Source organism: Lissotriton vulgaris, chromosome 5 (assembly GCF_964263255.1).
Source record: "Lissotriton vulgaris chromosome 5, aLisVul1.2, whole genome shotgun sequence".
In the NCBI taxonomy this organism is placed as follows: domain Eukaryota; kingdom Metazoa; phylum Chordata; class Amphibia; order Caudata; family Salamandridae; genus Lissotriton; species Lissotriton vulgaris.
In genome coordinates, this window is record NC_141693.1 from 1,014,980,478 (window position 1) to 1,015,052,566 (window position 72,089).

The following is a 72,089-nucleotide window of genomic DNA, read 5'->3' on the forward strand; positions in this document are numbered from 1 at the left end:
GTATTTCTACCCTGCCCCCTTTTGTCTTTTTTTGTTTTGTTTTAGGACTTGGGACTGAGTTCCGAGTTCTAAGCTCTTCGACTGATCCCGAGCTACCCCCCCCCACCCCAGCACCTTGAGAATGTCACAGGTGAGTAGCGCGCTTGATAAGCCCCCTGATTGATTGATTGATTGATTGATTGACTTTGAGATCTGTCGGGATCTGCGGAGCCTCCTCATCCCTCATATACAACGTTTTCCAGTATTAATTGCTAATTTATAATTAATACAATCAATTTCTCTTACTCGTTCTGCAGTCTTTGCTTGGGTAATGTTCCATATTTCATTATAAGCAGCATAGATACCGGCATATATGAAATGTTTTTGATGCGGTTTTCTTGGTCTTAGCAAGAATTCCCTAAGGTCTGCGCCTTCTTTAAGTAAAGATAAGTGTTGTTTTACATCCTGTAGTGTAGCTTTCTATAGCCAATCAAGGCAAGGTTTCCCTACACTGTATGTTGTTACTGCCCCCGGATGCTGTCTTTGAACATTCTTGGGTCTGGCCTATTGATTTTGAAACCCAGTGTTTTGTTCAGGAATCGATCTTGACAGTTGTTTGTGTTTGTTGGCCAGAGCAACCATTTTTTCCATTCTGGATTTGATCTGTTGTGATGCAAAATATTATGTACGTCGACCTCCCCCGTGTAGTGATATTACTTGAGGTATAGGTATGGTCAGTCTGTTCATGTCATTGATCATGGCAAACTCAAGGCAAGACGTTTGTTGGACAGTGTCATTCAAAAACATAATTTGCTCAGGGATGATAGAGGCTCTAAACAAAGCTTCTACCCCCTGTACTTGCCAATCTTTTGTACCCCAGATAGATGTTGTCTCAATGTTGTCTTTCCAAAAGTCGAAACCCTGTCTAGACAGTTGGGCAATAAAGGCTGCAGAATAAATCTGTTTCGTATTTGTTAGCATATTTTTAATTCCTGTTTTGTTCACGTTCTTAAAATAAAACGATTCTGGATTTGATAAGTTGAACCCCGAAAAATATGTAAATTTCAGTGCAAACGTTTTTGAGCTACCCTTAGGAGGTGTAGGACAATGTTCACATTGGTTATACATTAATACATTTCTAGGTGACGCAGATTTATGCAAGAAATGATGACCAAAATAGTTATAACAATACATTTGTTTATACTCTGATGAACCCTCTAAATATTCGTAATTTGTGAATACTGCAGACATTTCTAGATCAGACATCACGTTATTAACAGTCTCAAAGTCCCAATCATCAGAAAGGGTACTAGAGGTAATAAAGTCACTTAATGAAATTTTAAATAAGTGTGGAATCTTCAAATGTTCCGACAGGCCAAAAATTCAGTTCGGTCCCAAACTATACCATCTGGTATAGGTACGGCTGTGATGTTCACTGCTGACAAGTCTCTTGCTTCAGGATGGGATGATTTGTGTGGCTGGAGAAGTAAGTTCACTCTTTTGCTTGCTGTGTCCATTTGAATATATCTTCCATTTATCAGCATTCCCAGAGTTATTACCAGAGCTAACCAAAGTAAAAAAAAGAATATTCCCAAAACAATCCATAGTTCAATCCATGGTGAAACCAGATAAGTCTTTTTCAGGTGATGGAAAAAGTCTGTTGCTTGTTCTTTGAACGTTCTCTGTGCTGACGTTGTTTGAGGTTCACTGGGATCCTCAGAAAATGTATCAATGTTAATGAAATAGCCAGAAGCAGTTCTGTCAATGGTTGGAATTGCATCAGTATTCGTTGAAATCGCTGGAACCAGTTGATCACTTGTTACTTCGTTGTAGATAGGTGTATCAGGATGAACTGTTATTTGGGTCTCAAGAGGGACGAGTTCCACAGCTTTGTCCTTCATTTCTCACTGTAGAATCTTCAAAGGTGATGAGTCTCTCAGTTTGAACCTAATGTATTGTAGCTAGAGGAGTGCGTCTGCTACATTGTTGGAGTCCACTTGGCCTCCTGCTTAGAATTGGTCACATAGTGTGGTATGATCAGGTCGATGGACACAAATCTTTTCTCCTTTTTACCAGCAAGAGGCGGCAATAGTACTGTTCTTGATCCGTGGATTTCTAGGACAGGTACTGGTTGTCTATAAGAAGGCCCAAATTCCTTCTTGTCCGTGATCTTTTCTCTGACTAGATCACTAAGCTTTGGAATCGAGACAGGCCTTGCTGGGACAGTTGTTTTTTCCCCAGTGGTGGTTAGCTTCAGGAACACGTTGCTTTGTTTCGTTCTTAGTTCATTTAAGTCCTGTAAAACAGCCAAACGATCTTTGATATCAAACTTTTTATTTTCCACCACTGTGCCTATCATGTCAAGGTCCGGAATCAACATTCTAGTTCCAAATAGGATTTCATATGGAGTGACACACCCTAGAGAACTTCTTGGCAAATTGCGCAATGCACGTTGGACCCCATACAGATGTTTTACCTACCCATCATCGCACCTAATACCCTAGCTGTTATAGACTGCTTAATGTCCCGTTTTTTTCTTTCCACAACAGAATTTCCCTTAGGATGGAATGCAGAAGAATACCCCAATGCTACGCCCAGACTGGCCATGGCTTCTTTGTAAGCTCGAAAGCTAAGCGCAGGGCCCTGGTCAGAATGTGGTGTGCCAATTGCGTATGTGCCGATAAAGACTCACAAATCCTTTATAACAGTTCAAGCGTCACCCGAGCGCAGGGGCCACATCCAAAGGAACATTGATTTAGTGTTTGCGGGGCTGCATTCGTCCAAATCGACGCCTGCATGCCAATAGTCTAATGCTGTCTAACAATGGTGTCTGTACTGGGCTGGCTACACTGTAGTCAGGTGTCTCGTGGGGTTCTGTGCGGCGATCTCTATTGCAGTTTATGCAGTTAATGACGAAGATGTGAATATGTGCATTCATCCCTGGCCACCAGTACATTTCTTTTAATGTTAATATTGTTTTAGAGATCCCCCGATGTATCAGACCCTTTACCTGATGTGCTTAGTAAATCAAAGCTGTCCTACGTTCCACGTTTGGAATTACCCTATCCCCCACTCCAGGGATTCGAGCAAACGGAACGCTATTCGCATCAATTATATATGTGTTTGAGTGGAAACCTTTTAGGTAACGCTGCACCGCTACCTTTGCTTGAAGCATTGACAGACAGTATTATTTCACTGTCTATTTTTGTTTTTGAACGAGTGATTGCAGCTATGGAAGCCGTTTGCATAGCCCCCTTCGTGGATTCATCAGCCAATGAATTCCCTTCAACGTGAACGCCATCATGTTGATTACTCAGCGTGTGTATCACCTGAGTGTTTTGTAGTCCATTTCGCAACTGAACTACTTGTTCCCCAAGCATTTTATGCTTGATTGTGCCCCCTTTTGCATCTTTGAAACCATTTTGGTACCAATTCTGTAAATATTCATTGTAAGATTGAACGCAGTAAAAGGAATCGCACACTATGAGTGTGGGGAATTTGTGATCCGTATTTTCAAGTGCCATTTTGAATGCTTGTAGTACAGCTCGCTGAGCTGTACAGTCGCCTAGAGATTGTGTTTTTGTGACCATTGGTCTGAATTTCCCATCGCGCATATGACCCTTAACGATCGCGCATGCTGCACTATAAGCTTGCTTACCTTCTGTAGCGGGTTGTGCAGATCTGTCAGTATAAATTATACATTCGTACTGGTCAAGAGGGAGAATTTCAGTAGGCAGAGGACATTTGTGTTTGTACTGCAGGAATGCTTGTGTTTTAAAATAACGATCAAAAACATATTCAAAATCAGTTGCAGCAAGAGAATTAACCCATTGTATCCATCTCGGATGTAAAGCTTTTGCATTCGAAATGCTAGCTTTTGTAACTGCCTCTATGGCTGGTACAGGGGTTACAACCATAATGTGTTTCCCCTGTGCTAGGGCTCTTTCTTTTGCTACTGCGGTTTGAACTGCTGTCAGAATTTTTTCTGTAGATGTAAATTTCATTTCTGCTTGTGTGTACAAATGTGGTTTGTATGCAATTGGTAATTTTTCATCTTTGTTAAAAGTTAAGTAGATGAATCTGCATTGACCCGGAATGATTCAGATATCTGAATTGCGTACGTTTACGTGTGTTTGTAAGTGCTTTGTTGCTAACATATCAGCTTGAAGTAAACGCAGGATATCTGTGTGTCCCTGTGTCCAATGTATGATTGTAAAATCAGGTTTGATTAATTCGTAGCGAGGTTTAACCCTTTCTGCGTAGTTTAGAATGTATGTTCTTCCAAAATTCAGGAAACCTAGAATTGACTGTAAGTTTTTCAGCGTTTTTGGAGGTTGGAGCAGCGGACACTTTTCTAAAAAGATGGCTGACAGGCTTTTGCCTTAACTTAAAAGTTCATATCCTTGGAAAAGGATGTTGAGATGGACAACTTTTGATTTTTTAGAATTTAATATATAACCCTCAGATGCGAAGCCCAGTATAATGGTGTTCACCCTGTTCAAGTGCCTGTCCAGGTCATTGTCTGTCAGATAGATATAATCGACATATGACAATGCCTCGTCATCATAAATTTGTAGTAACTGTTACTCTTGCTGAGAATAACCCCGGGTTATTCTTGAATCCCTGTGGGAGTCGACAAAAATTGACTCTGGGTCCCCATTATTGAGAAAGCTGTCAAATACCTACTTTCAGGTGATATGTTTTGACAAAAGAAACCGTTAGAAATATCTAAAGTGGTTTCATATTTTTTACGCACAATATTATTCATTAATGCTGTACTATGTGCATTTTGTACAGCAAATGTTTTACAAAAAGAGTTTAGGTGTCTGTAGTCCAAAACTAGACAATATGTGTTGTACGATTTGGAAACAGGAAACAAAGGATTGGTAGAACGCAAGATGGGCGCACACCGCTAGCCTCTCCACCGGATCGCCCCTCAGCATTCTGGGAGTGGTAGTGCGAGTAGCAAAGAAACCGGAAAGTTCAAAGTGTATCACCTTGGATGGTGCAAATCAGTTCTTGAAGCTTCAGTAATCTCTAGACCCGAGACATGGCCCGGGTTTCGGGATTTATATCCCTCATCAGTAGAGATAAAGTTCAGGGGTGGTGAAGAAAGCCGCTGTAGATCCGTCAAGGGCTTTGTTGCCTGCTCAGCACGCAGGTGCGTTTCCCAAAAGCCCGTCGGCTTAGAGGCTCGCAAAAGCCATTAAGTAGAACGCAAGATGGGCGCACACCGCTAGCCTCTCCACCGGATCGCCCCTCAGCATTCTGGGAGTGGTAGTGCGAGTAGCAAAGAAACCGGAAAGTTCAAAGTGTATCACCTTGGATGGTGCAAATCAGTTCTTGAAGCTTCAGTAATCTCTAGACCCGAGACATGGCCCGGGTTTCGGGATTTATATCCCTCATCAGTAGAGATAAAGTTCAGGGGTGGTGAAGAAAGCCGCTGTAGATCCATCAAGGGCTTTGTTGCCTGCTCAACACGCAGGTGCGTTTCCCAAAAGCCCGTCGGCTTAGAGGCTCGCAAAAGCCATTAAGTAGAACGCAAGATGGGCAACAAAGGATTGTTCATTAATGAGGTGCATGTTTCAATCACCCCTTGGTATTCAAGTTGATCTAAGATCTCCCTGACCTGTTTTGTAGCTTCTTGCTTAATTGGATACTGCCTTTGAGAGGTTGGTTGATTTTTTAACTGGATTGTGTGGTAAGGTGAATCCTCATCCCATCCTACATGATTTTTGTATGATGCTGGGGCTTGGGCATTTGACCATTTCCTGGCATAAGTATATGTTAAATGTACTGGAACATGGTTGGAGAAGGTTGGTATAATGATATCTTCACCATGTTGGCACTCCCTGACAAATTCTGGTTGGCAGTCCCATTCAGCTAGAAGTATATCATAACCCGTTGAGAGTCGCTCCCAAAAGAGTGCTTTCACTTTTCTTGGTATGTCTCCCTCCATCCGAAATGTTATTTCATATAACCTATGTGGAGAACTAACCCTGGTGTCTGCAGTTTCAACTTGAACTTCTTCATTCAGGTCCAATGTCTCAAGAAGTCCCTTCAGGTTCTAGCGAGCCATTGTCACTTCTGCTGCTCTGTCCAACAGCCCATTCTCTGTTGTTGAGCTGTGTTCTCAGAATCCTCTGCATGTCTGATCTTTAGACTTGCTACTTTCTTCTTGGAGAATTGAGGTTTTGGTTTGTTTTTCTGAACTTGTTGATCGCCTTTGGACTTCATGCGTTCTTCCTTGTGGTCTGCCAGTCCTCTTCTTTCGGATGTCTGTCCCGATATCTGAAAGGTACGAGAGGAACCGGTAGCAGTATCTTGATACCTGTCAGGTTTTCTCAAATTATCCCTATTCCTGAGATTATACCTCCTTTCAGAGAGCTCCTTTTGAGGAGACCTACCCCGGGATTAAGAATCTTTCTCTTTTGAATGTTGTTTGTTATTTTCCCACTTCTTCTTAGAAGGGGTAGGATTGTTTTTAGTAAAGGCCTTTTCAGGACTTTCAGACAGTTGTGGTTTAACTGTATAATTTAATTAGCTTTTGTATGTTATTAAGTAATTTGTTGTTCAACATTGCTTCAATGTCAGGATCAGGTGTATAGCCGGCTAAAACTGGCCATGTTGCTCCTGGTCTACCTAGTGGACCGAGCTTGGTAATGTGACTTAAATGTTTTAGGGCGCCTTTAAACGAGAGATCATGCTCCTAGTATGTGAGTGGATTTTCAATATCCTCGAAAGGGGTGCTGTGTAGTGTAGTTCCTATATCCCTGATAGGCTCTGCGCATTGAAATAATAAACACTATAGTTTTGACATAGGATTGAGGTCAGTATGTCTCTATTGAGTACATTAAACTTAATTACTTGTGTGTGCCAACTAACTCAGAGGTTACTAGAAAGTTCTCGAATGAACAAGAAGGGATTAGCTTCTGACAAATGCATAAACATGACAATTTTGTTTCCCTTTAGAATCGTAACAGTCTCACAATCGTGGAAACAATGGATAACCGTTTCACTCAATCATGCATGCTTCGTTTCTACAGAGTTGCACAGAAATAGAGAGACGGGCGTTTCAATAAAAGGGTTTATTGAACAGTCTTATTTCTCATGCAAGTGATACGAACTGCTAAAATCGTAAGACAGAATGCGAAGTATAATACGTACAGCGTTAGCAGTAAGGTAAAATAATACTGCAATAGCATGGCTTGTAGCTATGACATATATTCATAAAATTACATACATATATAACACAGGCTAAAATATAAATACTCAACTGGTGCTTCTAGCTAGTTCTACCCCAGTGTACCTAACCTAAATATAGTACAAAGTGAGAAGTAGGTGCTGTTTAGCTATAGTCTAGATTGGCGATAGTTTAGATTGGTGTTGCCAAGATTTGCCAAAACTCCCCCTAGGTTCTAGTCTGCTCCATACCTTAGAATGAGAGCAGTTGGAATCTCTTTCCGGGTCTCGATCTCTAACACCCCACAAGGGAAGTCAGAAACACTAGAGCTGGATTCTCTGTGAGGAGGATGGCAGCGTCTGGTCAGTGTGTCAGGCGGGGACTCGATCTCCTTCCGAACTTGCCGCGGCGAACCGCGTTGTGCAAGTATGAGCTGGATAGTACCGTGCACCGTAGTTTGTCAGGGCAAGTGAAGGTATAATTATACCTTGAAGGTGTTTTAGGAATGCCAGTATTGGCCTAAAAGTCAGGCATAGGAATGTCATGAATGAACCCCTAAGGAATAGATGTTCATGCATAATAATGAGTTCTTGGAGAAATCAATAATCCACGCAAGGGAAGGCCGAAAGGCTTAAGAGTCTGGTTTTCTAAGAACTCATTGTGACGTAGTTGGATGGATGTAGGTGACCATGCCTGTATTTGGCTTGCATGGATAATGCCTAAGCATGGGCGAATTTTGCGAATCTGGCGTTCGCGAATTTTGCGAATTTGCGAACTCGCAATCCGCAAAATCCGCGAATTCTTGCGAATTTGCGAATTTTTTTTTTGTGTTCGCAAGGATTTCTGCCAGTTCGCAAGGATTTCTGCCAGTTCGCGAGGGTTATGTACCAGTTCGCAATTGCGAACTTACATGTCGGCTCGCAACGGTCACGATTATGTTGTTTCTACGTCTGGTTCATCATCACAGGTTCCCAGCACCCTCTGTTTCACCCCTGCCACCCTCTGTTTCACCCATGCCACCCTCTGGTACATCAATGCCACCCTCTGGTTCATCATCACTGTAGATTATGGGGGAAAAAGCAAGCACACCTGCCTGCTTCAACTGACATGAATTAATTTGGGGTTGATTTATTAATGTGTCACTGTTTTAAAATTTCAGTCTGGCACCTGCTTCCTTATCTGTAATTTGCTTTCTGTTGCAGTGCAATTTTTTTTTCCAGGACCTTTGTGGCCTACTTGTAGCTATCCTATGAGCCTGCTGTGAGGGTCAGAGCAGGGTCATACAATTGTTGCAACTAGCAACTGAACTCTGGAGGGGCCCTTGTCAGGAAGCACTACAGGGAATGGTTACTAATGATGAGTTTGAACTTTTGAACCTGCTGAATGCTTTCACTTTTGCAAAACTCGTTTTTCTGCAGAACAGCATTACAGCAACTGTAATGCCCCAAACAAGCTTATATGAGAAAGTTGATTTCTAATCCAAAAGTTATCCAAAGAAAATCAAAAGGCCTCAAATCCAAAAAAGTGCAGGCAAATGTCAACCTGAGGAGTTATTCTGATAAAAATCATCATTTTCAGAAGGTCTATGCTGCTTGCTAGTAGATTTCTTGTGCAGAATTGCAATTTTTGTAAATTCGCGAGTGCGAGATTGTTGCTGCCCGCCGGACCTACATGTTCGCAATTGCGAACTTACACCGCACGCCGCAAAATTGTATCACCAAGAAAAAAAAATCCGCTGCGTGCAAATTTGTGGATTTTCGGTAAATTCGCGAGCGTTCGCGGATTGCGAATTTACCGAAAATCCGCAAAATCCGCGAGCGGAACAGACTTCCGCCCATGCTTAATAATGCCTAAATAAGGGCTGGATTGTCATGCCTAAATAAGGGCAACGGGAATGGTGCCTATATAAGGGCATAAATCTGGAAACCTATATACGGTATCTAAATCGACATACAACAAAGTGCTCGTGTTTGCAAGCACTCAGGATCCACTTTGCTAACATCAGGGCATCTTCGCGGCCGGGCCAGCCGCTCGTATATGCAAAAAAGGAGAGTTGCCCTCATGAAGATGCCACACATCATCGGGGTTAAAACACAAATCACCGCAGGCAGCAGTGTAGTCAGCAGGCAGCAAGCGTTTCGTTGGCCATGCGCGTTTCGAGTTGCATCCAGCTCTTGATCACTGGCAGCAATGAAGCAGGAAGCGGGCTCTTAAGAACAACTGATTTATTTAAATTAGAGTCCCGCCCCCATGGGCGTCACACAAAGTAGCATGCTGGTCCAGATAGTCCATTATACTGCCTCCCAAGACTCTCAGTTCTTTAACCAAGTTGTGCTCGCTCCTGCTTAAATGTAAAATAAAAGTCCCTGTAGAGTGAAAAGCATTGACAGCACTACTTTCCTCTGCCCATATATTCCTGCGGCGGAGGCCCCTTCTACCCATCAAGTGCTCGTGTTCGCAAGCACTCAGGATCCGCTTTGCTAACATTGTTCTTACGAGCCTGCTTCCTGCTTCATTGCCGCCAGTGATCAAGAGCTGGATGCAGCTGGAAACGCATATGGCCAAAGAAACGCTTGTGGCCTGCTGACAACACTGCTGCCTGCGCTGATTTGTGTATATATATATATATATATATATATATATATGTATACTAGCAGCCCGCCCCAGAAGGGGGCTGGGGGCAGCATTTCAGGCTTGCGTGCACTCCTGCCCCGGCCCCCGCCGGCCACGACATTGTCTGTGTCCCGGACAATGTCGTAGCGGGCGGGGGCCGGGGCGGGAGTGCACGCAAGCCTGAAATGCTGCCCCCAGAGCCTGAGCCTTACCTCAGCTGCATCTGTTCAGGGCCAACCTCCCGCACCGGCTCCCTCCTGCCCCGACCTTTCCTGTGTCCCAGAGCCTTACCGGAGCCGCCGCTCCTCCCCGCGCTCCTCACTTCACCACCGCTCCTCCTCGTCATGACGCACCTGTGCTGTCGCTCCTCCCCGCGCTCCTCACTTCACCGCCGCTCCTTCTCATCATCACGTACCTTGCGGCCAGCGCTACGTCGCGGCCAGCACAGCGTCGCGGCCGGCGCTACTTTCAGGGCACTACTTTTTTTTAAGTTATATTTTTAAATTTACGTTTTTTTTTATTTCCTATAGCCTATGTCCATCTGCACACCCCGAGGATTACAACAATGTATTGGGTGTGTGGATTGGCGCTGTGGTTCCCGAGTTTACCTTGCCAAAAGGTTTGTGTTCTCTCTTTATAATAGTAGTATAGATATAAATATATATATACTAGCAGCCCGCCCCAGCGTTGCCTGGGGCAGAAGGGGGCTGGGGGCAGCATTTCCGGATTGTAGCAGCGTTTCCTGGGGCAGAAGGGGGCTGGGGGCAACATTTCAGGCTTGAGTGCACTCCCGCCCCGGCCCCCGCCCGCCCCGACATTGCCCAGACCGCCTCCCGCCTCGCCTTTGCCTTTGCCTTACCCCACCCACCCCGACATTGCCCAGACCGCCTCCCGCCTCCCGCCTCTGCCTTTGCCTTACCTGAGCCGCCGCTCTTCCCCGTGCTCCGGACTTCACCGCCACTCCTCGCTGCTCGTCACCGCTCCTCCCCACCTGTCGTCATCACGCACGTTGCGGACATCGCGAGGTCGCGGCCAGCGCTACGTCGCGGCCAGCGCTACTTTTAGGGGACTACTTTGTTTTTAAAGTTTAATTTTTTAATTTACTTTTTTATTTTATTTTATGCAGCCTATGTCCATCTACACACCCTGAGGATTACAACAATGTATTGGGTGTGTGGATTGGCGCTGTGGTTCCCGAGTTTACCTTGCCAAAAGGTTTCTGTTCTCTCTTTATAATAGTAGTATATATATATATATATATATATATATATATATATATATATATATATATATATATATATATATATATGTTTATATATACACTGAAAAAAACACAGGTTATAGGTACATTATAGTTAGGCTCAGATTTTGTATGCACAAAGCCATGCAGATTTTGCGGTTAGAGTTACCTGAGCTTACTATAACTCACGCCCCCATGATGCACTGCTTATAGCCCTACCTATTACATTCCTCATGACATGGTCAGTGACATAACTGATGACATCTCAAATGATATCACTGATTACACCTCTGAAGACATCATGCAAAGAACCACTCACAGACCCATTCAACCACTCACACACCCACACAATACTCACACACCCACTTACACACATACAACCACTCACACACCACACAACCACTCACATTCTAACTCACAGAACCATACAACCACACACCCATACAATCACTCACACATCTACACAGCTACTCAAAAACCCATATAACCACTCACACACCAATAAAACCACTCACAAATCCATAGAGACACTCGCACAGCCATTCACAGACCCATAAAACCACTCACAAACTCATGCATAGACCCCTACACCACTCACACACCGACACAGATACCCACACACCCATATAACCACTCACACACCAATAAAACCACTCACACATCCATACAGACACTCAAAGAGCCATTCACAGGCCCATAAAACCACTCACAAACCCATTCACAGACCCATACAGCCACTTACATTCCCACTGATAGATTGATTCAGCCACTCACACGCCCACTGACAGATCCATACAGCCACTCACACACCCACTCAAATACCCATATAGCCACTCAGACACTCACTCATACACTGATACAGACAGTCACACAGACACTGAGGTGACATATGTTAGAAATAGTGTCACTCGCCAGTAGTACAGAAATAATAGTAAACTTATGCAGTAGCTTAGTACATATCTTTAAGTCTCAGAAACTTTTACAAAACACTGATACTCACTGGATGATATCATTAGTGAAGGCATTTGAGAAGTCATCAGTGATACGTGAGGTCACAACATATGCTCTGCTGGGGCATAAGTTATAGTTAGCTCAGGTAACTATAACTGTTGAATTTCAATGGTTTTGTATGAGTGAAATCTAAGCCCAATTATAACGTCCCTTTAACCTTTGGTTTTTGCAGCGAATTAAAAAAAAATGTAATGTTGTTTCCGAACTATAACATCCTGGTAACCTTTGTTTTTTTAAGTGGATTTCTACGGTTTTTTGAGTTTAATTTCCTAATTGCAACCTGTAACCTTTGAGGGGCAGTGTGTGAGTGAGTGCCTGAATGCATCAATGGATGTGTGAGTGGGTGTGTGAGTATCTATATGGGTCAGGTAAATGCTGCATAACTGTCTCACTGGGTGTGTGAGTGGGTGCATGAGTTTTTGAGTGGGTCTGTGAGTGGATGCATGAGTGTCTGAGTGGGTGCCTGTGTGGGTCTGTGAGTGGGACTGTGAGTAGCTGTGTGGGTCTGTAACTGGGTATACTAGTGTCTGAGTGGGTCTGTCAGTGGGTGTGTGAGTATCTGAGTGTGTGAGTGGTTTTCTAAGTGTCTGTGTGGGTGTGTCAGTAGCTGTGTGAGTGACTTGGCCACAAAGGAACCACACCTGCCCTTTTATCCAACAAGAGTCCACAATTTTGAACAAAATATCTACCCAAGTGGAGTACTTAATCCTGGTTAATTACTATGTGCTACCTTCTTGTGTAAATGCCCAGTTTGTATTCTACACTTCAGTTGCATAATGGAGCATGGGGAAATGTCATCAGTGACCTGGTGTGCATTTTTGCAATGTGATTGTTTCTAACGAGTCTTTATCCAGAAATATGTGATAACATGAAACCTCCTATAGAGAAGATGACGAGTCTACAAAGAGGTAAATCTCCACATTACAAGGGTCCTTCCTCTTAACTGTATGAAGTAAGTGGTTCTTTGCTTCGAGGAGATGTTCTCATATAAATTGGTATCAAGAACTCCTCACCAAAATTGGAGGGTAACACACTGGGTAGGCGCTTGTTAAGCTGTCCATCATATTGGCAAAGTACAGAAATACTTTTTGAAACTACTCATGTGTTTGGGGTCAAATGTGGAAGCATCCAAGTAATTTCCACATTTGCAGACCCCTAGCATTTTAAACGGAGAACCATGGACTCTGCTTTAACCAGGAGAGGACAAGAAAAACCCACTCATTACAGTCACATACAGCTAGAGCTCCAATATATCAACAATGTAGTCACCTTCACAAAGGATTTCAGATCATTTTTCAGTATGGGATTGCCAAGAAAACACACTTGCTTTGCCTTCACCAAGCCCAGGGGTTAAATTCATATATCCTTTACAGAAGGGGAGCTTGAACTGGAGCACCTGCTACATTTATATGTGTAAGTGCTTCCTGTTGTGGTTTAATTTTGTGGAATTAGCACCAGGGCCAGAATGGCCCTGGGAACTCCACCCCTTTGGGCCTGCCATGACTTAATGGAGCAGGGGGGCTGCATGGCCCCCTTCCTCAGGCTGATTTCAGCCCTGGAGCCTGGATGTAATTTAATGGGGTAGGGGACTGACGACTTTGTCCCCGGGGACAACATCCTCTGGGGAGTGGCCACTAATCAATCGGGGAGGGGGATCCATGGGCCGATTTCAGCCGGGGACCCCAACCCCAGGGGTATGGCCATGTATCCCTGGGAGCCCTGGGCCAACCCCGGGCACGCAGTGTACTATGGGAGTGCAGGAGAGCCTCAAGGATCCCTTGGTCCCAGCCATCTCTCTGTCTCCTGCAGAGCCAGCATTGCTTTCACACACAAGGAGTTGCTGGAAAACGCTGCTCCCTGCATGCAAGAGCAATTGTTTTATCTCTTTCGCTGCCCCCATGTATGCGGGGAGGGAAACAGATTAAACATCTGCTTCCAGCAAGCCGGAAACCTTTGACAGCTCCCACCAGCTGGAACTGGAGTGTTTTCTTTTGCTTAGCGGGCACTGTCAAAGCTCCCACCAAGCATCCAGGGACCTAGCAGGAGCCGGGCCTGGAGGGTGGTGGTCCCCAGGGCCATATACGGCTCCAGGAAGGTAGCCCCTCTCCTTTCTTGTGCACAAACTGCCCAGGTGGTGCTGGTCCGAGAGCTGCCCGGGAGGGAAGCTGAGCAGCCCTCTCCTTCTAAAAGAAAAAAGAAAGCCCAGGGAGGTGGTAGTCCCAGGGGCTGGGAAGGTTCTGCACGGCCTCCATATATATTTGTTTATTTACAGCCCTGGGGAGGTGGGGGTCCCCGGGGCTTGGGGGTCCGCACTGGTCCTTGCGGCCTCCCTATGTATTTCACAATTTAAAGCCCCGAAGAGGTTGGTGGCCCCCAGGGCACAGGGGAGTCTGAGCACCCCCTCTGCATTAGTATAAATAAGAGCTCAGGGGAGGTGGTGGTCCCCGGGGCATAAATGAGCCCTAGGAGGGGGGCCCATGTGCCCACTCCTTTTTTTAAAAATGCACGTGCCTCTGGGTCCTGGTTCACTCACTCATTAAAAGCAGACTGCGCTTGTTTAAAAAAAATTCACGCAGATATTTGTGAACATTTCAGGAAAATAGCCTTGAATTTTAAAAAAACTTTTTTTGCCCACCGGGACCCCAGCACCATAGCTACAGGGTCATACCCTGCTCCCTTGTCTTTTTTTCTACGTTTGTTTTAGGGACTCAACTGAAGCCAAGCAAAAGATATTGACTACTGTTTAGCAGCAGGAAAGCACACATAGTTCCAAAGCCACAAAATTAGACATGATAAAGTGAGGGGGACTACAACAAAATTGATGTCATTCCTTATATTAGACTACCTTCCAGTGGGCTACAGTTAGCCTCAGATGTTCAAGGGGTGTGTAACATATTTGACCCCAGTGTATCACAGTTAGTAGACAAGCTACTGCTTTGCCAATGTTTCTGTAATAGCCCATTGGCACTCCACATCATGAACTTTGTTGAACACATTCTTCCTATGTATGTCCTTTCATTGAATAGTATGTTCAGCCATTGTACATCCATCCTCGAAGAGAGGCTTTGAAATAATCCCACCAAACTGGGTGCAGTACACCACTACATTTAACATAGAAAAAAAGTCAACAACCATGTGCAAATCTTCCTTCATGAATCTCTTTAATGAATAGGCTTTTACTAATTCGAAGAAAAAAAATGAATGCCTCCATGCGGATGACTTAATGAATGGCTATGCTGTTTTTCTGAGCAATTGTGTGTATAATTGGCTGCAGTCACAGCTTCAGTAAAAATAAGAGGAGCATTTCTGGGGTGGCAGTTTTTTTGTGATATATAAATTTGAAATCACGTTGAATATACATGTGAAGTAGAAATCGATCAGTGATTGTATCAACTACAGTGTGGAGTCAAACGTCCTTGATTTAGTCCAACCCCTTTAGACATAGGGGCAACAATCTATGAGAAAGGCATCGCCGTCCTGCACTCTGGCAAGTATAGAGACTGAAACCTCCACATTTAACAAGCTGCTTTTGCATTGAGGACTTACATTCAAACCAGATCACCTATGAACGTTTGAGGTGAAGGTCAAGACAGCTAGAGCTGGGTTTCACATTCAACTTGATTAAGTGATGTGTGAGTATATAAAAATCCTTCTTGACACACGTATGAAAGAGTGGATGTAAATGTAGCTTCTCTTTTCTCGTGTATTGTGATGCTGTTAAGGAGGATCTTTTAACAATATTTCAGTAAATACATTGAACGTCGTTTTTTGTCTGCAGGGCGTTCAGTTTTTTGCTTTTTTTTAGTTTGTTGTTTCCATAAATAGTGGATTGGTCTAAGATTAATTGATTGAGGGGATTAAAACTACTGCTAATTGGCAGAAAAATGTAAGGGAATAGGAACATTGTGACACCGCCCTTCCCACGGATTCCCTAGCCTCACACTGTTACTTTTAGGCAGTAGCTGTGCAACAGACCTTGGAACTGCACTATAGGGAACTTTGGGCATAGATAGGCTGTATTCCTTCTGAGTTGTCCAAATCTACTGGACTTAATTGTGCGTTTATCAAATATTGACACTCTATTTGTTATGATACTGCCCACATAACAGGATACATAGGGAAACAGATAGACCGCAGAAACGAGGTGTCAACAAATTAACTTGGCATGCTAGCACGTTCACCGTCACTCTATGGTATTGCACAAATCTCAGATTGTTTCTAGGATAATTTTGCAAGACAAAGTAGCATGCTGCATCATTATATGCAGAGGCTTATATTCAATACAGAGTCTGATTGGCCTTGCAGGCAGTATTCCAATGACTGAGACTGGATTCATGTCTATGGTCCTGTGCCTAGGCCCTTCAGTGAAATAGGGTATCCACCACCAAGAATAGGATGTCTCTAGGAGGCACTCACACAGGCAAATAGGAAACACACACGATTGAGCTAATCATTAGGCACAGTCATTTGAAGCTGACTTGGCCTCATGAGCTGATCTAGCCATAATGCATCCTTCCTTACTTCTTCGCCTTCACTTGGCATTGAGCATGGCTCAAGGCCGGACTGGCAATTTATTCCATCTGGTATTTCCTTGGGGGGCTGGTGTAACTGGAGGCCGGTTTTAAGGCCCAGGGCCGCTGCTTCGGTAACTCTCACAAATGTTGTCGGGTTTATGGCAACAGGCACAGTGGGGCTGAGGACAGCAAGGATAGAGAGAAAGAGGGAAAGAGCAAAGATATAGAGACAGAAAGAAATAGAAATAGAAAGAGAAAAAAAGCTAAAGCAAGGAAGGTTTGAACATTTTTTCCAAGGCTGCCTTTTGTTCCCTGTCCAGGTCTCTCGCTATTCGTGCAGTCTGAGACCTTTATAAGCTCAAACACATCTGCTCTATAAAGACTATTGTACTGCGCTTCATTCAAAGAGAAAGGAGGAAAAAGTGGAGGGAAAGAGAAAATGAGAGAGACGTATGGGAAGCGGGAACGGTCAATAGAAAGGACAAGAAATGAAAGAAGGAAAAAACAATCCATGACTTGAAATTAGAAAAGGGTAGGGAAAGAGAATACAAAGAACTTTTGGAAAAGAACGAGCTAGACTAGAGGAGAGACAAAAGAAAGGGGAAAACAACAAAGAGAATGGAAATGTCTGAACAAAACACAAATGTTGAGAGATAAATGGAAATAGAATTTTCAAAACAAAAGGAGATATAGGTAAACAAGAGGAACGTAAAATAAGACAGTAAAGAAAATACAGAAAAAAAGGAAAATCAGTGAAACTAAAAAATAACAGGAAATTGCCTGCAAAGAGTCACTGCAAGCAATACGGAAGGTCAAAGGAGAGAGGGAAAATTAATAAAAATATGAAAACCATTAGCAGAAAAAAATGAAAAACTCTATGATATACGTAAAAATGTGAGTGAAATAATAGAAATTAAGGCCATTGTTGCCGAGTTTTATATATAACTTGCTGGTCATTGATAACTCACTGAGGAATGGAAAAATGCTCTGGTTGAAATGCTTACATTAATCCCAGCCCCTGGTAATCGCCCTGGGGTGCATTCCCTATGATGGTACAAGTCTAAAAACAACAATTCAATATGAGGCGGATATTTAAGTTTTAAAGTTCACTGGCCACCACTTCTGTGAATCAAGTACAATGTACACATCCTCAGTTATGAACATTTCCATGTATAAGTCAGGCTAAACCATGAAAATGTTTCTCAAATGCTCTTGCTAAAATGTGGAGCTGTCCAATCGTCCTCCCTTTAAATTCTGAACCAAGTATCAAAACATGTTTGAAGGAAACCAGTTGAAAGGATTGGTCAAACAGAAAAAACAGTCATTCGATCACAAGTCATTCCATATTTCATATACACAAACTCACAGGTTGCACATCATTAGGCCTCATATAGCAGCAGTCATGTCAAATCAGGTTCCAAAGCTTACAAGTTCAAATACTCTCACATTACTTGGAACTCTTGCTGTCTATTGGTTGCCTCGTAAATCGTGGACCCTTTACCGAAGTAATTCATGAAAGATTTCCACTAATCTACACATAGAACATTAATTGACTCCTTCAGTGACTCCCACCATTAACTCTGGAAATGCTTCCGTAAGAATAACTACGATTGACTGTATATATTCGCATGGAATATACCGTTGTCAGTGTCTTATTCTGTGAGATCACAGAGATTTAAATGATTACATGTTCCACAACTTTGTAGCTCTTCATTCTCCACCTAGTCGCCCTGATTGATCAGTATTGTAAACAAATAATGAAATAATATTTGTTTTCAGACAAGTTTGCCAGGGTAATGAGGATTTTTTTTTTACAATAGAGCTTTTATAAAAATAAAAAATAAATTAAAAAAAACACATCTTCGTAGTGAATTTCAGCTGAGCCATGGACAGGAATTCGCTAAATACCAGGACATAGGAACCCCAGGAATTGACGTATGAGGGAAATTGCAGAAAGAAGTCTGGACTTTCAGGTACTTGCATAGGCTTTAATCCTGCTGTATACAATGTGAGCACTGAAAGCAGGACTAGCAAACAGGGTATGAAGCAGTCACGGCTGGTAGGGAATGGTGGTGGGGCGGGTAATGGGGCTTTAGAAAAACAAAAGAAGACTTACCTTGTCATTGGTGGTCACTAGCTGCAGCCTCTTCTCCATCCTCACTGTTCTCCTGGCAGCACCCAGGCTCTACTAAGCCAATCACGACTCTGCAGTCCCCATGACAGCAGGGTCGTGATTGGTCTGAGTTGGGTGACTGGGTGGCTGTGCATGTTCTCCACCCGGCTGTACAACACAGCCGGTAGAGCACATTCTAAGTGCGTAATACGGTTTGGCCGGCGCTAAACGGCCTGCCAAACTGTCATGCGCACTTGGCACAGCAGCAATAACTCCTCCGCCCTCTTCTTGTGACAAGTCCATCCCACCCTTACCTGGCTCGCTACTTACAGAAGAAGAAAATGATAATAATGTAACATTATTAAGGTTCTCCCCTGCCTTAGTGGAGGAGCCGTCCCTGATGAAGTGGCAATTCCCTTCAATTCTATATAAAGCAGCCCCTTACAAATGAATAGTGAGTATCCTGAAAACTGTTTGCTTTTCAAATGCATTATGGGTCAAGGCCTAATTGCCACTCTGAACTGCTCCTATGTCAATGATTTGGATTCTCATTTCTATTTCCTGCGTCTTCCCAGAGCACCTGTGTTCATGACTCCGCAAATATTTCCATGGAGGCCAACAAGAGAAGAAGCATGCAAATCTAAAACAGACGAGATGGAGGGAATGTGGATTGTACAACACATGATTGGAAGAAGCCTGAAAGCCAAAAGAATAATATTGAGATGCTTTTGCAGACCTGGAACCAAGATTATCGGACCCGGACTGGTTAAAGATACTATCTGATAAAGACATAATAATGTTCCAGGAGACATGGGCCACTACAGATCTCCATATAGATGGCTTTTATTGCCATAGTATAACTGCAACTAAACCTGATTTCGGTCGGCCTATGGGTGGGCTACTAACTGGTATTAGGATAGCTGCAGGTGGCAGCATTAAGACAATACCAACTAAAAGTCCTACTATCCAGATTATTGAATACAAAAGAAAGGTCCCTTTTTACGTGATTAATTTTTATAATAACGATTTTTATTCAATCCCAAACAAAAACTTTATAGAACTTTTTAAATTTCTGTCTGACGTTATTGAGTCACCAGATAAAAGTGTTGGTAAAAAGATAATCCTAGCTGGGGATTTTAATGCTAAGATTCCAAATCCCGATTTAAATATGGGAAACACTCAAATTGATCGAGCAGCAAAAAGGGGCTTGGAATTGGACTTCTTCATTCGTGAGCATATCCTAACTAATATTATGGATGTAAGCCCTACCCCCACAATTAATTATGTCCTGACATTTAGAGGCAGAGACTATTCGACAACTATTGATTACAGTTTCATGTCACCCGAGCTCATTGATTGCCTTACAATAGCTAAGGCATTAGAGACTGCCTTTGGGGATCACAATGCACTAGTGGCGAATATTAGACTGGGGTCTTCCCCAGCGTTTGCCAGCACACCTGGGGCCAGAGATATAACCCCCGTTACAAACAATTTAAGGCTGAAATGGAGGGGGGTTGATAGTGGAAGCATAATCGCGCAGGTTACAAATAAGCACCAACATCTGATCGATTCACGCACACTATCAGATGGGAATAATTTAAGAGTAATCACAGACTTTACCAATCTGTGTACAGTTATAAAAACACTCCTAACTGTCCCTAACCATAGAAAAGATATGGACCCCAAGTGGTTTGACAGTAACTGTTCAGCTGCCAATAGGGCTTTATGTAAGGCACTGAATGCAAAACCTAGATGCCAAATGGAGGTTAGGAAGGCGAGAAAGAAGTATAAATCCACAATAGGGGAACGTAAGGTAATTATTCTGTCAGAGCGTTGGGAGGAGCTATCGGATTCAGCAGCAGGGAAGAATGGAACAGTTTTTTGGTCCGCAGTAAAAAATATGCATAACATGGGAACTCAAATGTCAGCAATAAGCTGCATCAATCCAAATAACCAGTGGGAAGATCATTTTTCCAAAGAGGTGAGGTGATCCCGGCTATCAAACAAAGATTTGGCAATAAAGCCCCTGGGCCAGATGGCCTCCAGATAGACATCATTAAATGGAAACCTGAACTTTGGGCACCTATTTTAAAAAATGTTTTTAATAGTTTACCATTAGTGCCAATGCCGACACATGGTGTACAAGCGTAATAGTGCCGATATACAAGAAAGGGGAGAGAACAGATTCAGCAAACTATAGACCTATTTCACCTTTAGATAACACTTTGAAAATTTGGGGGCGAGTGCTATATAACAGAATAAATGACTGGGTAGATGACACAGGGTTTTAGACCCTTGCCAAATAGGTTTTAGAAGTGGGGTTGGGATGACAGAGCAATGCCTGAACTTAAATTTAGTAATTAGCAAATATACTATTGCTAGGTCGTCACCAATCTACTTAGCATTTATGGACTTATCGTCCGCATTCGACCTAGTAAATAGGTCTAAATTGTGGTCTATTCTTTTAGATTATGGCCTAGAAGAGCCCCTTGTACACTTTTTGGCCTACCTGTACACCGACACAAAAGCACAAGTAAGGATCGGGATGGCGGGGGAAATATCAGGGCACATAAAAGTAGAAAGAGGAGTCAGGCAGAGGTGCGTTTTAGCACCCCTGTTGTTCATTATTTATATTAATGGACTAAATAAAATTTTAAAACAGGCAACTACCGATGTCCCAAAAATAAGGGGGGACTACTACCGACTCTGCTTTACGCAGATGATGCAGTGCTTATGGGCTTCACCCCAAATGCCCTACGTAGCTTGGTCAAAAGTTTTGCACAATATATGGATAACCTAGATCTTAAAGTAAATTTTATAAAATTTAAAAAAATTTAAAAAAATTTAAAAAATCTTTTATTATGTCTTGTGGCCGGGGGAAAAAACAACTTAGTGTCATTTCGGTGGGATCCGACAGACTCTATTCCACTAATACTTTCCCCTATTTAGGAATGGTTTTTGCTGCGAACGGCTCGTGGAGTGGACATTTGGTCCACGCCACGAGCAAGTTCTCAAAATCCATTAACTCTATTCTTAGCCTGCCACGGCCTAAGAAAGTAGGTGCAACAAAAGCAATTTAAATTTTTTTTAAACTACAGTGCGTCCCAGTAGCAACATATGGGGCTGAGATATGGGGTCTGAGTAAAACATAGTATCCAGACCGAGGAAAATCGTTTCTGTAGGAAAATCCTTGGAGCCCCCATTTCTACCTCAGAGTATATTTGTCATTGCGAATTGAATCTGTATTACATATCGGATTTTATAGCATCGGGACCGGCCATGTTCTGGCTGGCTATTTGGAGAAATAAATTGGCCTCCCTAACCCATGAAATCATAAGAGATTATCGTAATTGTGAGAAAGGGATGACAATCCCGTGCCTCTCTGGAGTTCTTAATAAATTGAGCAGTGTGGGTAAAGGTCATCTTTTCTTTGACCCCGGCAAGATTGAGCCTAAAGACAAAAATGAAATAAAGTCTGCACTGTACGAACTTTATAGTAAAGATAGATTGGCGAGGGAGCTAACTAAATCAACTATCCAGGCTTATGTGAATAAAGATCTGTATATACAACCAATTCCGTTGTATCTTACATTGCCAATGACAAACTGGGAAAGATCACTTCTGTTCCGTTTAAGGGCAGGCACCGTTAGATTTTTATTATGTTTCCCATTAGGTCATTCATCAATAAGATCTGAAGATAAATTGTGTCCATGTGATGGTATGAGTTTACAAAATGATTTAAATTTTTTCTTCTTTTGTAAATTTTATCTAAAATACATTAAATGGTTTCTAGTTCCATATTTTAAGAAGCATAGACCACTTTCTTTGGAACAGTCTTATTTGATGCTGCTAACTTTGAACAATGATGAATTGATATTCCGCACCAGCACTTTTTTGAGAGTCATTACCTATGTACGTAAAACAATGGAGTACACTTAGTAAATTTCTGTATTATCGCTGCAAAAATAATCTGTAATTTTAGTAATGTGTGACGTTTTAAATGTATTTGGAATCATGGTTATTTTATTGGGATTGTATATTTGTACTGCTTTTATGAATTTGACAAAAATTCGAATAAAGATTCTGAACTTGAACTTGAACTTGAACTTGAGATGCTTTTGCATTCCTGCATGTCATGGAAACAAAGCTATTTAGAATGTCCACAGTTTTGATTATCCCAGCGGTCCACTTCTATTAAAAAAAAAATCTTTACCAACTTCATAATGATCCCTGTGTGTGGCAGCTGCATAAACCTCTGGGGTATTGATATAAATAACACATTATTTGTCCACAGTACAATTTAGCAATGATCAGTTGATGTATGGTACAAAAGGAATCAATTTTCTTGAGCGCACTCACCTGTCCAGAAGGGCTTTCTGTGTAGTAGCTCTGTATTTGATCATACAAAAGCGAATGACAGAAGAAAATCATTTTGTAACTCAATTCCAGGTGCATGGCTCTTCAAGGAAGGTAGGTGAAACTAGTTCTATTTATTTGCCTGTTAAATGTGCATTGACGTGCAGGGTAGATTTAAGCAAGGACAACATGAGACAGCGGCTAGCCATAGTAGGTTTGCTATTATAATTGAATGATAATATCAGATATAGGCATATGGATTATGGCTGGGCTTGTCAAATGGCCTAAATCCAGAAAAGGTTTCCAAATGAACAGTACATATACAAATACTATGCACTGAAATTCATTATATGTAAACTGCCGTTGTGCATATTCATTGTGGAGAACCTAATAACCAGGCCAGATTTTCCTCTTTGGTGGCTCAATGTGCCTAGCTTTAAACTAACTGCCTCAACAACAAGGTGATGCATAAAATGAATGACTTAATCTCACCCCCCTTACAAATGCCTGGGCTGCTTTACAGTCAAACATTTTACGCCCACCATGTCAATGGTGAGAAATTTGGCTTATTGGTTCACTGGGATGTGAGTACTGTTAAAGCAGCCACCACAATCTTTGTCAGGGTAAAGCACAAGCAAACCTCAGAGTAACCTACACAAAGCCCAACTGTCAGCTACACTTAGTCATATGACCTAGAGAGGCTGCAGGCACCAAATGGCTAAAGCAAGAACATACCAACTTTCTATAAGTGTCATTTTCAGAATTGCAATTTAAAATCCAACTTTATCATAAGTTAGGATTTTAAATTGTGATCCCAGAGACACCAAACCTGATCTGGGCACCTATTTCTATTTGAAAGTTACACTTATAAAATGTGATAAGGTAATTCCAATGTTATCTTATGTGAGTGCAAAATGGAATTAAGAGTTGTTCACTTCCAGGACAGGTAAAACTTCAAAGCACATATCCTGCTTTTTAAATACAGTGCTCTTGCCCTTTGGGGTGTCCTTAATGATGTCCTTAGGGATGACATATATGTATTAAAATGGAAGTTTTGTGTCCGGCAAAAGGTTGACTTTGCCAGGTCGAAAGAGCAGTTTAAAATTGCACACACACAGGCTGCAATTGCAGGCCTGAGACATGTCAAAGTACTACTATAGGCAGAGGCTTAATCTGTGCTGCAGGCCCACTAGTAGTATTTACTTTACAGGCCCTGGACACAGGTAGTGCAACTTTATTAGGGACTTAAAAGTAAATTAAATATGCCAATTGGATATAAGCCAATGTTACCATGTTTAAAGGCGAGAGCACAAGCACTTTAGCACTGGTTAGCAGTGGTAAAGTGCACAGATTGCTAAAGCCACCAAAAACAAAGTCAGAAAAAATAGAAGAGGAAGGCAAAAGGTTTGGGGGAAGTCCCTGCAGAAAGGGCCAAGTTCAACACCAATCTAGACAAAGGTCCTCCTTAAGAAATCTGTGCCGACCCTACTCCTCATTGGAACAGTTTATCCCAAACTGGCAGACATGGCCACTACAGAAGGGACCGTAAACAACTTCAGACCGGTATCGCCGTACTTAGGGATCATTAGTAGGGTGTAGCTTGAGTACCATGGCATAGTAACTTGCAATCACTCAAGCCACTGCACCGGAATGCAGCTTGAGCAATTGCAGGTAGCTGAGATTAACTCAAGCTTTTCATTGATCACCTTGTTGTTGTTCCAGTTGATGCCCTAAATATGATGGATATGCTCACACGTGGGTTCCCTGCTCACTGTACCATGGGACTCAACATTGCTCAGGTGAACTTCCCACATCAACCTGGTAAGAGGTACTCCACAGAAGCAAAACAAAGATTTTTCAATAGTATCCTTTTCGGCTTTGTACTGTGACTATCGTCACATGGAATTTTCTGCCTTCCGAGTTTTTGCAGTCAAGACAGAGAACTGTAAACATACAAAGATAAGCCTTGGTTGGCCATTGGATGAAGGGTCCAGATCTTTCTAAAAATTCTGTGGCCAGAAGATTAAGTTGGAGTCCAGAAATGGCCTTCAGTCTGAGGAGAAAGCTACAGATTTGTGTGAGGAGTTTGGTGCAAGATCTTTTTGATTATTTGCTTCCGCAGGTGTAGCTGGATTTTGAAAGCACACATGTCTAGTGCATTTTTTTCAATGCCTACATTTCTTTGGTTTTATTTCTTAAAAGAAACATTTGGCTCCTTTTGTGTTACGTTTGAAGGTATTGTGTATTTGGGCTTTACTGACTCCTTCAGTTGTTTCTCTGTTGGTTGCTATGTAGTGCAAGGTTTTCAGAGAAATTACTATTAATGTACCATGCTCATTTCGAGCAACTTTTCCTTGTTGTAAAAAAATTGGGTTCAATAGAATTTTGTCAGACTTCTCAATTGTATAACCTAATGTAACGTGGGAGTTATTGGTCCTTCCTAAAACATTTTTAAATGAACAAACTCATTTGAAATTATCTGATCAAAGATTTCAAAGTTTTGGACATTATATTCCTTTTTATGTGTGGAAGATTTACTCTTACAACCAATGAGAGTCACTGTTCCTATCAGAAGAGAGAGAAAGTAAGAGAAAGGGACTCTGGTCGTCCTACTACGCTGTTTGTGGTGGACAGTGTGTCCTCATCTTGATTCCCTCACACACCCCGAAGGATGTCATGTTTCATCATTGGGTTATTGCTCCTCATCGGGCCAGCGCTGCAATACCATATGGGTCCCCCCAAGGGTCACTTTGTCGGAGATCTTTTGATAAAGCCATGTGGGTGCATGGGGGTGAGAGGCAATGAAGTCCTTATGTGAAGGTAAAAAATGACTGGAGGGGTAGGAAGTTAATTTATTGAAAAAGAAAGTCCCTCTGTCATTGTTAAAAACCGAGAAGGTGGTGCAGCTGTGAGGGGTATAATGGCCCTCTGTAGCGAGCTGTGCAGCATACCCCTAATGGATATGCTTTTAGGTCAACATGCTCCGCGCTAAATCGCAGTCTCAAGAGGAGATCCAAAAGCGCTTCCTCAGGACCAATAAAGGTAATTTATAAAGTGTAAGAAAGATAATGGCCTATAGTAAGCCAGTGCCACTGGGAAAGGGGATTTGAGGATGCACCTCTTTAAAATACATGATATCACTCATTCACGACCAAGGTACCTCTCCTTTAGCTCATCAACTTTATTCTTGTCTTGGACCATGTACAGTGTCCTGCTGCATATTGGCTAGGTTTGCGCAATAAAAATGCCATGCATGTACATATACTTTTTTGTAAGAACTACTGAGCGGATTTTGAAACACCGCAAAAGGATCGGGCATTGGACCACAACAAGATAGTTCATCCAAGTTTCCTGACAATCACTGTAGCATTTTTTAACTGTAGCGATGACTCCACTTTTGAAACATCTTAAAATTTTGCCCAAGTTAACCGATCTTCACAAAACTGTGCTATGGAACACCACATGCTTAACTTAGTAGAGGTGATAATGGAAGATGACTTAAGGAGTTTATTTAAGTTAGTCATTGACAATAATGTTGGAAATGGAAATGTGGAAATCAAATTTTACTTAACCTAAAATGCATTTAGGTGCATTATCTCCGGATCTCTATAACCTTCAAATCCATAATGTCTAATTGGAAATCCCCTGAATCACTGTCAGTATAAGCTTCGTAGTCGTATGTTACATTCATTAGAGCTGGAGCCAAACTATACTTTAAGGCAGAGGTCTTCATACCTTTGTAGGTTGAGCTTCTCCCCCAGCAGATTTTTTTTAGGTGTTGGGACCCCCCACTACCTGACAGAAATTTCTGGAATCTAGAACACTACATAATCGCATATCCCGGGCCATATCCAGCAAATAATGTTCAACACAATAAGAGTGTTTAGTAAACTGCAGGATTATGAGTGGGTGTGGTGAAATGACAGAGGCTTATTACACAGCTCAAAACACCACTTTGCAAGAAAAAATGTGCGCAAATTGTTATTACTAGGATGCTTTGTTTACACATGACATAGATTGATAATAACACCACCAACATAAATGTGACGGTGTGCCTGTATTTTGCAACAGAGACCGTCATTCTGTGGATAGATGTTTGCTACTGCTATCCTCAGGTTGTGCTCCACATCCAGTCTTGAACGGTACTTAGGGCCAGATGTAGGTAAATACTATATACCTATTCTTAAATCCCGAATTTTACTGATTCGGTATTTAAGAATAGGTAAATAGTATGTAGGTAATTTTTCGGTAAATTTGACTGAATCTGTAAAATTTGGTATTTACCGAATCGGTATTTACCGATTCGGTAATTGCTATTCATTCCTACGGGCCTGGAGGCCCATAGGAATGAATGGCAATTACCGAATCGGTAAATACCGATTCGGTAAAAGGGGGAAAACGTTGAAGGGTGGCAAGGGGTCACTTTGACACCCTGTTGCACCCCTCAATTGTGTATGGGTGCACATGTTGCAGACATACATGCCCTAAGGGCATGTATGTCTGCAACATGGCACTGTTTTTTTTCTCATTATTTACCACCAACTTGTAGTTGGTGGTAAATAACGAATCCTAAAATAGGATAAGCACTCATTTAAGTGCTCCCTACATTAGGAATTCGGTAATTTACCGAATCGGTATTTAAGAAATTGGTAATTACCGATTCCTTAAATTACTGATTCGGTAAATTACTGAATCCTTCATTTCGGCCTCTACATCAGAAAAGCCTATTACTGGTCGGTAACGGCCGAAATTAGTTAATTTCTGCCGTTACCGACCGTAATAGCCTTCCTACATCTGGCCCTTAGTCTTTAATACCGCAAGTGCTGAGAACTCTATCTCACATAAATAGGACGTGCTAAAAGGCATATTCTGCAGACATTTTCAGCCAAAACAGGAATTGTAAGGGAGACAGTGTTGTCTGATTTTTTGAGCACTCCCTAGTTCAGAGCTGGTACACGAGAAACAAATCTTCTCTAGAAATTATTAACAAATGTTTTAGGCAGCATTATAATGGAATAATTGCCTGCCCACCAACCAGTTATGGATCCGAAGACAAAGTTGAAAGTCCACAGAGAGGGTGCTGAACGAACACCTAATTGAGAATTCCTTAGTGGTACGTTAAGTTGCTTGCCTGAAGCAGTGGGGGTTTAGAGCACATCGCGCTTATATTTAAAACAAATAGAACTCATAATAAATTAATGATGTCTATTTTACTTCAGAGCAATATTGTCTCACAGACTTTGTGGTGGCAGAGACATGTTAAGGATTTTGGGTGCCCTGGGCCGAAACTATTTTGGGGGACCCTTTTCAGTACAGCTTTGAGTTTAAATGATTTACTTTCAGCTCTGCCATACCCTCTTTAGCCAGGCTACTAATGGTGCACAGGCACTATGGTTGAAATTCTAAAAGTGTTTACATCTAATATTTAGAGATAGTGATGTGTTTTCACTGTATCCCACTAATTTTACAGCGAACAATATCTGTGATATCCTCCAATTTCTCATACGTGAGGACCTGCTTGGATCTAAAATAAAAAAAATTATGGTTCTTGCATGAAACTAACAGATTTCTCTGCAATTAGTAATAGACTCCGTCACATCAATCACATTAAAAAAAAATTAAACAAAACGGTATTTACAAGAATCTGTTTAGGAATTATTCCAGGAAGTCAGGGCAAAAACAGAGCTGTCTCTATCAAGGGGAGCCCTGAAAGCCTTTATGGGGCACGACATGCCCATACTTGGGTACAGAGGTGCAACTAGACCCGAACTTCGGGTAGGGGCTAACACTTCCAGCCTGGGCCGGCCCTAGCACTGGTTGCACACAGTGCAACAATCTTTTTTGGTGGCCCCTCCCCCATTTCCTTGTAAGCCATGAATTTCCTCACAACCACTCACCAACGGTGCACCTCATCTCTCTATAGCACCTTTCTGGCAAACATTTAATTTTTTATAGCGCTACTCATTGTTTATTCACACTCAGTTCAGTGATCTGCATGGTACACGTTCTTTGTAGCAGGCACATTAAACCTCTGCACTGTGTGGATTGCAGGAGTACCCATATGAGTGCACGGTGAGCCATGTGAGAGTAGGGTAAGAGGAGTGACTGCAGGGTGAGTGAGGCGACCATATGAATTTGGGTGCGGGTGTAAGTGCACAGTGGGACGAATACATGTATGGTTAGTGGTGGGCTTATTTGAGTGAGATTGCAGATTGAGCAGTGAGGGGGACAGGTGAGTGAAGCGTCAAGTCAAGTCAAGAATAACTTTATTCGGTTCAAATGGACCATATAAGTATAACATACGTACAAAACGAATAAAGTTTACATATCAAAGTAGTACAATAATATGTCACTTGACTCAAATACTCCACAGTTTAGAAAATAAATTTAAAATTTCTAAAAGGAAAGCACCAATTTTATTTACATTTCATACTGTTTCCTTATTCAAAATGCAATTCTAATAAAATGTAATACTGTAGTAAAAATAGCTCCAGTGGACAAGGAGCATAAGAGATTAAAACCCTCCTGGTAGTTACGGGGGTGAGATTCTCTTAAAAGTGGAATAAGGAACCGTGCCCTTGGCTCCTTGTAAAAAGTACAGAATCGAGTAAAGTGCAGGGTGCTTTGTTGTGCTGAATTATTGCACCATCCAGCCTGTTTAGGAAAGGCCACTAAAAAGTGCAATGTGCAAAGCCGAAGCCTAGTCAAAAGAAATCTGAACTACGCGTTCGTGGTAAATGTCAAATAAAATTGTTGATATAAAAGGGACCGATCTAAATGAGGTTGCAGCCCTGATTGCCGCCGGCGATTATCAAGCTCAGCAAATATGCATCTTTAATGATCAGTTTCATGTTTGTATCGATGCTGGCAGGATTATCATAATAATGTCCTAGGCCTATTTCATTAGATTTTCCTTTCGCATAGCAAAGCCATGGGATAGCTTCTGCATTATCCAGCTTCATACAATCCTTGATAATTTCCCTTGTAAGCTTTAAGTCTTCCGACAGCCAGACTTTGGCCCAAAGGATCAGTGGTGCAAAGTTAATCGAGTCTGCAATAAAATCTATCCGTACCTCCGAGTGACAGAATGCTGTGGAGGCACTTTTTGGGATCATCAACAATCTTTTTTTAAACATAGTTTCTAGTGTTTGTAGTTGTGTACTTTAGTAATTTTGCCCTACTCCTGCCCCATAAGTAGCAACAGACAAGCATTTTGATTTATATAAGGTAATCAATTCCGCTACTGGCTTGTGGCCCAGCTTGCATGCGATACGAAAAAGGCCTTCGACAGCACGGCTAGTGTTCAGCACCGTAGATGTACTAAGATGGTCCCAGTTCAGTTTAGTATTAAAAACATTCTCCAAGTAAGTAAAATTAGAGACCTTATTGATTGTCTTGCCCTTTACAATACATTTTCTAGATTTAGTATGACTTGGGCCACAGATCATGATGTAGGATTTAGTAAATTTACCTTTTAGGTCCAAAGCTAACATAAAAGCAGTAAAAGCATTCAATGACTTCTGTAAACTATTTGCAGTAAAAGCCATTAAGACTGTGTCGTTCGCGTATGACGACAATGGGACAGATTTGCCTCCAATTCTGGGGAAATCTAATTCCTGATCTATTAGGGCTGATTCCAGGCCATTTGTGTACAAGAGGAAGAGAAAGGGGGCCAGTATGCACCTCTGACAAACCCCCTCTGTAGATACAATGGGTCCAGTCCTCTCTCCCCCAGGGCCAAATCGTACGGTTACCGTAGTGGATGCGTGCAACCTACGCAGGAGGGTGATGAGAGGTTCCTCAAAACCCATTTCCCCCATCATGGACCCCAGTTTTCCCCTGTTGACCGTGTCAAACGCACTGGACAAGTCCATGAAGGCAAGGTGGATTGACCTCTTCCTTGCCTTCATGTACTTGCCTATAATGAAGGCCAAGTTGAGGCACTGTTCTTTTGTCCCCATGCCTTTTCTAAAACCATATTGAGTTTGGGACATTAGCCCAGTAGAATCGGCCCAAGTCTCAAGCGCGCTAAAATGACTATCCCCAGCACCCTAACCTTAGCATCAATTAAGGAAATGGGCCTATAACAGGCCAGGTCTTCCTTTTTTTGCTTTTTGTACACAGGTACCACTACGGCCAGTTATTGCTGCTCTAAAAACATTTGTCAGGAGGGGTGCCCAGAGTTGTTTTTTGTCTTTTAAATAAATCAAGGGGTACCCCATCAGGACCTGGGGCTTTAAGGTGTATCCCTTTCATGAGGGCATCCTCAACCTCACTCACTGACAGGGAAGAGCTCAAGTGGTGTGTAGTCACTGGATTTAAATAAGACGTATTGACATATTTCCTGGCTAGTAATACTATTCGGGTTGAATATATTTGTATAGTGCGATTCCCACACTTTCCCTGGTATTAAGAGTCCATTCCCCTTCAATCCTTTGTGAATAATGGGTGGTTTATTACCTCCCAAAAACTCCTAGAGTCTTTGAATGTACTTGCTATCTCTAAATCCTCCCAGGCCTGCTTTCTCAGTTCTTGCTTCCTCTGAGCAGCTATGCTCTTGTAAGCCTGCCTTGTGCTCTTGATTAAGGTTTTGTTTTGAGGGCTTATGTGTAGTGCCTTCTTTAAGTCCTTTTGGGGCCTTGTACACTCAGCGTTGAACCATTTAGTCCCCTAGTTTCCCTAATTACTATTGGATTCATCAGATTTCTGGATACGTCCCTGCAAATTCCCTGTAATCCCTGGATAACCATTTCTGGGGGGGGGAATCATGATCTAAGCATTTCAAGATGGAGCTTAAGTTCGCTTTGACAATGCTCTCCTCAAATTGGGGGGGATTTATCCTGTTCCATTTCATTCTCACCCCTTGGTTTGAGTTATACTGGAGGAGGCAACTATCACCTTCCTCCTCCTGAGCAGTTACGTGTAGGGAGGCAGTGAGGGTGTTGTGATCACTGGCATTGTTGGGTTCCACCTCAAAACTGTGCACTAGGAAGGCAGATTTTCTAGATATTAACATGAAGTCAATAACACTTTCCCTGCCTCTACCCATATAGGTAGGATATTGGATTTCTGTGTTACTGACCAAGGTGTCAACAAAAAGCAAGTCATTCACAATAATAATATCATTTAAAGCGTCACCCTGTGGAGTATGTATAAAGTGCGTCAGTGGTTGACCCTCAGTGTCCGTTAACTCACATACTCTGTCTGAGCTATGCCGGCATAAGGTGGAATTAAAATTTCCCACCCAATAGTTACACAGGGGCTGCCACTTCCATGTAATCTTATCAATTTCCTCCTTAAGATTTACAATGATATCACATCTATTCGAATCAAAAACATTGTAGTACCAATTAATTAAAAGGGTCTTGACCTGAAAGAAATAAAAAATCAGAATCAGTTGATACCAAGGTGAATCAATAACTGACTTTACTTTGATAGTCCCATATTTGAGAAAGATCAATGTCGCCAGTCCTCCTTTCGCTCTCCCTGCTGGTGAAGCGATTGCATGAACATTGAGGGAACAGTAGCCATCTAATTCAATATTTTCCCTGGACCATGTTTCCTGGGTACAAATTATGTCAAAAGCATTTACATACTTTAACCACATTTCATCCTCAAATTTAGTGCGAATGCCTGCGATGTTCCAGGAGAGAATTCTAAAAGGATGGGTTTTGTGTGGCCTTATACCTAGATCCTCCCTGTAACTAACAATCGTGGAGTCCAAACTGGACCCCCCATTCCTGAATATGGTGAGATAGAGGGGCTAGATGAATTGTCCCCAGTCTCCAACTCCTTGTTTTTAATAAAAGTGGCAGGTGGTTTATGTATGTGGTGATCCAAGTAATTTGTCCCCAGCCTGTTCCCTTCTGTTCTGACCCCTGGATTATGGACTTCCCTGGTTGACCCTTCTGTCATTAACATCTTACTTGAGCTGTATGGGTCCAAGGGAACATACACAAAAACGATAGAGAAGAGGGTCTGAGGGCAAGTTTAACGACTACCCAGGTACACGCCCCAAACACAAAGTCAAGACACCAAATTGTACCTGGCGGTCACAAGAATTTGTTATTCACCAGGAATCACAGCGCAAATACGATGCAACCAACACCAGTGGGAACACACCATGCAAACTAATATGTGTTATTTGGCCCAGTAAAGGCTCGAGGACGAGTGGAAAAAATTCCCATCAGAAGCCACGCTGTACTGCCCTCATTTACATCATTTGGGTTCTCCTCGCCCAGGAGACAAAACAATGCGGCCGGTCAAATATTACCGTAACCGAAAGAAATGTGGGAGGGGAGTATTGGTGTTGAGGTGGCGACTGAAAAAACGACTGAAAAAAGCAGTGTGAGGTGATAAAGTGATGATAGTGAGTGATTATAAAATTAGGTAAACCGGGTAGAAAGAAATAGTTTATTAGTGTCTCCCAGTTCCTAATGTTAAAATAAGTGCAAAAGCGGATTCGAAATAATATCCGCAGTCAGTAGTGGTCAACATGTTTCTGCATTTGAAGAAAAGAGTTTCCATGCATTCTTCAGGACCAGTTCTATAAAAAACTACTGCTTTTGTGAAAGAATAATGAATAAAACAGATATCACCTGAAAGAATCCAGGTTGTGTGCTCAACCATGTACTGTTTATGCACCGCATCATGAGCACAGGATCCACCATGAAAAACAAAGATAAACAAGACAAACAAGAGAACATGAAGATATCATATTCCCACAGTTTTCTGATACATTGTCAGGTTAAATCTTAAAGTCATTACGCCCAAAGTCGCACATAATAGGACATAAGTTCCATTTCAGGCACTCACCCATAAACGATGGTTGAGGAGCTTCACCCCACCTGGCTACTGCTCAGGTATGAGGAGCACCGCTCTAGAGTAGAAAAATTGAATTGAAAGAAAAGAGGCAACCATGACTTGGTTAGAAATATCCATGGAATGGTATAAGGATAGCTCATGAACAATTACTGTCTCCACTCATACTGTAAACTCATATCAAAATCACCAACTCTCTAAGTAATCAACAAAATATTCTACATGTTGCAGCCATCTCACTAAGTGATGCTGTACAAGTAGAATGCCACATAAATTAAGGTCTAGTGGAACCCATCTTTTGATGTACTTTCAGATGTCATAGCGTTAATTTGCCAAAGCTGATAAACTCACTGTAGCGTTATGTAATATAAAAAGCACTAGAGTGTGTCAAGCACTAGTTGGACACCATGTGGGTTTTAGCACAGTATAGCGAAACCCGTCTTAAGTGAGATGCCATGCTGCTCTAAATGAGAAACTCATAGTCACATTAAAACTTAAAATGCCAGCATTATAAAGAGCATTAGAATTCAGAGCCTCCTGCGTTTGCATAGTAAGCGAACAATACGTTGGTTTAATGAAACCCGTCTTTGATGGAACGTCACGCTAGTTTTGGGTCACCGGCTCACAGCCGTACGGAGCAATCCAAACCCCAGCTTTGACAGCGCATATGATATAAGGGTGTTCCGTGGGCCGCTTACCTCTCCGTCGGTGTCTCCGGACAGGCGTCTGAGCTGTCTGGGGGGGCACCGATTGTGGAGTGTTCGCTGTGTTTATGCGTCCGTTTCTCAAAGCCGAATCACGTGACCCGCCATGGTCACGTGATCGGTATGTGATGGGAAATGTAGTTCGGAGCACATCCTGTTGTGCGTGGAGGCGGTAAAGCCCAATTTCGATTGTTTTATGAAATCGTGCCAAACATGCTGACAATTAGATAATAAATGTTGCATGTTATGTGTTTTTAAAGAATACATAATTTCATGTAAGAGGCATATTTTTATTATTATTTTTATAAACACAACAGGGTCATTTAGTTAATATGCATATGATTTCATTCAGAGCACATAGTGTTGTGGTGTGTGTGAGCAGCAGACTATAAGACTATATATCAGTTGGTTTCAATGATCATACCTAGTGTATTGGCAATTCTGAACTATATGTCACATGTTATGTGTTTTGTGATACACAAATCCCTAGGTTTTAGGGGAATTTTTATGAGCCCTGCAGAGGCATATAGTTGAATGAATATACATACAGGAAACAGGAGATATGTTGGTAGACTATTGAAGAAAAAGTCGGGCAACAGACTAGATAATGATATTATAGGGACATCCACGGTATAGGCTCATTAAGTCCCCCCTTGTCACTATTCAGTCTGTAGACCCATTTCTGTTCAATTCTGAACAGAAACCGTCCAACATCAGGGCAAAATTCAGGAATCCTTGGTTGTTCTAAAACAGTCCAGTGAAACTCGTTGGGGCTATGTCCTTTTTCCAGAAAATGTGCAGTAAGGCAGGTGGCTTGTTTTCGGCACCGCACTGTGCTTTTATGCTCTTGTATTCTGGTCCTCACCTTTCTGGTTGTCATGCCAACGTATCGAAGTTGGCAAGGACACGTTATCAGATATATCAGGTTACTGCTATTGCAATTGGTAAACCTGGTTTGTGTCCATGGTCTTGTAGTCCCTATATCTATGCTGGTGGATTTGCAGGTTTGGGGACACACAGAACAGGCTCCACATGGATGGTGGCCCTGGACAGGTGGCAAGTCCCACAGCGTGCCCACCTGTCTGGGTTCTTTATTCCGTGGACGTGTATGGACTAGCTGGTCCTTAAGGTTTTGTCCTCTTTTAAAGGCAAAGAGTGGCAGAGGAATATCATCTCCCCCAGTTTTTAGGATCGACCAATGTTTTTTCACAATCTTTTGTACTTGGTTGGATCTGCTATTAAATGTGTTAACAAAGGTGATGCGGTTGGTTTTGTCTTTGGGAGGATATATCTCTAGCAATGATTCCCTGTTGTTATTGGATGCCCTCTTTTTGGACTGGCGAATGATTTTCTTCGGATAGTTTTTTGCACTGAGTTGATGTTCCAGATTTTTTGAGTGGGTCTCAAAAGCCTCTTTATTGGAACAGTTCCTTTGTACTCTGAGAAACTGGCCAAAGGGCAAGTTGTCCCTCAATGCCCGAGGATGACAACTGTCGTATCTTAGAAGAGCATTCCTGGCCATAGGCTTCCGATAAAGTTCAGACTCAAGGCCAGTAGTGGTCGCATGTATCCTCAGGTCTAGGAATGCCAATGATGTGTGACTGAATTCGATTGTAAATTTCAGAAATGTATTTCTGGTGTTGAGCCATGCATGGAAAGACATCAGCTCCTCTTCTGTACCCCGCCAGACCACCAAAATATCATCTATATAACGCTTCCAAACGTGTAGCGATAATAGATAAGGGTTTGCAGGTGTAAGAACCTCCTGTTGCTCAAAATTATGAACATATAGATTCGCCAAGCTTGGAGCGAAGACACTACCCATACTGGTCCCAGATGTTTGTAGGTAGGTAGTGTCTTCAAAGCGAAAATAGTTCTCTTTCATTGCAATTTCTGCCAGATTCATAATGAACCGTATTGGCGTAATAGATTGATGGTCACTTTGCTCTAGGAGGTTGCCCACAACTTCAAGTGTTTCAGTTTGGGGAATTGATGTATACAATAACTCAACATCAAAGGATACGAGGATGTCTGTTTCAGTATTAAATTGTATATTTGGAAGAAGTCTCAAAACGTCCTTCGTGTCCTGAAGGAACGTGGGCATAGCTTTGACCATAGGATTTAAAAAGTGGTCAACAAAAGTCGACAGAGGTTCCAAAATGGAGCCAATGCCCGAAATGATGGGCCTCCCAGGTGGTGGTCTCTGGGGTTTATGGACTTTCGGAAGGCAATAAAAATATGGTGTAGTGGGATGACTTGTGATAAGATATTGCCCTTCTTGCGGAGTGATCCAGCCTTCAGTGGTCGCTTCTTCCACTAGGTTGCCTATTTTGATCTTCAATTTATCTGTAGGGTCCTCATTCAGAGGGAAGTAAGATCTCCGATCGCTCAATTGTCTCAGACATTCATTTCTGTACATTTCAGTATCCAGAATGACAATGGCCCCGCCTTTGTCGGCTGGTTTGATAACTATTTGTTCATTAGAGGTTAATGAACGTAACGCAGATTGTTCTTCTCTGGAGAGGTTGATAAAAGGTCTATTCTGAGTTTGGTAGAGGTGTTTGATGTCATTCTCTACTGCTGTTTCGAAAGTCAGGACCTTGGGGGGCAAACCAACACTCGGTGGATTGAATGTCGATGGCTTCTTGAGACCAGTATTCTTATCCTCGGTAGATGTTACAGTATTTCCCGGTTTCGAGAAAAAGTAATGTAATCTTACTTTCCTAAAAAGTTTGGCTAATTCTACCTGTGCCACAAAAGGGTCCCCTTTCTGTGTAGCCACGAAACCAAGGCCTTTGTTTAAGAGGCGTTCCTCATTGGGAGAAAGAATATGTGAGCTGAGATTGATTACTAGGTTGTCGAATTGCTCGTCCCTGCGGTGTCTTGTGGGACTTTCTTCCCGCTGCGAAGATCCATCGTGGACTGTTGTGTCGTGTTCCAGTGAACTTGCGGTGTTGTTCCTTGTCTCCTCCTGCCCCTTCCCCGTCTCGGGCCAAATCCTAAAAAAGGAAAGGTACCAGGGCCTTGTTGCATTTGAGGGGGTCCGAAAGGACCCATTTGGGGGGGGGTAGGACGGTCCAAACATCCATGGATTGGCCGGCCACCAAGGTTGGTAATTATTGAAATTTTGAGGGTGTTGTCCACCCCTCCAATTTCTTCGATTCCCACGTCCTCTAGGAGTATTGTTTGTAGACCCATTCAAGGAAGTATCTGAGTCACTAGATGCTCCTTCTGAGCTTGATGTGCCATATGTTGAGCCACCTTTCCTACCAGCTCGATTGAATGTGGGTGCTGTGTAAGAATCGCTCGTGTATGGGTATACTCTTTCAGTTGAAAATCTTGCCAAATCCTTTTTAAATGTTTCTAGTTTAGTAAACAGGATTGACTCTTTGAAATCTTTATTGTTTTTGTCACTATCATCCTGTCCTTTTTTAAACTGTCCGCTTTTTAGTGTGGCTTTAATCTGGCCCTCAAGTACTTGGATTTCAATAAGTATCTTGTCTGCCACTCGTTTCGCAGTCTTAATGATTAGGACTAGCCAGTCCCTTGTGCATCTCCAGGCGATCATTGACCAATCTTTTAGGAAGTCCTTATCATCAAGGAATAATCGCGGTGCATTGTTAACAATGAGGCCAGAGGGTGCACAATTATCACGAAGATATTGGGCCATAACTATACCATGAACCGTTGTTCTTGAGTGTGATTTCTTAAGGATCAGGACTTTAGCCCAACCTTCATCATTGTTGGTTACTTGGACTGGAATACTATCTAGAAGACTAGGATTTTCGTCCAAAATATTTTGGACTTCTGCACTTTCAAATGCTAAGCCCCAGTTGGTGGCCATAGTAAACTATGGCTATGAGTAAAGACAGTAGAGTTCAGACAGGAGCCAATGGAAGTCTACCTCTCAAAGAAAACAATTTTACAGCAGATCAAAAGTGATCAACTGTTATTTAAAAAGACCCACAGCCAGGGCTGTACTGTTCACATACACAAAAACGATAGAGAAGAGGGTCTGAGGGCAAGTTTAACGACTACCCAGGTACACGCCCCAAACACAAAGTCAAGACACCAAATTGTACCTGGCGGTCACAAGAATTTGTTATTCACCAGGAATCACAGCGCAAATACGATGCAACCAACACCAGTGGGAACACACCATGCAAACTAATATGTGTTATTTGGCCCAGTAAAGGATCGTGGACGAGTGGAAAAAATTCCCATCAGAAGCCACGCTGTACTGCCCTCATTTACATCATTTGGGTTCTCCTCGCCCAGGAGACAAAACAATGCGGCCGGTCAAATATTACCGTAACCGAAAGAAATGTGGGAGGGGAGTATTGGTGTTGAGGTGGCGACTGAAAAAACGACTGAAAAAAGCAGTGTGAGGTGATAAAGTGATGATAGTGAGTGATTATAAAATTAGGTAAACCGGGTAGAAAGAAATAGTTTATTAGTGTCTCCCAGTTCCTAATGTTAAAATAAGTGCAAAAGCGGATTCGAAATAATATCCGCAGTCAGTAGTGATCAACATGTTTCTGCATTTGAAGAAAAGAGTTTCCATGCATTCTTCAGGACCAGTTCTATAAAAAACTACTGCTTTTGTGAAAGAATAATGAATAAAACAGATATCACCTGAAAGAATCCAGGTTGTGTGCTCAACCATGTACTGTTTATGCACCGCATCATGAGCACAGGATCCACCATGAAAAACAAAGATAAACAAGACAAACAAGAGAACATGAAGATATCATATTCCCACATTTTTCTGATACATTGTCAGGTTAAATCTTAAAGTCATTACGCCCAAAGTCGCACATAATAGGACATAAGTTCCATTTCAGGCACTCACCCATAAACGATGGTTGAGGAGCTTCACCCCACCTGGCTACTGCTCAGGTATGAGGAGCACCGCTCTAGAGTAGAAAAATTGAATTGAAAGAAAAGAGGCAACCATGACTTGGTTAGAAATATCCATGGAATGGTATATGGATAGCTCATGAACAATTACTGTGTCCACTCATACTGTAAACTCATATCAAAATCACCAACTCTCTAAGTAATCAACAAAATATTCTACATGTTGCAGCCATCTCACTAAGTGATGCTGTACAAGTAGAATACCACATAAATTAAGGTCTAGTGGAACCCATCTTTTGATGTACTTTCAGATGTCATAGCGTTAATTTGCCAAAGCTGATAAACTCACTGTAGCGTTATGTAATATAAAAAGCACTAGAGTGTGTCAAGCACTAGTTGGACACCATGTGGGTTTTAGCACAGTATAGCGAAACCCGTCTTAAGTGAGATGCCATGCTGCTCTAAATGAGAAACTCATAGTCACATTAAAACTTAAAATGCCAGCATTATAAAGAGCATTAGAATTCAGAGCCTCCTGCGTTTGCATAGTAAGCGAACAATACGTGGGTTTAATGAAACCCGTCTTTGATGGAACGTCACGCTAGTTTTGGGTCACCGGCTCACAGCCGTACGGAGCAATCCAAACCCCAGCTTTGACAGCGCATATGATATAAGGGCGTTCCGTGGGCCGCTTACCTCTCCGTCGGTGTCTCCGGACAGGCGTCTGAGCAGTCTGGGGGGGCACCGATTGTGGAGTGTTCGCTGTGTTTATGCGTCCGTTTCTCAAAGCCGAATCACGTGACCCGCCATGGTCACGTGATCGGTATGTGATGGGAAATGTAGTTCGGAGCACATCCTGTTGTGCGTGGAGGCGGTAAAGCCCAATTTCGATTGTTTTATGAAATCGTGCCAAACATGCTGACAATTAGATAATAAATGTCGCATGTTATGTGTTTTTAAAGAATACATAATTTCATGTAAGAGGCATATTTTTATTATTATTTTTATAAACACAACAGGGTCATTTAGTTAATATGCGTATGATTTCATTCAGAGCACATAGTGTTGTGGTTTGTGTGAGCAGCAGACTATAAGACTATATATCAGTTGGTTTCAATGATCATACCTAGTGTATTGGCAATTCTGAACTATATGTCACATGTTATGTGTTTTGTGATACACAAATCCCTAGGTTTTAGGGGAATTTTTATGAGCCCTGCAGAGGCCTATAGTTGAATGAATATACATACAGGAAACAGGAGATATGTTGGTAGACTATTGAAGAAAAAGTCGGGCAACAGACTAGATAATGATATTATAGGGACATCCACGGTATAGGCTCATTAAGTCCCCCCCTTGTCACTATTCAGTCTGTAGACCCATTTCTGTTCAATTCTGAACAGAAACCGTCCAACATCAGGGCAAAATTCAGGAATCCTTGGTTGTTCTAAAACAGTCCAGTGAAACTCGTTGGGGCTATGTCCTTTTTCCAGAAAATGTGCAGTAAGGCGGGTGGCTTGTTTTCGGCACCGCACTGTGCTTTTATGCTCTTGTATTCTGGTCCTCACCTTTCTGGTTGTCATGCCAACGTATCGAAGTTGGCAAGGACACGTTATCAGATATATCAGGTTACTGCTATTGCAATTGGTAAACCTGGTTTGTGTCCATGGTCTTGTAGTCCCTATATCTATGCTGGTGGATTTGCAGGTTTGGGGACACACAGAACAGGCTCCACATGGATGGTGGCCCTGGACAGGTGGCAAGTCCCACAGCGTGCCCACCTGTCTGGGTTCTTTATTCCGTGGACGTGTATGGACTAGCTGGTCCTTAAGGTTTTGTCCTCTTTTAAAGGCAAAGAGTGGCAGAGGAATATCATCTCCCCCAGTTTTTAGGATCGACCAATGTTTTTTCACAATCTTTTGTACTTGGTTGGATCTGCTATTAAATGTGTTAACAAAGGTGATGCGGTTGGTTTTGTCTTTGGGAGGATATATCTCTAGCAATGATTCCCTGTTGTTATTGGATGCCCTCTTTTTGGACTGGCCCTGGTCCTGACTTTCGAAACAGCAGTAGAGAATGACATCAAACACCTCTACCAAACTCAGAATAGACCTTTTATCAACCTCTCCAGAGAAGAACAATCGGCGTTACGTTCATTAACCTCTAATGAACAAATAGTTATCAAACCAGCCGACAAAGGCGGGGCCATTGTCATTCTGGATACTGAAATGTACAGAAATGAATGTCTGAGACAATTGAGCGATCGGAGATCTTACTTCCCTCTGAATGAGGACCCTACAGATAAATTGAAGATCAAAATAGGCAACCTAGTGGAAGAAGCGACCACTGAAGGCTGGATCACTCCGCAAGAAGGGCAATATCTTATCACAAGTCATCCCACTACACCATATTTTTATTGCCTTCCGAAAGTCCATAAACCCCAGAGACCACCACCTGGGAGGCCCATCATTTCGGGCATTGGCTCCATTTTGGAACCTCTGTCGACTTTTGTTGACCACTTTTTAAATCCTATGGTCAAAGCTATGCCCACGTTCCTTCAGGACACGAAGGACGTTTTGAGACTTCTTCCAAATATACAATTTAATACTGAAACAGACATCCTCGTATCCTTTGACGTTGAGTCATTGTATACATCAATTCCCCAAACTGAAACACTTGAAGTTGTGGGCAACCTCCTAGAGCAAAGTGACCATCAATCTATTACGCCAATACGGTTCATTATGAATCTGGCAGAAATTGCAATGAAAGAGAACTATTTTCGCTTTGAAGACACTACCTACCTACAAACATCTGGGACCAGTATGGGTAGTGTCTTCGCTCCAAGCTTGGCGAATCTATATGTTCATAATTTTGAGCAACAGGAGGTTCTTACACCTGCAAACCCTTATCTATTATCGCTACACGTTTGGAAGCGTTATATAGATGATATTTTGGTGGTCTGGCGGGGTACAGAAGAGGATCTGATGTCTTTCCATGCATGGCTCAACACCAGAAATACATTTCTGAAATTTACAATCGAATTCAGTCACACGTCATTGGCATTCCTAGACCTGAGGATACATGCGACCACTACTGGCCTTGAGTCTGAACTTTATCGGAAGCCTATGGCCAGGAATGCTCTTCTAAGATACGACAGTTGTCATCCTCGGGCATTGAGGGACAACTTGCCCTTTGGCCAGTTTCTCAGAGTACAAAGGAACTGTTCCAATAAAGAGGCTTTTGAGACCCACTCAAAAAATCTGGAACATCAACTCAGTGCAAAAAACTATCCGAAGAAAATCATTCGCCAGGCCAAAAAGAGGGCATCCAATAACAACAGGGAATCATTGCTAGAGATATATCCTCCCAAAGACAAAACCAACCGCATCACCTTTGTTAACACATTTAATAGCAGATCCAACCAAGTACAAAAGATTGTGAAAAAACATTGGTCGATCCTAAAAACTGGGGGAGATGATATTCCTCTGCCACTCTTTGCCTTTAAAAGAGGACAAAACCTTAAGGACCAGCTAGTCCATACACGTCCACGGAATAAAGAACCCAGACAGGTGGGCACGCTGTGGGACTTGCCACCTGTCCAGGGCCACCATCCATGTGGAGCCTGTTCTGTGTGTCCCCAAACCTGCAAATCCACCAGCATAGATATAGGGACTACAAGACCATGGACACAAACCAGGTTTACCAATTGCAATAGCAGTAACCTGATATATCTGATAACGTGTCCTTGCCAACTTCGATACGTTGGCATGACAACCAGAAAGGTGAGGACCAGAATACAAGAGCATAAAAGCACAGTGCGGTGCCGAAAACAAGCCACCCGCCTTACTGCACATTTTCTGGAAAAAGGACATAGCCCCAACGAGTTTCATTGGACTGTTTTAGAACAACCAAGGATTCCTGAATTTTGCCCTGATGTTGGATGGTTTCTGTTCAGAATTGAACAGAAATGGGTCTACAGACTGAATAGTGACAAGGGGGGACTTAATGAGCCTATACCGTGGATGTCCCTATAATATCATTATCTAGTCTGTTGCCCGACTTTTTCTTCAATAGTCTACCAACATATCTCCTGTTTCCTGTATGTATATTCATTCAACTATATGCCTCTGCAGGGCTCATAAAAATTCCCCTAAAACCTAGGGATTTGTGTATCACAAAACACATAACATGTGACATATAGTTCAGAATTGCCAATACACTAGGTATGATCATTGAAACCAACTGATATATAGTCTTATAGTCTGCTGCTCACACAAACCACAACACTATGTGCTCTGAATGAAATCATACGCATATTAACTAAATGACCCTGTTGTGTTTATAAAAATAATAATAAAAATATGCCTCTTACATGAAATTATGTATTCTTTAAAAACACATAACATGCGACATTTATTATCTAATTGTCAGCATGTTTGGCACGATTTCATAAAACAATCGAAATTGGGCTTTACCGCCTCCACGCACAACAGGATGTGCTACGAACTACATTTCCCATCACATACCGATCACGTGACCATGGCGGGTCACGTGATTCGGCTTTGAGAAACGGACGCATAAACACAGCGAACACTCCACAATCGGTGCCCCCCCAGACAGCTCAGACGCCTGTCCGGAGACACCGACGGAGAGGTAAGCGGCCCACGGAACGCCCTTATATCATATGCGCTGTCAAAGCTGGGGTTTGGATTGCTCCGTACGGCTGTGAGCCGGTGACCCAAAACTAGCGTGACGTTCCATCAAAGACGGGTTTCATTAAACCCACGTATTGTTCGCTCACTATGCAAACGCAGGAGGCTCTGAATCCTAATGCTGTTTATAATGCTGGCATTTTAAGTTTTAATGTGACTATGAGTTTCTCATTTAGAGCAGCATGGCATCTCACTTAAGACGGGTTTCGCTATACTGTGCTAAAACCCACATGGTGTCCAACTAGTGCTTGACACACTCTAGTGCTTTTTATATTACATAACGCTACAGTGAGTTTATCAGCTTTGGCAAATTAACGCTATGACATCTGAAAGTACATCAAAAGATGGGTTCCACTAGACCTTAATTTATGTGGTATTCTACTTGTACAGCATCACTTAGTGAGATGGCTGCAACATGTAGAATATTTTGTTGATTACTTAGAGAGTTGGTGATTTTGATATGAGTTTACAGTATGAGTGGAGACAGTAATTGTTCATGAGCTATCCATATACCATTCCATGGATATTTCTAACCAAGTCATGGTTGCCTCTTTTCTTTCAATTCAATTTTTCTACTCTAGAGCGGTGCTCCTCATACCTGAGCAGTAGCCAGGTGGGGTGAAGCTCCTCAACCATCGTTTATGGGTGAGTGCCTGAAATGGAACTTATGTCCTATTATGTGCGACTTTGGGCGTAATGACTTTAAGTTTTAACCTGACAATGTATCAGAAAACTGTGGGAATATGATATCTTCATGTTCTCTTGTTTGTCTTGTTTATCTTTGTTTTTCATGGTGGATCCTGTGCTCATGATGCGGTGCATAAACAGTACATGGTTGAGCACACAACCTGGATTCTTTCAGGTGATATCTGTTTTATTCATTATTCTTTCACAAAAGCAGTAGTTTTTTATAGAACTGGTCCTGAAGAATGCATGGAAACTCTTTTCTTCAAATGCAGAAACATGTTGACCACTACTGACTGCGGATATTATTTCGAATCCGCTTTTGCACTTATTTTAACATTAGGAACTGGGAGACACTAATAAACTATTTCTTTCTACCCGGTTTACCTAATTTTATAATCACTCACTATCATCACTTTATCACCTCACACTGCTTTTTTCAGTCGTTTTTTCAGTCGCCACCTCAACACCAATACTCCCCTCCCACATTTCTTTCGGTTACGGTAATATTTGACCGGCCGCATTGTTTTGTCTCCTGGGCGAGGAGAACCCAAATGATGTAAATGAGGGCAGTACAGCGTGGCTTCTGATGGGAATTTTTTCCACTCGTCCTCGAGCCTTTACTGGGCCAAATAACACATATTAGTTTGCATGGTGTGTTCCCACTGGTGTTGGTTGCATCGTATTTAGGTCCAAGGGTAGTCAATGAATTTCTGTTAAACAAAACAATGCCTCAAAGGGGTTGGGATGGAGCCATGTGGGGGGATGAGGAAGGGGTTTTCTAATCTGGAAACAGGGGCGAGGCATAGTGCCCCCTTGATAATGAGGATAAAAGAAACCCAATGTGCCGGCCTGTATCTGCTCCACAAGGGAGTCTCTAAGATGACATAGGGCAAAGTCCACCCACCTCCTATCATTAAAATTCAGGACCACACAATCACCTTTTCTATCTTTTTGTATTTTTCTCAGCCAGCTCACCCGCCTTGCCATTATAATGTGATTGCGCCATTTTACCTGGGGCTGTATTTTACTGGTGCACCAATAGGCAGATTTGTTAATAAGACTCTGAAAGCTTTCGCGGTGGCCTGGTGGAGGATGTGGAACCCCTGTCAGGACCATCATGCAGGGGGTACACTCAGACGGGAGTTTTAATATGATATTATCATCCTGCCAGGATGGCTCGATGCCAATATTGGGTCTTTCCTTGTTCCCTTGGCTCCCTCTGCGATAGCTTTCAGTGCTAGGGGGGTTAGGTTCCCTTTGTTCACTGTTGACCCTCCTCTCTTGCCCACTTGCCTGAGTTAGCGGCACTATTTGAGGATTAATACAGTTATCACTATCCAGGTGAGGATCTGCTATATTGGCCTCTACACCTGTAGTTATAGGTCCATCTATTGCTGTCCTCCCACTCTTGGGAGCGCTAAGGGTAACATTTTCTCCCCTTTCTACCGGGCCTTTATTCAGAGAAAACCTTTCTTGAACCCACTTTGCTTCGCCAAGCTCCCTGGTAGCAACAATAGTTGGCCAAGCTGCTCCGCTATGTGGTCCAGCGGGGAAAAGATAGGCTCCAGGGAGTCTGACACTATTTTACCAAATCGGGCTGACACCATGTCCACATTAGACAGTCTTTGTCTTTGCAGGCCCACCTCCCCCTCTGGGTCTTCCCACAGAAACAGGGCGGTTTTGCTTTGTCCTCTTGACCCTTGGCAAATGACCCAAAGTCAGTTGATCAATCCCAGTTGGATCGATGCACTTCCTTTTTCACCCAGCTGCGTTTACGTCCCCTGTGATGGTTGGTGTTACAACATCTATGCCTTTTGGCTCTCCGCCTGGGAGACCCTGGCTCAAAATAATGACGGTGGGTGAAAGTGGAATTGGTGAATCTTCTCGCGGGATGTGGGAGGTTACAGATGATATCCGATAAGGGTCCTCTACAGCTATTAAAGAGACAGGCTGGGCAAAGAGCGTGTTCATGTCTGCAAGTGGTGGTAATGGGGCCAACGAAAGCCTGCGTTTGGCAAGTTCAATTTCTCTATTAAGCACTCCCACGGCCTTCTGTAGGAAGCCGTCTAATGTGGCATCTGTACATTTAGGAGCAGGCATAAGTTTCTTTCTTACCATTTCAGTGAAGAACGTAAGTTCTCAATGTGCAAAGTGCAAAGTTTGACGACGAGGGTAAGGGTTATTTCCCTGACATTCCAATCCCTCTCCTTACTTTTGCTTTTGACTGATGTCTCTGTTGATGGATCCAGGAGATGTGGCCAAGCTCAGCCGTGGACCGGTACAGACTGGCGCACTCTTGGCCCGGGCTTTGCCCGGGTGCTGCCCGGGCAAGTCTGGCATTTCGGGAGCCGGCCCTTCAATTTAAAGTGCCTCCAGGTGCTCCAATCAGCTGGTGGTGGGCGGCTTGTGCCGTGAAGGAACTCTGGCCTTGTAGTGCCCCAACTGCCTGGGGGGCATGAACTGGTGGCAGCGGGTTGCGGGACCCGTGCTGCAGGAGCCCATGCTTCAATTTAAAGCACCTCCAGGCGCTCCAATCAGCTGGTGGTGGGCAGCGCCTGCCCCAATGGAACTCAGGCCTTGTAGTGCCCCAACTACCTGGGGAGCACAAACTGGTGGCGGCTGGTTGCTGGACCAGCGCTGCGGGAGCCAGCGTTTCAATTTAAAGTGCCTCCAGGTGCTCCAATCAGCTGGCGGTGAGTGGCTCCTGCCGGAAAGGAACTCTGGCCTAACTTCTTAGTCACACTGTCCCTATTTTTAAAAATATTCTTGATGTTGACTTAGTAACATTTCAAAAGTGGATTCTCAAAACTACAGACATTTGCTTGCCTGCCTCCTGTAAGAGGATTGGTAACCACCGCCCTCCAGCCCTGTGGTTCTCAGACTTGTTAAAAGCTGAGAAAACCAAATGTAAAAATATGGAAAGATCGTGGAGAAGGGCCTATGCTTCCGAAGCCAAAGTTGCTTACCTGTACATTGAAAGGGAATATCATTCTCTCTGCAGGGTCGTGTGGCTAAATATGTTTCCTCAATCTTATCCCATGTCAAGAATAGCTCTAAAGCATTGTTTAAAATGGTAAAATAACTATCAGGTGCCACTACTCAACCCATTTCCCCCAATCTGATTGAAACACAATGTGAAGATATTGCTCAATTCTTCACTAACAAAGTTGAAGCAATATACTCCACTCTGACTGAGAATTTGTCACCATATCCAAAGTCAATACCATCAATCCCGTCTGTCCCTACTCATTTAACTTTGTCCTCTGTTGATAAAGATTTGTCTGGTTTAAATACCATCAATAAAATTGAGAATTGGACATTACTGGATATGACGTCCCTTAAATCGCATCTGGGCCGCATCAAATATGGTTCTCCTTGCGACTCCCTTCCTATTTCTGCGCTGCAGCAGTTTGACCTGTCAATGTTTACAGTCATTATGGAACTCCTAAATACTTCCTTAAAGGAATCTTTGGTTCCTCTGGAATGGAAGCATGCAATGGTTATTTTTACTGAAAAAGGCCAAAGCCGACCGTACGGTGTCATCTTGGAGAGACATATTAATGGTCAACTGTCTCAGTTCATTGAAAAGAACAACATTTTACATTCCTCTCAATCTGGTTTTCAAACCTGTTATTCTACGGAGGCGGCTCTTCTCGGCGTAACCGAAATGCTGCGCCAAAATTTGGATGCAGGCAATACGGTCGCACTTGTCTTATTGGATTTAAGTGCGGCCTTTGATATGGTGTCCCATGCACTTAGCTGGTTAACATCTTTTCTTACTGACCGTACGTTTCAGGTCTTTTCTTACTGACTGTACGTTTCAGGTCTTTTCTTCTGCGGCTAATTCCAAGACTCATTCATCCCCATATGGAGTCCCCCAGGGGTCTATTCTTAGTCCTTTGTTGTTTAACATATGTGTTAGAACCCTGGCAATGGTTGTTGAAGAAGCTGGGCTGTCGTTATATTCATACGCCGACGACACTGAGATGATTTTTTCACTTTCTGCAGAAAAAAACTCAGAGCCTTCTACTCTTCAGGCTGGGTGGAGCAAAGTGGCATCTTGGATGCATTCCAATTTTCTCAAGCTGAATGGTGGAAAAACTGAGATTTTGGTACTGGGGAAGATAACAAGCTCTGGGGTCCTCAACATTGGCCCACAAAAATGGGTGCAGTACCTCAGCCTTATAATCATGTTTGCAACATTGGCTTTATTATTGACAACTCATTATCTATGCGTCATCAAAACATGAAGGTTGCTGCAACATGTTTCACCATTCTAAAGTGGCTGAGAAAAATTGTGTGGATGCTCCCCAGCCCTACTCAGAGAACCGTAGTCCAGGCTCTCACTACATCTATCTGGGAGCCAATAAAGATGTTATCCGAAAGCTTCAGAGAGTACAAAACTCAGGGGCCAGATTGCTCTGTCATACCCCGAGAACTGCTTCTACTTCCGCTTCTTTGAGAGATCTTCATTGGTTGAGAATTGAGAATCGGATCAAGTTTAAAGCTCTGAACTATATGTTCAGAATTAAGCACGGCCCGGCTCCTATGTATGTGCAAAATTTGGTCCATCTTTATTTACCTTCCCGTACTCTCAGATCTACTACTCAGGCTAAATTTCAGGTGCTAAGGATCCGACATTCCCGCATGGGTGGCCGTTCCTTTTCATATTTGGGCCCTGGTCTATAGAACGCTCTTCCGCTGTCTCTTCGTACTCAGATGAATGTCACACTCTTTTGCAAATCCTTAAAAACCTGGCTTTTTAATCAGTAAGCTCATCTCTACTATTCTGCTGTTGCTTCCGCCGGGGGCTGGGAAACCCTTGCGGGTAGCTGTTGCGCCTAGATATAGATTTAAATAAATAACATTGTAGTGTGGGCAAAGGCCTGCTTTGCACGCATGTTATGTTAGCATGGCTTATTAGAAGTTTAAACGCCATTTTACCTTTTGCCGCTTTTGCACACAACACTGCATATAGCTGTTTTTGTAAGTTAGGATTTGTGAATGTCTGCACATGAGAAAAAGGTTTGCTTTCGACATCTCTAGACTTACATCCTGCCCCTAGTCTGCACAGTGAGTGCTGAAGCCGTCAAGGTTATCATCACATGGTAACTGTTGTTCGAAATGATCGGCTAACGTTTTAGACACAACAATTGGCAGCTGTGAGCCAACTGAGATGATGGCACCCATATTATGATTCAGAAAAGGGGGGGTGGTGATGGACAGAGTTTCTGACTAAAGCAGAATACTCTTACCCAGTCAACAGATCAGGGCTTGATCCATCACAATTTTTTAGCTCACTGCACCATCCCAGCTCAGAACCTGGCTACATGCAAATTAGTCTGTCCCTGGCCCAGTGCATCATGGGAACAGGGCAGACCAAACTACCAAGCCAATTCTTTTACTGGAAAGGAAACAAGCTTCCGGGGACCGGTTTCTGGCATTACAGCCGTCTTCGGCCCGGCTTGCTTGAATCCTGATGGTGCAGTGAGCAAGGGACTCATGTCTGAGTATACCCTTCCACGCTTGTGGTGGACAAAACGATTCAGAAAAGGGGGGTCGTGATGGAAAGAGTTTCTGAATAAAGCAGAATACTCTTACCCAGTCAACAGATCAGGGCTTGATCCATCACCATTTTTTAGCTCACTGCACCATCCCAGCTCAGAACTTTGCTACATGCAAATTAGTCTGTCCCTGGCCCAGTGCATCATGGGAACAGGGCAGACCAAACTACCAAGCCAATTCTTTTACTGGAAAGGAAACAAGCTTCCGGGGACCGGTTTCTGGCATTACAGCCGTCTTCGGCCCGGCTTGCTTGAATCCTGATGGTGCAGTGAGCAAGGGACTCATGTCTGAGTACACCCTTCCACGCTTATGGTGAACAAAACGATTCAGAAAAGGGGGGTGGTGATGGACAGAGTTTCTGAATAAAGCAGAATACTCTTACCCAGTCAACAGATCAGGGCATGATCCATCACCATTTTTTAGCTCACTTCACCATCCCAGCTCAGAACCTGGCTACATGCAAATTAGTCTGTCCCTGGCTCAGTGCATCATGGGAACAGGGCAGACCAAACTACCAAGCCAATTCTTTTACTGGAAAGGATACAAGCTTCCGGGGACCGGTTTCTGGCATTACAGCCGTCTTCGGCCCGCCTTGCTTGAATCCTGATGGTGCAGTGAGCAAGGGACTCATGTCTGAGTATACCCTTCCACGCTTGTGGTGGACAAAGCGATTCAGAAAAGGGGGTGGTGATGGACAGAGTTTCTGAATAAAGCAGAATACTCTTACCCAGTCAACAGATCAGGGCTTGATCCATCACCATTTTTTAGCTCACTGCACCATCCCAGCTCAGAACCTGGCTACATGCAAATTAGTCTGTCCCTGGCCCAGTGCATCATGGGAACAGGGCAGACCAAACTACCAAGCCAATTCTTTTACTGGAAAGGAAACAAGCTTCCGGGGACCAGTTTCTGGCATTACAGCCGTCTTCGGCCCGGCTTGCTTGAATCCTGATGGTGCAGTGAGCAAGGGACTCATGTCTGAGTATACCCTTCCACGCTTGTGGTGGACAAAACGATTCAGAAAAGGGGGGTCGTGATGGACAGAGTTTCTGAATAAAGCAGAATACTCTTACCCAGTCAACAGATCAGGGCTTGATCCATCACCATTTTTTAGCTCACTGCACCATCCCAGCTCAGAACCTGGCTACATGCAAATTAGTCTGTCCCTGGCCCAGTGCATCATGGGAACAGGGCAGACCAAACTACCAAGCCAATTCTTTTACTGGAAAGGAAACAAGCTTCCGGGGACCGGTTTCTGGCATTACAGCCGTCTTCGGCCCGGCTTGCTTGAATCCTGATGGTGCAGTGAGCAAGGGACTCATGTCTGAGTATACCCTTCCACGCTTATGGTGAACAAAACGACTCAGAAAAGGGGGGTGGTGATGGACAGAGTTTCTGAATAAAGCAGAATACTCTTACCCAGTCAACAGATCAGGGCATGATCCATCACCATTTTTTAGCTCACTTCACCATCCCAGCTCAGAACCTGGCTACATGCAAATTAGTCTGTCCCTGGCCCAGTGCATCATGGGAACAGGGCAGACCAAACTACCAAGCCAATTCTTTTACTGGAAAGGAAACAAGCTTCCGGGGACCGGTTTCTGGCATTACAGCCGTCTTCGGCCCGGCTTGCTTGAATCCTGATGGTGCAGTGAGCAAGGGACTCATGTCTGAGTATACCCTTCCACGATTGTGGTGGACAAAGCGATTCAGAAAAGGGGGGTGGTGATGGACAGAGTTTCTGAATAAAGCAGAATACTCTTACCCAGTCAACAGATCAGGGCTTGATCCATCACCATTTTTTAGCTCACTGCACCATCCCAGCTCAGAACCTGGCTACATGCAAATTAGTCTGTCCCTGGCCCAGTGCATCATGGGAACAGGGCAGACCAAACTACCAAGCCAATTCTTTTACTGGAAAGGAAACAAGCTTCAGGGGACCGGTTTCTGGCATTACAGCCGTCTTCGGCCCGGCTTGCTTGAATCCTGATGGTGCAGTGAGCAAGGGACTCATGTCTGAGTATACCCTTCCACGCTTATTGTGGACAAAACGATTCAGAAAAGGGGGGTGGTGATGGACAGAGTTTCTGAATAAAGCAGAATACTCTTACCCAGTCAACAGATCAGGGCTTGATCCATCACCATTTTTTAGCTCACTGCACCATCCCTGCTCAGAACCTGGCTACATGCAAATTAGTCTGTCCCTGGCCCAGTGCATCATGGGAACAGGGCAGACCAAACTACCAAGCCAATTCTTTTACTGGAAAGGAAACAAGCTTCCGGGGACCGGTTTCTGGCATTACAGCCGTCTTCGGCCCGGCTTGCTTGAATCCTGATGGTGCAGTGAGCAAGGGACTCATGTCTGAGTATACCCTTCCACGCTTATGGTGAACAAAACGATTCAGAAAAGGGGAGTGGTGATGGACAGAGTTTCTGAATAAAGCAGAATACTCTTACCCAGTCAACAGATCAGGGCATGATCCATCACCATTTTTTAGCTCACTTCACCATCCCAGCTCAGAACCTGGCTACATGCAAATTAGTCTGTCCCTGGCCCAGTGCATCATGGGAACAGGGCAGACCAAACTACCAAGCCAATTCTTTTACTGGAAAGGAAACAAGCTTCCGGGGACCGGTTTCTGGCATTACAGCCATCTTCGGCCCGGCTTGCTTGAATCCTGATGGTGCAGTGAGCACGGGACTCATGTCTGAGTATACCCTTCCACGCTTGTGGTGGACAAAGTGATTCAGAAAAGGGGGGTGGTGATGGACAGAGTTTCTGAATAAAGCAGAATACTCTTACCCAGTCAACAGATCAGGGCTTGATCCATCACCATTTTTTACCTCACTGCACCATCCCAGCTCAGAACCTGGCTACATGCAAATTAGTCTGTCCCTGGCCCAGTGCATCATGGGAACAGGGCAGACCAAACTACCAAGCCAATTCTTTTACTGGAAAGGAAACAAGCTTCCGGGGACCGGTTTCTGGCATTACAGCCGTCTTCGGCCCGGCTTGCTTGAATCCTGATGGTGCAGTGAGCAAGGGACTCATGTCTGAGTATACCCTTCCACGCTTATGGTGAACAAAACGATTCAGAAAAGGGGGGTGGTGATGGACAGAGTTTCTGAATAAAGCAGAATACTCTTACCCAGTCAACAGATCAGGGCATGATCCATCACCATTTTTTAGCTCACTTCACCATCCCAGCTCAGAACCTGGCTACATGCAAATTAGTCTGTCCCTGGACCAGTGCATCATGGGAACAGGGCAGACCAAACTACCAAGCCAATTCTTTTACTGGAAAGGAAACAAGCTTCCGGGGACCGGTTTCTGGCATTACAGCCGTCTTCGGCCCGGCTTGCTTGAATCCTGATGGTGCAGTGAGCAAGGGACTCATGTCTGAGTATACCCTTCCACGCTTATGGTGAACAAAACGATTCAGAAAAGGGGGGTGGTGATGGACAGAGTTTCTGAATAAAGCAGAATACTCTTACCCAGTCAACAGATCAGGGCATGATCCATCACCATTTTTTAGCTCACTTCACCATCCCAGCTCAGAACCTGGCTACATGCAAATTAGTCTGTCCCTGGCCCAGTGCATCATGGGAACAGGGCAGACCAAACTACCAAGCCAATTCTTTTACTGGAAAGGAAACAAGCTTCCGGGGACCGGTTTCTGGCATTACAGCCGTCTTCGGCCCGGCTTGCTTGAATCCTAATGGTGCAGTGAGCAAGGGACTCATGTCTGAGTATACCCTTCCATGCTTATGGTGGACAAAACGATTCAGAAAAGGGGGGTGGTGATGGACAGAGTTTCTGAATAAAGCAGAATACTCTTACCCAGTCAACAGATCAGGGCTTGATCCATCACCATTTTTTAGCTCACTGCACCATCCCAGCTCAGAACCTGGCTACATGCAAATTAATCTGTCCCTGGCCCAGTGCATCATGGGAACAGGGCAGACCAAACTACCAAGCCAATTCTTTTACTGGAAAGGAAACAAGCTTCCGGGGACCGGTTTCTGGCATTACAGCCGTGTTCGGCCCGGCTTGCTTGAATCCTGATGGTGCAGTGAGCAAGGGACTCATGTCTGAGTATACCCTTCCACGCTTGTGGTGGACAAAACGATTCAGAAAAGGGTGGTGGTGATGGACAGAGTTTTTGAATAAAGCAGAATACTCTTACCCAGTCAACAGATCAGGGCATGATCCATCACCATTTTTTAGCTCACTGCCCCATCCCAGCTCAGAACCTGGCTACATGCAAATTAGTCTGTCCCTGGCCCAGTGCATCATGGGAATAGGGCAGACCAAACTACCAAGTCAATTCTTTTACTGGAAAGGAAACAAGCTTCCGGGGACCGGTTTCTGGCATTACAGCCGTCTTCGGCCCGGCTTGCTTGAATCCTGATGGTGCAGTGAGCAAGGGACTCATGTCTGAGTATACCCTTCCACGCTTATGGCCCCTTGCTCATTGCACCATCAGGATTCAAGCAAGCCGGGCCGAAGATGGCTGTAATGCCAGAAACCGGTCCCCGGAAGCTTGTTTCCTTCCCAGTATAAGAATTGCTTGGTAGTTTGGTCTGCCCTGTTCCCATGATGCACTGGGCCAGGGACAGACTATTTTGCATGTAGCCAGGTTCTGAGCTGGGATGGTGCAGTGAGCTAAAAAACAGTGATGGATCAAACCGTGATCTGTTGACTGGGTATGAGTGTTCTGTTTAATTCAGGTACTCTGTCCATCACCACTCCCTTTTCTGAATCGGCACCCATATTATGGCACAGTTGCCATGAGTTCACACACTTGGAAGATTTTCCGTTTCCAGGGATGCAGAGAGCTTTTGCTGATCCTGATGTGATTTGCTCTTGCTGAGCGGAGAGGTAATGGGGTCCCCCAAACAAGCCTAAGAGACCTTCTTTAGTTTATAAACATAGTTCCTATATAGGGAGGGTGTTATAACTAGGCACTATAAGACCAGTTTTCACCATCATTGTAATATTATTTCTCTGTTTGTATTTTATGAAATTGTGACAATGCTGACCATATTATTTTTAATCATATTTCTGATTATGTTGGCAAAGATACTTAACCTTACCCGTGTCTCTTATTTACTCCTGTTGTGGACTGGTATGAGAGTAGAACAAAAGAGTGTTCTCCCTTCCCACCATTCCTGAATTTGTCCTAAGTAAGCATGGGCGAATTTTGCGAATCTGGCGTTCGCGAATTTTGCGAATTTGCGAACTCGCAATCCGCAAAATCCGCGAATTCTCGCGAATTTGCGGATTTTTTTTGTGTTCGCAAGGATTTCTGCCAGTTCGCGAGGGTTTTGTACCAGTTCGCAATTGCGAACTTACATGTCGGTTCGCAACGGTCGCGATTATGTTGTTTCTACGTCTGGTTCATCATCACAGGTTCCCAGCACCCTCTGTTTCACCCCTGCCACCCTCTGTTTCACCCATGCCACCCTCTGGTACATCAATGCCACCCTCTGGTTCATCATAACTGCAGATTATGGGGGGGAAAAGCAAGCACACCTGCCCTGCTTCAACTGACATGAATTAATTTGGGGTTGATTTATTAATGTGTCACTGTTTTAAAATTCCAGTCTGGCACCTGCTTCCTTATCTGTAATTTGCTTTCTGTTGCAGTGCAATTTTTTTTTCCAGGACCTTTGTGGCCTACTTGTAGCGATTCTATGATCCGGCTGTGAGGGTCAGAGCAGGGTCATACAATTGTTGCAACTAGCAACTGAACTCTGGAGGGGCCCCAGTCAGGAAGCACTACAGGGAATGGTTACTAATGATGAATTTGAACTTTTGCACCTGCTGCTGAGTGCTTTCAGTGTAGCAAAACTCGTTTTTCTGCAGAACAGCATTACAGCAACTGTAATGCCCCAAACAAGCTTACTTGTGAAAGTTGATTTCTAATCCAAAAGTGATCCAAAGAAAGTCAAGAGGCCTCAAATCCAAAAAAGTGCAGGCAAATGTCAACCTGAGGAGTTATTCTCATAAAAATCATCATTTTCAGAAGGTCTATGCTGCTTGCTTGTGCAGAATTGAAATTTTTGTAATTTCGCGAGTGCGAGATTGTTGCTGCCCGCCGCACCTACATGTTCGCAATTGCGAACTTACACTGCACGCCGCAAAATTGTATCACCAAGAAAAAAAAATCCGCTGCGTGCGAATTTGCGGATTTTCGGTAAATTCGCGAGCGTTCGCGGATTGCGAATTTACCGAAAATCCGCAAAATCTGCGAGCGGAACGGATTTTCCGCCCATGCTTAGTCCTAAGTCGCATGTTCTAGGTTGTCTAATCATCGGTTACTTTGCTAAAGGACAAAGAGCTAATGTGACACTGATGCTAGCTGGTTGGGGTTTTCTGGGTACTGAGGTGAATTTCTGGTACACCGCAATTCAGTGATGTCCTGTATCTCTGTTCACAGTCCTGTGTAGGAGCAGGATCCTTGAAACATGGCGCACCTAACATAGTGGTATTATTGTAAGACTCTTGACTAGTGCTTATATCATTCCACGACACCCTCACTATTGTTTCCGGTTGACAGTGGTGACGGATAAACCTACCTATAGTTAAATAGGTCTTTTCAAGCTTGATATTTTAAAACGGGTTCTATTGAATTACTACCCAGTTGTGCTTCATTTTTTTGCATTCTAATTGGCTTTTTCTGTGTTGTTATGGCTGTCGTTGATATCCCAGTACACAGTTGTTTGGCTGTGTGCAATCATTTGCAGGATTTCAACGTCTCCTTGGTAGGCATGGCTGTGGTTTTTGTTGTATCTTCTGACGCAGTATACCCGTTTGAGCTGTTTTACTTGTGGGTTAAGTTTCCTGAGGTTGATGGTAATACCAGTGTGTTTCATTCTTACAGTCTGACGGCCGTGCCTATGGAGTACGCTCCATATAGGACGCAGGAAGTTCCGATTTCTGCTTGGCAGCATGCCGTTTGGTTTAATGGGGCCCTCCCCCACACTTTGACGGTGGTCAGAATGGGACCGTTGTCAATTGCAGACGCTTCTTGGCCTGCTTTAGCTAGTTATACTCCGCATCCTACTGCGGCACATTGTAAAGCTGTTGAATTGAGACCCCTTTATGCCTCTGCATTATCAGTGATAAGGGGTCAGTTTCATTATATTTCCCTCAACCTCCCGGGTGGGGCCCCTAGTGGTGTAGCGCATCCAGTTGGACTGAACGGGCTGAAGCTTAGTTCCGTTATGGTTAATGCGATTATGGGCAAGCATCCCCAGGATAAGGATGAGATGCCTTTCTGGCTTGCCGAGAAATTTGACCAACTGGAGGCAGTATATCCTAATACCACTCCTGTGGAAAAGCACAGGATCCTTACTATAAGTTTGCAGAAAGACTTAGTGCCAGACGTAAATGACTGTACCACATGGGGTGTGATTTTTGCGTTAGTCTATACTCAGTGCTTCGGCACCCCATCTATGGCTGTCCTGCCCTCCGCCATTAAGCGTGTTCAGGATGAACACAGGCCCGAGAAGGCTATCGAATTGGGAATGCGCCTTGAGGGTCCGTTTGACATGGTTCGCGATCTCGTCCTTGCTAATGTTAAGGGAGATGCGGTTAGTTTCCAGGTGTGTAATGCTTTGCGCGATGTTCCCTAGGCCAAGAAACCCCGTCAGTTACCACAATTTATTAAGGAGGCTTATAAGGCCATTAGCCATAATAGTTTGGGTGTTAAGCCTTTTGCTAAAAAACAAACATAGCAGCAAACTCAGTCGGCGTCTTCTGATAAAGATGATCGCTGGAAAGTTCTGAAACAAAATTGGAGTAAGAATAAAAAACAGGGGAAACAGCAACAGAAACAGGGGTCCGTCCTGCTTCACCGATATCTACTGAGCGTTCATATGAGTTGAGCGACCCCACTACGATTAAGTCACCTGATAGATTTCAGGGTCCTGAACAACGTTCTCCTCGCTCTTTGCAGGAAACATCGGTCTCACCCACCGGTGAAGGAGGCGGCAGCAGAGGACAAGGTGCCCAACAGAGCCTTGAACAGCCTTGCAAGGCCTGCGGAAAAGGAAAGCAGGATGAATCACTGCGTCAAAGGCCCCAGTTTCAAAAGAAGAAAGTTGCTGCTGTAACAGCGAGATATGCCACAGAGAGTGAGAACGCAGCTTCCGAATCTGACATGGCCCTGATAGTGTTGGACAGCGCGGCAGAGATAATCTGACTACTAAATTTTAGGATAATCTGACTACTAACTATAACATTTTGGTGGCGGAGGACGACTCCCCACCGTTTGTTTTAGCAGTTCCGCAGGGGGGAGGTGATCCTCCCTAGTTTCACGCACACAGTGCCAAAGTGGCAGGCAATGCATTTTGCAGAAGATTGGGCTAAGGCGCTTGCGCCGGCTTTGTACCGTACTCACTGTGGGTGGGACACATTTTCCCCAGACATGAGATTTCCTTGCGGTCTATGCCACAGCCTCAACCCCAATACCCTATGCAGCATAAAGCGAAAGCTCCCATTGCTCAGATCCTTGAACAATTGGAATATCAGGGTGTAATTGAAACGTGTGTGTCTCCAATGAATAACCCCCTTTTTACTGTGACTAAGCCTGATGGCTCGTACCGTTAGGTACTGGATTACCACCACTTAAACTCCAATTGTCATATGTGTGTAGTACAGAATACTCACAGTTCTGCTCTTCTGGATAGTCTTGTGCGCAAACAGTTCAAAATCACACTTGACATATCCAATGGCTTTTTTGCTCACAATCTGTCCTCTATTAGTAGTCAATGGACAGCTTTTACCAGTGGTGGCAAACAACGCCAATTTCGTCGTTTAGCTATGGGCTATAAAAACAGTCCAGGCGTATTTGCCGCCCTCATAGTCTCTTTCATGGAGGGACTCGACGCAGATACATGCGTATGTGGATGACATCTATCTCACAGATGACGAATTATGGCCGCATCTGTGTCGTGTAGATCGCATATTTTGCCGTTTTGCGGATTTTGGCTATAAATTCAACTCTGCGAAAAGTCACATTGCAGAGTACATAGTGTTGTTCCTGGGCTACAAGCTCAACAATGAAGGTCGAGGTTTGGCTCCTCACTTCCTGGAGAAATGCACATGTTAGACGGGGACCCGGAGGGTCGGCCGAGGACAAGGGGAGAGGCCTCCGGTGAGGGCGTCTCCAGCGATCGTACAGACAAGTAACTTCCCCCCCACAGATGGACACCACACGAAGATAAGGTTAACGCTCTTTATATGCAGTTCTTGGATTAAGGTAGTACGGTACAATGAGATCAGGACACGAGGATCCTCTCAATTCTAGTCTCTGAAGGGGAAAGGGGGTAGCGGGACAGTCTTTGTTACCAATCTGGTATTGAGATGAGATGATGAGTAGCTCACAATCCTCGAGCTCGGCGTTCGGTAGGTCGGGCCGCGGCAGCGCCAGCAGGTCCCGAGGAGGTCGTAGGTAGCACCGGGCCGCGGCAGCGCCAGCAGGTCCTGACGAAGATGGTGGTTGCAAGAGGCCGCGGCAGCGCCAGCAGGTCCCCACGAAGATGAAGGTTACAACGGGCCGCGGCAGCGCCAGCAGGTCCCACGAGGATGAAGGTTGCAGAAGGCCGCGGCAGCACCGGCAGGCAGGATGACAGTTCGCAAGGCAGGGCTACGGCAGCGCCAGTAGTCCGTCAAGGATGAGTTCTTCACGGTGTCTCTCGACTCCAGGATACAACTGCCTTCCTGCTCTGGAGCTGCCTCAGTTATAGGTCTGGCGCCCTTTGATGTCCGGACCCTCGCACTTGGAGGTCGGGAGGTCCGGGATGAGGGAGTCCAGACACCCAGCAGGGGGGTGGAGCCAGCGCCCGGGGAGGCTGGGGGCGATCGGCACCTGGCGGGGGAGAGCCATCGACACTTCTGTCTCCCATTGACCTGCCAAGTGGTGCATTCACCTCCTGGGTGGATGGTGGTGCCGGGATGTCGGGGCCTGGCCAGGCCCAGGGTTAGGGTCGAGCTGAGGCCACGCGGCCTTGTGGTGCAGTGTCCAAGATGGCGGCTGGTCCGGGCAATGGTGCTGACGGTGGCCCGGGCCAGGGATGCAGAGATGTCCGGGAGCAGGCGTCTCGTAGGGGACGGGTTGCGGGGTGCTTCTGGGGGTGGCCCTGGGAGAGCCGGTGTCTGGGCCCTGTCATGCGGGGAGGGAGCGAGCCCTTCATGGGGCCTGTCCAACATGCGTCCCCCCCAGCTGAAGGCGGGAAGAGTCACCCATCCTCTTGGGGACTCTCCTCGTCGAGGCGGAAAAAGCGGGACAGGCCATCCGCGTTGGCGTGGTCTTGGCCAGGGCGATGCTCCACAGTGAAGTCCATCCCCTGCAGGGAGATGGACCATCGCAATAGTTTGGGATTCTCCCCCCGCATCTGCATCAACCATTGCAGGGGGCGATGATCTGTTTGTACCCGAAAGTGGGTACCGAAGAGGTAGGGCCGGAGCTTCTTAAGGGCCCATACGACTGCAAAGGCCTCCCGCTCGATGGTGCTCCAGCGCTGTTCTCGGGCCAGTAGGCGTCTGCTGAGGAAGGCCACTGGTTGGTTGACCCCCTCGGAGTTCAGTTGGGAGAGGACGGCCCCAATGCCATGGTCCGAGGCATCAGTCTGAACGATGAACTCGCGGCTGTAGTCGGGGGCCTGGAGCACAGGGGCGGTGCACATGGCGGCCTTCAGCTTCTCGAAGGCCGCTTGACAGTCGGGAGTCCAGTTGACTGTTTTTGGGTGGTTCTTGGATGTGAGTTCCGTGAGGGGCCCCACAATGCTGCCATAGTCCTTCACAAACCGCCGGTAGTATCCGGTGAGCCCCAAGAAGGCTCGGACCTCGGTTTGGGTTACGGGGGGCTGCCAGGACTGGATGGCAGCGATCTTGAGCTGGAGGGGGGCCACCAGACCGCTTCCCACTTGGTGTCCGAGGTAGGTCACGGACCCTTGGCCAATTTGGCACTTGCTGGCCTTGATTGTGAGGCCGGCCTGTTGGAGGGCCTGCAGGACCTCTCGGAGGTGGCGGAGGTGGTCTGACCAGTGGCGGCTGTACACCGCGATATCGTCCAGGTAGGCGGCGCTGAACTCTTCGAGGCCCGCCAATACCTGGTTCACCAGTCGTTGAAAGGTGGCTGGAGAGTTTTTCATGCCGAATGGCATCACCGTGAAATGGTAGTGTCCATCCGGGGTGGAGAAAGCGGATCGTTCTTGGGCTCTGGGGGTGAGGCCGATCTGCCAGTAGCCCGCTGTCAGGTCGAAGATGCTCAGGTAGCGGGCAGCCCCCATGCGGTCAACCAGTTCATCTGCTTGGGGAATGGGGTGAGCGTCGGTTCGGGTGACAGCGTTCAGGCCCCGATAGTCGACGCAGAATCGGAGCTCGGGGGTGGTGCCCGGGGCAGCAGCTTTGGGGACCAGTACGACTGGGCTGGCCCAGGAGCTGTCCGAGGGTTCGATGACTCCGAGTGCGAGCATCTTGGAGACTTCTTCTTGGATGCAGGTGCGCACCCGATCTGGTACTCGGTACGCCCGGTGTTGGATAGGGGGACTGTCCCCAGTGTCTACGTCGTGCAGGCACCAGGGGGTGACCCCAGGGGTGAGGGAAAAGAGGTTTGCAAATTGCCGCAGGAGGGCCCGACAGTCTTGGCGCTGCTCCGGGGTCAAGGCATCGGAGAGTCGGACCCCGTCCACCGAACCATCTTTTTCACGGGTCCTCAGTAGGTCAGGGAGGGGCTCGGAGTCCTCTTCCTCCCCACTGTCTGTAGCCATTAGCAGGCTGAGCTCCGAGCGCACGAAGTGTGGTTTGAGTCTGTTGGCGTGGAGGACCCAGAGGGGGTTCCGGGGGGATTCCATGTCGATGAGATAGGTGACGGGGCTCTTGCGCTCGACCACCTTGAAGGGCCCTGTCCATTTGTCCTGCAAGGCACAAGGTTCGGTGGGGGACATCACCCATACCTGCTGTCCAGGCTCGAACTCGATGGAGGAGGCATGTTGATCGTACCATTTCTTCATGTCCTCCTGACTGGCCTCAAGACTGGCTTTGGCGATCTCTCTGAATCGCCTGGTCTGATTGCGGAGGGTCAGGAGGTACTTGTAGACGTCTGGAGGGGTCTTCAGGGGGGCCATTTCCCATTCTTCTTTCACTAGGCTGAGGGGCCCTCGAACGGGGTGTCCGTACAGGAGTTCGAAGGGGCTGAAGCCGAGGGACTTCTGGGGGACTTCTCGGTAGGCGAAGAGGAGGCACGGGAGTAGCACGTCCCACTGGCGGCGTAGGGGTTCTTCCAGCCCCATGATCATCCCCTTGAGAGTGCGGTTGAACCGCTCGACCAGTCTGTTTCCTTGCGGGTGATAGGGGGTTGTGAATCGGTAGGTGACCCCGCACTGCTGCCAGAGGGATTTCATATACTTTGAAATAAAGTTCGTGCCCCTGTCGCTGACGACCTCCCGGGGGAAGCCCACTCGAGAGAAGATCCCCATTAAGGCTCGGCCTACCACTGGTACTGTTACAGTTCGAAGGGGAACGGCCTCGGGATAGCGGGTGGCGTGGTCCACCAGGACCAGGATGAATCGATGCCCTTGCGCTGTTCGGGGGTCCAGGGGCCCCACGATGTCTATTCCCACCCTTTTGAACGGGGTGGTGACCACGGGGAATGGTTGCAGGGGTGCCTGGAGTTTGCGGCCGTTCTTCCCGCTGGCCTGGCAGGTGGGGCAGGACCGGCAGTGGTTGGAAACGTCATTTCTCATTTTTGGCCAGTAAAAGTGGGTTACCAGACGGTTGTATGTCTTGTCTTGCCCCAAGTGTCCAGCCAGGGGGACATCATGAGCCAAGTTCAAAAGGAAGTCTCTGAAGCGGAGGGGCACCACCAGCACTCGACTGGCCCCCAACTCTGCGATTCTTTGTTCGCTGTACAGTAGGTCATTGTCCCAATAGATCCAGTGGGCCCCTGCGGTGTCTCCCGCGCTCTGGGCGAGTGCTTGCTGTCGCAGTCCCTCGAGGGAGGGACAGGTCTTTTGCTCTTGCCGGAATTGCTCCTGGGTGGGTCCCCCTTCTTGACGCCACTGAGCCAGGTCTGGAAGGTCTTTGGGCTGAGCGGGCCCTTCTTGGGTTTGTTCCGAGGGGTCGGTATGGAGGGTGTCTCCCTCTGGAGCGATCGGGGGAGGAGGTGCTGGCCATTCGGGTTCTTCAGGTCTGGGGATGGTGCGGGCGGCCATGGACCGGGTTGTTACGCACGCCCAGTCCGGGAGGCCCAACATCCCCAGGTGCTCTGTTCTTTCAACGGCCGCCCACGGGGAACTCTCGAGATCGTTTCCCAGGAGGCAGTCCACGGGGGCATCATCGCGGACAGTCACTTTTAGCATACCGGACACTCCTCCCCATTCGAAGGGGACACAGGCCATCCGACACAGGCTTTCAGAATTGTCGGCTGATCGGACGGGGCAAAGAACGTTTGGCAGGATTTGTTCTGGGGTCACCAGGTGACAGCGGACGGCCGTCACACTGGCCCCCGTGTCCCGCAGGGCTTCAGCCTTGCGCCCATTTATGTTCACCCACTGGCTGTATTTTCTGGTGTTGGCGGGTAGGGGAGCCCGCGGGACCATGTCTCTTCCCCCTAGGCAAGCCAGGACCATGGCGGCGGGTTCCCATTCGGGCCGCTCCGGCTCGTACTCTTCATGCTCTTCGGAGATTTGCTCTTCCCCTAGGGCGGCGGCAGCTACCTGGTGGGGCCCGGGAGTCTGATTCTTTGGGCAGTTTGGGTCACTGGCATAGTGGCCGACTCGCTGGCATCGGTGACAAGTAACATTGGCTCGGTACCCCGGGCGCATCGGGGGGTTGCCCCGGCCGGCCGGGGGCGGGGTGTTGTGAGCGGGAGCGGCCGGGACGGCGTCTCTGCCCCGGCCCTGGCCTCCTCCTCCTCCTCGGGGACGATGATGACCTTGGTTGGTTCTGTTCTGCTCGGTTGGCCCACTCCGGGCCACTCGGGTGCTTTCCCATCGGTCAGCCTCAGCGGCGAGCTGCCGTGGTTCAGTCAATTTACTGTCGAGGAGGTGCTGCCTGAGCTCGACGAAGCAGTTGTTGGAGAGGTGCTCCCACACAATGAGGTTGAAGAGCTGCTCATAGGTTGTTACGTGTCTACCCTTGATCCATCCCTCGAGGGCTCGGCTGAAATAGTTCACATATTCTACCCAAGTTGTACCCGGGATCCGGGTGCAGTCGCGGAACCTCTGGCGGTACATCTCGGGCGTGAGCCCATATCGAGTGAGGAGGGCGGCCTTCATGTGGTCATAGGACGTCATTTGGTGGTCCGGGAGCTGTAGCAGGGCATCGCGGCCTTTATTGACGAACCTCCCCCATAGACCGGCTCCCCAGTCACTCCGATCGATCCGGTGGGAGGTCATGGCGATCTCGTAGGCCTTGAACCACTGCTGTATGTCGTCGTTCCGATAGTATTCACGGACCACATCTTTGGGGATGTGGACCTTTTGTTCGGTAGCGCCTGGGGTGCGCGGTTGCTCGGGCACCCCTAGTTCTTTGTTCTGTTTCCGCAGTTCTATCTCGGCTAGCTTGCGCTCGTGTTCGTATGCCAGTCTTTTTTCTTCGAGTTCTCTCTGTCTTTGCTTTTCTTCCCGCTCTTCTCGGAGCCGTAAGTGTTCTAAATATATCTTTTGTTCCGCCAGTTTCAGCTCTCCGTCCAACCGGAGCCGTGCCAACTCTAATTCGTGTAGTCTACTTTTTTCTCGTTCTTGGATCTCTTCCCGGGAGAGACCCATTCTCCTTTCTTCCGTCAGAGTGGTGTTTGTCTCTGGTGCTTCGATGTTTTGGTCCCGGGGTCCGGCGGCATTTGTTTCTGCCCAGGATTCTAAGGCGTGCTTGAAGTCATCTTTTGTGCTCAGACCGGTGGTAGCAATGCCTAGTTCTATACAAAATTGTTTTAGCTCTCGGTGGTTGTACTCTTCTAGTTTTTCCATCTGGAATTTCTCAGTAGATCCGCTCTCTTTGGTCGTCATTGTGGTTTAGTCGTAGGGTGAGTTACTCTCTGTACGATTACGCGTTGGTTCGGATCGCGCCGCTGGCCACCAATGTTAGACGGGGACCCGGAGGGTCGGCCGAGGACAAGGGGAGAGGCCTCCGGTGAGGGCCGTCTCCAACGATCGTACAGACAAGTAACTTCCCCCCCACAGATGGACACCACACGAAGATAAGGTTAACGCTCTTTATATGCAGTTCTTGGATTAAGGTAGTACGGTACAATGAGATCAGGACACGAGGATCCTCTCAATTCTAGTCTCTGAAGGGGAAAGGGGGTAGCGGGACAGTCTTTGTTACCAATCTGGTATTGAGATGAGATGATGAGTAGCTCACAATCCTCGAGCTCGGCGTTCGGTAGGTCGGGCCGCGGCAGCGCCAGCAGGTCCCGAGGAGGTCGTAGGTAGCACCGGGCCGCGGCAGCGCCAGCAGGTCCCGACGAAGATGGTGGTTGCAAGAGGCCGCGGCAGCGCCAGCAGGTCCCCACGAAGATGAAGGTTACAACGGGCCGCGGCAGCGCCAGCAGGTCCCACGAGGATGAAGGTTGCAGAAGGCCGCGGCAGCGCCGGCAGGCAGGACGACAGTTCGCAAGGCAGGGCTACGGCAGCGCCAGTAGTCCGTCAAGGATGAGTTCTTCACGGTGTCTCTCGACTCCAGGATACAACTGCCTTCCTGCTCTGGAGCTTCCTCAGTTATAGGTCTGGCGCCCTTTGATGTCCGGACCCTCGCACTTGGAGGTCGGGAGGTCCGGGATGAGGGAGTCCAGACACCCAGCAGGGGGGTGCAGCCAGCGCCCTGGGAGGCTGGGGGCGATCGGCACCTGGCGGGGGAGAGCCATCGACACTTCTGTCTCCCATTGACCTGCCAAGTGGTGCATTCACCTCCTGGGTGGATGGTGGTGCCGGGATGTCGGGGCCTGGCCAGGCCCAGGGTTAGGGTCGAGCTGAGGCCACGCGGCCTCATGGTGCAGTGTCCAAGATGGCGGCTGGTCCGGGCAATGGTGCTGACGGTGGCCCGGGCCAGGGATGCAGAGATGTCTGGGAGCAGGCGTCTCGTAGGGGACGGGTTGCGGGGTGCTTCTGGGGGTGGCCCTGGGAGAGCCGGTGTCTGGGCCCTGTCATGCGGGGAGGGAGCGAGCCCTTCATGGGGCCTGTCCAACAGCACACTTTTGTGCGCTCCTACAACACTGAAAAAGCTTCAACTTTACTGGGCTTTTTGAATTTCGAGCGTACCTACATTCTCAAATATGGCCTGCGTATCAAGCCTCTTTACGCTTTGATACAACCTGCTTTCTTCAAATCGTGCTGGCTGCCTCAACATTCAGCCATCTTGCAATCTCTGCAGGCTGATATTGTAGAATCTAAATTCTTGTTGACTCGTGATCACCACACCAACCTGGTGATAAGAATCGTACCGGTGCGGTGGGTTTCACGTACCTCACTTTTAATAAGTGACACAGTCCCTATCGCTTACAAGTCGCACTTGTACACTTCGGCTGAGTTGCGGTTTTCCGCTGTGGAATACGTTTTGACAGCATTGCAAATGGCGATTCTAAAAGAATGTGCGCTGTCATAGGGAAAACGCATTTTGGTTGTTGTTCCGTATCCTGCCTTGGAGGCAGTGACGAAAGCCAGTGTACCAAAGTCAAAGGCTTTGCACTCACGGTGGATACAATAGGCCACGTCCTTAAAATCCCTGGATGTCATGTTCATTTTTGAGTCCTCTCTGCAGACTCAGGAGTTCTTGCAGTATGAATTCGTTCATCCTGCTCCTCTGACAATGCGCCCACTTGAAGATTTCTGTTGTATCATTTACACCGACTGTAGTGCGCAAGCAGCTACTGGTTCAAAGCATGCATATGTTTCGGCCTGCGCAATAGTGGTTGGTACTATGGCGGATGGTGAATGCAAGTCTGATGTTGTGCATACGCAGATATTAGGGGACTGTACCGCCCAATTGGCAGAGCTTCGTGCTCTGATGCTTGCATTGGAGTGAGCCGATCCCAGTTTGACTACTCTTATCGTAAGTGACTCTTACTACTGTGTTCAATCATACAATGACAATTTATCCTTTTGGACTCAAAATGACTATCGTGACTCCAAAGGTCACACAATAAAACATAAAATGATCTGGGTTCGAGTGGCCGAACTTAAAGAGAGGATCCAACTCGTCTTTGTAATTCATACTCTGAGTCACCAGCATGTCGGAGTTCACGCTGTTGGCAATTGTCTTGCAGATGAAGCCGCTAAGACAGCAGTTGCAACATATTCAGTAGCAGCAGTTACACGTTCCAAAAGTAAGATTGATGATGACATCTTGGCAGCTAGTGCCGCAAAAGAGAAGGGAGGAAATTACCCTAGAGGTTTCCCTTCTAAATACTCTTATCATTTAAGTCCTGATAAGGATCCTTATGTGAGAATTAAAGACGTTGGTGACAGGTTGATTACCAACGCTGACCGCAGGAAGACTTTGATTACAGCAGCCCACGCTCGGATGGCCTCATCGCATGCCGGTGTGTCAGCTACTGCATCTCTTCTCCAACAACGATAATGGTGGCGGGGTTTGTGCAAACAGATGCATGATTATGTCCTTCAATTTGGCATTTGGCAGCAGATTAAACCTTCTACTGCTGCACGCTCGCCGCAAACTCAGTTGTACATATCTAATAAACTGCTTGCATGTGTTTATTTAGATCACTGCGGTCCTTTCTCATCTGATACTGCGTACAAGTACATCTTAGTTGCAGTTGATTTGTGCACACGCTTTGTGTGGTTGTGGCGGCAACGCAGTGCTGATTCCAGAACTGTTGTTAGAGATTTGCGTGTCTTTGTGGGAATTTTTGCGTGTTGTACCTTCCATTCGGACCAGGGTCCAGCGTTTGCCTCTAAGGCATACAAGGATGCAATGAGTTCTTTGGGGGTCCAGGTCAAATTTTCGTCTCCATACCGGCCTGAGGGCAATAGTGTTGAGGAGCGAATGTACCGTGACTTAAAGCAATCCTTGACAGCTAAGGTATTAGGTACTGGCCGAAACTGGCTAACCCACCTCAATAGCGTACAGCATGCACTAAAAATTCTCCCTAGAAGGTCTCTGGGTGGGTGAACCCCGTACAAAATGCTCTTTGGCATCAAAATGTTTGTTCCGTACCTTGAGGGTCTAGACATGGCGCCATCTGCCGCATCCTTTGACGTAGATGAACATTCTAATGTTTTACAGAACCTACAAAAGACCAGAGATAGTCTTGCAAAGGAACATTTGCCCTCCACACCTGATGCTGCGTTGCAGATTCCGGTAGTCGGCTGGCTACCCGGAGTTGGAGAACTGGTCCGAGGGAAGGTCGAGAACAAGAAGGAATTCTGCCCCTCCTATCGAGCTCCAGTTCCTGTGCTTGGCGTGCAGGGTACAAGAATAGTCATTTTACGTCCTCTTCCTGGCCGAAAGGGGAACAGGTACATCTCCATTGACAATGTCACACTACACAGAGTGGCCGATTCTTCTTAGTATGACACCTGCAGTCTCTTGTCCGGCAATGCTGAAAAACTCTGTTTTGGCCCCAGATCCTCCCATCAGGCCTGATGTTGCCATTGAGGTGACTACAGTTACGAATCCTTTATTGAATCCACCAGCTGGTGATCCTCTTAATGATACTGAATATACTTACTCCACTGACTTGTCTATGCCTGATTTGGAGACCCGTGTGGCTAATCAATCACGGTTTTCAATTGACACTGGCTCCACCACATCAAAGTCCCCTTCAAAAGTTCCGATTCTTGCTTCCTGGTTTAAAAAACATTTTTTTATTTCCCATTGGACTTACATTTGGCTAGTGCTTTTTAGGTCGAGTAATTTATTACTCGAAACTATTGTGTTGAAACCAACTCTTAAATTCAAGGGCTTTGGGAGTTGGATAACGCACAGTGCATGTGCCCGTGCACGCGCTTTTCTCCCGAGCCTCGGCATCACACTTCAAAGGAATTCCTTCCCCTCCTTATCTCCTCAGGCACTTAGCGTCTACGTGTGTCTCCCACGCTCCTCACAGTGCCATATGTCCTCAGGGCATCACACTTCTAACGTGAACGACCGTCTGCTCCTTGGAATGCTGGCATGGTTGCCCAGTGCTGCCTGATCTTCTTCAAAGGCAGCTTGTAACCCGAGCTGCCCTCTGCCTTTGCATTCTGAACTCTTTCTTGGATTTCACACACAGTCCATAGTGCTTCCTTCTACCTTTCGCCAGGCACACACACACACCACCAGCCATCAGTGCATGCTTTCACCAGGCGCACACACACACACACCACCGGCCCTCAGTGCACACTCTCACCAGGCACAGACACCATCAGCCATCAGTGCCCGCAATCACCAGGCATACACACCACCGCCGTCAGTGCACGCTTTCACCAGGCACACACACACACCACCAGCCATCAGTGCACGCTTTCACCAGGCATACACCCTCAGTGTACACTCTCACCAGGCACAGACACCATCAGCCATCAGTGCCCGCATTCACCAGGCATACACACCACCGCCGTCAGTGCATGCTTTCACCAGGCACACACACCACCAGCCGTCAGTGCACGCTTTCACCAGGCACACACCACCAGCTGTCAGTGCACGCTTTTACCAGAGACACACACTACCAGCCATCAGTGCACGCATCCACCAGGCACACACACCACAAGCCGGACAGGCACACACACACCACCAGCCATGAATCATTGCATGCTTTCAACCAGCACACACACACCACCAGCCATCAGTACACGCTTTCACCAGGCATACACACCACCGGCCGTCAGTGCACACTTTCACCAGACACAGACACCATCAGTCATCAGTGCATGCTTCCAGCAGGCACACACCACCAGCCGTCAGTGCACGCTTTCACCAGGCACACACACACACCGCCAGCCATCAGTACACGCTTTCACCAGGCATACACACCACCACTGTCCGTGCACGCTTTCACCAGGCACACACACCACCAGCCGTCAGTGCACGCTTTCACCAGGCACACACCACCAGCTGTCAGTGCACGCTTTCACCAGAGGCACACACTACCAGCCATCAGTGCACGCTTCCACCAGGCACACACACCACAAGCCGGACAGGCACACACACACCACCAGCCATCATTGCATGCTTTCAACCGGCACACACACACCACCAGCCATCAGTGCACGCTTTCACCAGGCATACACATCACCGGCCGTCAGTGCACACTTTCACCGGACACAGACACCATCAGTCATCAGTGCACGCTTCCACCAGTCACACACCACCAGCCGTCAGTGCACGCTTTCACCAGGCACACACAAACACCGCCAGCCATCAGTACACACTTTCACCAGGCATACACACCACCGGCCATCAGTGCACACTTTCACCAGGCACACACACACACACACACCACCAGCCATCAGTGCACGCTTTCACCAGGCATACACACACACCACCAGCCATCAGTGCACGCTTTCACCAGGCATACACACCACCGGCCGCCAGGGCACGCTTTCACCAGGCACACACACCACCGGCCGTCAGTGCACGCTTTCACCAGGCACACACACACACACCACCAGCCATCAGTGCACGCTTTCACCAGGCATACACACCACCGCCCGTCAGTGCACGCTTTCACCTGGCACACACACACACACCACCAGCCATCACTGCACGATTTCACCAGGCATACACACCACCGGCCGTCAGAGCACACTCTCACCAGGTACAGACACCATCAGTCATCAGTGCATGCATTCACTAGGCATACACACCACCGGCCGTCAGTGCACGCTTTCACCAGGCACACACACACACCACCAGCCATCAGTGCACGCTTCCACCAGGCATACACACCAACGGCCCTAAGTGCACACTCTCACCAGGCACAGACACCATCAGCCATCAGTGCACACATTCACCAGGCACACGCACCACCGCCGTCAGTGCACGGTTTCACCAGGCACAAACACACACCACCAGCCACCAGTGCACGCTTTCACCAGGCATAGACACCACCGGCCATCAGTGGATGCTTTCACCAGGCACACACACACCACCAGCCATCAGTGCACACTTTCACCAGGCATACACACCACCGGCCGTCAGTGCACACTCTCAACAGGCACAGACACCATCAGTCATCAGTGCACGCTTTCACTGGGCACAAACACCACCAGCCGTCAGTACACGCTTCTACCAGGCAGACACACCACCAAACGGCAGTGCACGCTTTCACCAGGCACACACACCACCAGCCGTCAGTGCATGCTTTCACCAGGCACACACACCACCAGCTGTCAGTGCACGCTTTCACCAGGCACACACCACCAGCTGCCATTGCACGCTTTCACCAGGGACACACACTACCAGCCATCAGGGCACGCTTCCACCAGGCACACACACCACCAGCCATCATTGTATGCATTCAACAGGCACACACACACACACACACCACCTGTGCACGCTTTCACCAGGCATACACACCACCGGCCATCAATGCACACTTTCACCGGGCACAGACACCATCAGTCATCAGTGCACGCTTTCACCAGGCACACACACACACCACCAGCCATCAGTGCACGCTTTCACCAGGCATACACAACACCGGTCGTCAGTGCACGCTTTCACCAGGCACACACACCACCCGCCATCAGTGTACGCTTTCACCGGCATACACACCACTGGC